The sequence below is a fragment of the Glycine soja genome, chromosome 4, assembly GCF_004193775.1.
Source record: "Glycine soja cultivar W05 chromosome 4, ASM419377v2, whole genome shotgun sequence".
Taxonomy (NCBI): Eukaryota; Viridiplantae; Streptophyta; class Magnoliopsida; order Fabales; family Fabaceae; genus Glycine; species Glycine soja.
In genome coordinates, this window is record NC_041005.1 from 5,313,403 (window position 1) to 5,374,350 (window position 60,948).

A 60,948-nucleotide genomic window follows, 5' to 3' on the forward strand; every position below is an offset into this window, starting at 1 on the left:
ATTCAATTTTGCAATCCTCCACCTTTACCAAGTCCATAAAATAATCCATATATGAGTAATTTTCAATTTTCTACACTCCCATTTACATAGTATTCCTTTCCCATGTTTCAATTAACACCAACTAACCCCACCATGATTCATAGGACTTCAATAACCAATGGTGGCAATCTAGAGAAAAGGAACAAGAAACAACATCCAAGTTAGTGACAAAATATCATCACCTTTTCTATCCACCATAGTAGCTCTGTGTGGTACGGTTCATCAGTGTATGTCTCTCCTTAGCCTCATACTCATGCCATCCTATGGGACTATATAACTAATCTTAGTGTTAGCATCAACAGTGCATGGCTGATTGTTGGTGATTTTAACGAGATTATCAGTCCTTTTGAAGTGTCCGGTGACGACTTTATTTCCTTTAGAGCGCTCCTCTAATCCAGAATGTTAGATAATTGGGGTTTGATTGATTTGGGCTCTATTGATGGTCTTTTCACTTGGAGGAGAAACACTCAACATGGGGTCATTGTGGAAAACGTTTGGATAGATGCCTAGCTAATTCTGATTGGAGACTTCATTTTCCTAATGCAGTTGTAGAGCTACTCCAACCTCATAAGTTTGATCATAATCCTCTCCTTCTTGCTCAGGAAATTGCTCATTTCATGCACAAAAGGAAGACTGGTAAGAAAGGCTACATTCTTTTTAAGATTAACTTTGAAAAAGCCTATGATAATGTGAATTGGGATTTTATGCGGCTGACTCTCATTAAGTTTGGCTTTCCTCCTCCTATTGTGACATTGATTATGAATTGCACTACTACTACTTCCTTGTCTTTCAAGTGGAATGGTGAAAAACTTGAGAGTTTTGCTCTGAATAGGGGACTACGTTAGGGTGATCCTATGTCCCCTTATCTCTTTGTGTTGTGCATGGAAAAGTTAGCTCTTCTTATTCAGGAGAAAGTTCATGAACACAAGTGGCTTCCAATTCAAGTAAGCAGAGGTGGTCTTTTGGTGTCTCATTTATTCTTTGCTGATGATTGTCTACTCTTCACTCAAGCCAAAGTTAGTTAAGTTAAGCTTGTTAAAGAGGTGTTGGATCAGTTTTGTCTTGCTTCTGGCCTCAAGGTCAATATACAAAAGAGTAAATTTAGTGTATCAGCTAATATGCATCGGTGAAAGATTGACCAATTCCATTCCATCATGGGAATCCCTCACACTTATGATATAGGGAAATATCTTGGTTTTCCTCTTTTGAAGGGTAGGGTGACCAATGCCAATTTCTCTCATATCTTGGATAGGGTGAATAGTCGTCTAGCGGGGTTGAAGAGTAAGTTGTTGTGTAGAACTAGGAGAGTAACTCTTGCCCAGTCAATGCTTACTTCCTTGCTTATTTATAATATGCAAAATTTGTGACTGCCTCATGGGGTTTGTGATAAGATTGACAAGTCAATGAGGAGCTTTATTTGGAGCAAATCGTCCACGCATTGGGTGAACTTGGATACTATCACTCGATGTAGAAAGCTTGGAGGATTAGGGATCTCTGGTGTGATAATTATTAATTATGAATATATTTTGAGGTTAAATTATATAAAAATTTATAATTTTTCTCTCATAATTTTACCTTTTGAACAAATAATTGTTAAATTAACATTATTTAAAATTTTGTGCAAAAAATATTAAAAGTGATGAATTTATGATGCCTAGTGAGTAAAATAAAGCACAAGAAAGTGAACTAATTAAGAAAAACATAACTAATTAAGAAAAACAAGCTAATTGAGAAAAAACATGGCTAAGTAAGAAAATAAGACTAATTGAAGAAAACATGACTAATTAAGGAAAGAAGAATGATTAAGGAAAGTAAAGTTGGACTTAGTGCAAAAAACCCACTAATTTACACTTATGAAAGAAGAAGAGAGAAGAAGGAAAAGAAATACATAAATTTAAGAGAATATAATTCTTTATAAAAGGCAAAGACTAGAAGAAAAAGAAAGAAAGAGAAACAAACATTGGAAGTCGTTCATTCCCTCCATACTCTTTCTTATCTTTTCCCCCTTTATTATATATTTCCCTTTTGTAATTGTAAAGTTTCCATGATAATGAAAGGCTAAAATCCCTTTGTTTGGAATTTGACAGCCAATTATTCTTGATATAATTCCTCTTCTTATCTATTTATGAATATTATTGTTTGTGGCTTGATCACCCATTTACATGGTAAGTTTTAGGGATAATGTTGGAAAACATTATTTTCTAATAGAACTGGGAAAAAGTATTTAAATAAAATCATCATTAGGGATATGTTGATATTTGTTTAGCCTGTTATATATTTCTATTTTTAATGTAATGTACTATTTTATCTCTGCAAAGGGATTTGGAGAGAAAATAGATAAAATTAGACTCTTTCATGCGAGAATCAAAGTTAGAGTATATTAGTAGATGCATGTGTAAATTGAACTAATTATAAATAGAGAAAAATCATTAACATTACATCAAAGAATAACTCTGGTAGGCTAAATTTTTAACATTCTTATCTTCTGAATTTCATTCTACAATAATATTAAATTTTCTGATCTTTTATGTCCTTAATTAATTCATGTTTAATTCTTTTTTTTATTTGATTTAATTTTCAGCAATTTGATTTATTGTTCTCTAGTATCTTTTCGAAGTTCATTCAAACTTTCATTTTAACTTTAGTACTTAGAGACTCATTAGTGCACTTCGTATCCACCAAGGTGCTTGAGAGACAAAAATAGCTCTTCTTGGTAAGCACGTTTGGTACTTAATTCATAACTCAGATAGATTTTCTGTCTAGATACCGGAAGCTAAATACTTACCGGGGGAGTCTATATTGAATGTGGAGAGTAAAGATGGAGCATCCTACACTTGGCAATCCATCATGAAGGCGGTTCATGAACTTAAATCTGGTTTCAAGTTTTGGGTGGAGAGGGGAAATATTTCTATTTGGTATGACACTTGGGTTGGTGATGTACCTCTTTGTACTCAGGTGGATTATGGATAGCCATCTTTGTGCGAAGGACTTTTACGACAATGGAGAGTGGTGCTGGGATAAATCGGCTACTTATGTTCCTATTGCTGTACGTGCTTAAATTGAAAGTGTTGCTCTTTACCCTATGGAGGAGGATGTGGTGATTTGGGGAGAGAACTATTCAGGGAGTTATACTTCTGAATTTGCTTACTGGTTGCTTGTTGATGACTATCCCACTGATATTGCCAACTTGAGAACCTGGCCTTGGGTCTGGAGAGCGAGAGTTCCAGAAAATGTTAAACACTTTGGTTGGCTATTAGCACATGAGAATCTCCCAACTTACAGCTTTCTTGTTTATCGTCACATTTCTTCTGATCTTTTTTTCACAGGTGTGGATTGCATGGAGAGACTTACACTCATGTCCTAAGAGACTGTCATAAGGCTTCTATGATTTGACAGCTGTTGTTTGATGATCTTCCAACGGATTTCTTCAACCTCAATGCGGATGATTGGATTTTCCACATTATCTCTGCTCCTAATGCTCAGAATCTTCTTATTGCTTGCTGGTTCATTTGGCTTTCCAGAAATGCAGAGATCTTTCGTGACAAAGTGTGGCCTGCTTGGTTAGTTGTCAACAAGTACAAGTCACTGATGGCGCTAGTTCAGTATACTCAAGTCTCAGACACGTCTTCTTCCTCTCCTCGGTTGGTGAGTTGAACAGCTCCTCCACATTAATGGTTTAAACTCAATACTGATGGTAGCAGTCTTGGTAATCCTGGTGCATCAGGCTTTGGTGATCTCATTCGTGATTGGGTTCTTTTATCATTAGTTTCTCTGGCTACTGTGGGCATAAGGCGAGCCTTCATGCCTAGCTGTCCGGTACCTTGAGTGTGAATCAAATTCGAAATTAGCAGTGAAGATGATTTCTAGAGGCACCAACCTGCTTCATATCTATGCTCCTTTGGTGAATCGGATCAAGCATGTCTTCAGGGAAGTAAATATGTCTGCGGACATTCTAGCTAAAAGAGGATAATCTTCTACTGATAGATTTGTTCCTTTGATTCTTGTCCCCCTCCCTCATCACTAGCTGTTTTAGCTGATTTGAGTGTGGCGTCGTTTGTTCGTGCTTAGTTTGTTAATTTTCTATCTGATAAAAAAAAAACTGCATATATTTATTATCTATTACGTTCCAATTGATATTTAACGTTTCCAGTGGGATCATTACTTTACCACATTAATCCAATCTTTTTTTTTGGCCAAAGGAACATTTGAAGGAATTAATCATAAACGTCTCCTTCCTTCCCTAGAATATCCGCGTCATGATTCGCATCGTTTAGTTAGCATTTTCACTTCTGTTGTGAAGAAACATTTTATCGGGTAATTGATCAAACGGTCAATTCGCAACATTATTTTTTTAAATTTTTTTTTGACCCCCTAATACATGAAGAAAAAGAAATGGCTTTATATATATATATATATATATATATATATATATATATATATATATATATATATATATATATATATATATTCGCACACATTATTTGATTATGAAAATTACAGGAACAATGACGCTTTGGTAATTAATCCCCAGGAATCAATATACTATTGAGAATGTTTAGGCTTCACTATGCTCCCATCCCAAATATATTTTGTTAATCCCTAATGTACATGCAATGCATACCGAGCCGAGAAACCCAGAAAAACACCATCATCCTCCTCTATTGATCCATCATCAAAATTAAGCGCATAACTCTTGGGATCATACTGAAATTGCATTTTCCTTTTCTTGTCCTTGACTTCACTAATGCACGTACTCAACCTCTGCAAGGAAAAACTCTTCTTTGGCCACACCAAAATTTCGGACAACGCCTTCACAACCCTCTTCAGCTTCTTCTGCAACCAGTTCCGATGAACTTTCAACGTTTCTTGCTGTTCCCGGCACGACTCATATCGAGCATAGAACACACGGAAGCAGCCACAATAATGAGTGATGGCCATGTCTTGATGATCGCAATCTTCAAGCCTTGATGGAGTCCCAGCCATTCTTCAAAGACCAAAAGTTACAATGATTGATGAAATCATCAATGTGAGATTTGTGAATATATATATTAATTTGCACATGCACGAAGACAGAGACTGTCACTTAGATATACGAAACAAATTAGTGAGGTCGTTACGTAGATCTAATATTCGAGGCATTGGTGTTTGTGAATTGTGACCGTAGCGGTCTTCTGAAAATTACAAGGTCCTATGATTTTATGTCACGTGCTGATGAAGAGTTTTCGTGATGGTGTGCTTTTCCTATGTGTGGAGTTTTGATTGTTCTGTTCTTTGTGGATTGTGACAGACGGGTGAACTTGTGTATAAGTTATCTGCAAGTTTGTCTTGGGCATTTGTTAGGATTAGGGGAATGAATACTACGTTTTCCGGCCCACCGCGGATTACAGAAGCTGGGGCTTATGTGGAGTCTGTTAGGAGCCAAACAGATCTTATTGTTTATCCTTTCAAAATGATTTTTTATTCTGTACATATTATTATGTGCATAAGTTTGGACTCCCTCGAGATATCACTTTATATCAAGGTTTTCTTTTTTCAACAGAGAATCCATTTATATATCATTCCTTTGTGCCTCCCTGGATACATTCATTTATCTTTTTTTTATTTTTTGTTCCACAGCCAAACTAGGTTTTATCATAAAAAGAAAAGGCCAAACTAGGTTTTTTCTTCCTTAAAGTTTGGGTGACATGATTAATACAGATCTAGTAAACTATTTTTTTTATATGACACCGATATTTTTGTTACATATGATTTAAAATATTTAGCTGCTGCTTCTAGAGTTTTATTTAACCGTTGATGCTGTTGGGACTCGTTTCCTTCATTTGAGATAGTTTTTTTTAGGCAAAATAACTTTTACAATTCATTCATAATCAAAATTTCAATACAAGTAGGATGAAACAAAAAACATGATGGCGAGAAAATAATCTTAATTCCCTTGCAAGGACATAAACAACATGATTTACTTTCATCTGGATAAATCGCACGGTCACGTTTTGTTTTGTTTTCTTTCCATGTTTTTGTCTTTTTGATGCATACATTTTCTTAATAAGAATATTTAATTATATTAATTAGTAATTAAGGTAATTACAATGAGAATATATTTTAATTAAATCAACCAATTAAATAGTTAAAACGTATACATATTTTTAATTTTATATATTACTATAATCAATTTATTTTTAAAAATATAATTAAAGCAACTATATATACTGATTTGATTTTATTATACAATACAATAATAATATTATAAAATAAGATTTTGTCATTAAGCAGTTTCGATTAGATATATTTTGATTTAAATTAATTAAGGTAATTATGATTAATATCTATCCCTCTCAAAAAATGATTAATAAGTATTAATTAAATTAATTATAGTAATTAATTACGACAATTATAACAGGTATACACATTTTTTTTATTTTATATAGAATAAACTATATCTATATCTTTGGTCCATGAACTTTTTGAGCTTTATGGTTTTGCTTCTTTAATTTTTTGAAGATTGGTCTCAGTCTCTAAACATTTTTTTTTTAGGATTTTGGTTCTTTTCCTTCAAATCTGCCATTAACTACTGTTAAGGCTAATAGAGTATCACACCATACTTTGTACAAATAAAATAACATATAAAGTACATTAAAAATGCATATATAGTCAAATGATAAAAATTTTCTTTGACAAGGAGAAGATGTGGGTTTGATTCCCGCTATCCACTCTTAGTTATTTAATTATGTATTTAATAGTTGTAACAAGGACAATGCTATAGAATTGACCGTTTAAAATGCTCCTTTTTATTTATTTAGTGAACCCTTGTTTTTATCAAATTTATTATTATTTTATTTTATTATTTTTTTATGGTTAAAAACTATCAAAAATTATTTAGTAACAATTTTTTTTTCTTTCTCTTACTCACCCCACTTAGTAAATTTGCCCCTATCCCTCTAAGACTAAATCAAAGCACCACAAGGGAATCATCAATCCAAAACACAATGGAAAAATACTTTGTTGTGTAAAAAATGAAAAGAAAAAAAAAAACTTACCACAACAATTTGATGGAGAGATGAAGGAGAAATGAGAGGGAGAATTGAAGGGAGAAGGGATTGGACGCACTGGGAGGAGGAAGATGTGCGGATGGGGAAGGAAGAGAGAAGTGTGGAAGGTGTAGGAAAAAGAGAGAAGGGTAAAATGAAGAATTTGCTATGACCGGTTACGTTAGTAATAAATTTGGTAGTCACAGTAGCAATGCCCGGTTTAAAGGTAGTGTTGTTTTTACTAGTGTTCCACGGACTAAGCTAACAGGCTTTTGGGCTTTTTGAGAAATGTTTGTGAGTAGGCCCAGTTGTGATCTGGGTGTTGGAGTTTGAGACGCAGGAAGAAGGAAGCGTTTCAGGGTGATTGTGAGTGTGTTGGCAAGAAAGAAGTTTGATTCATCATTCATGTCTTTGTCTCCTCAGGTTGGATACTTGGTTCCACTAAATCGAAATTTTAAGGAAGAAGCTTCAGTTCCCAAGTTTGCTGTCTCAGATGGCATAAACGTTATTGGGCGTAACAACATTCCTGTCCCCGACAAGAGGCTTAGCCGCAAACACCTTACTTTAACTGCTTCTCCCAATGGCTCGGCTAGTTTGCTCGTCGTATTAACCGTTGCACCTTACCACTCACTCCTTCTTCACTTTCTTTCTTTCTCAATTTGTGATTTCCTTCTTCTTTGTTAATGTTAGGAGGGGACGAACCCAATTGTTGTTAATTCTGGGAATAAGAGAAGGAAGCTGAATCCTAAAGAAGAAGCTACCATTTGCAATGGTGATATAATCGAGCTTATTCCCGGTCACCATCTTTTCAAATATCAGGTGTTGGGTGGTGATGGAAAATCTTCAACTTGTAGAAACAACGAAGCTCAATCATCATTCAAAAACAAAGCTTCAGGCAGGAGTTCCCAGGTATTCAATTGCTCAGTTCATGGTTGTACATTTTACATTTGTGTTCATGCAATAAGTAATAACCATCTGTCTTTGCGTCCATTAAGCTAATTTTACTTGCAAGTTGCATTTTTTTTGTGTGTGTGTGTGTGTGAAATGAATTGTTTTGTTTTGTGTGAAAACTGCAGGATAAGGTTGAAACAAGCAGCCAGAAACAAGGAAGGAATGCAGACGCACGGAAGTCGTCGGGTGAAGACAATAGTGTGGAGGCCATTCGTAATTTCCATGTCCCTAGTGACCAAATACCTTCCACTTTTCGACTTTTGCACGTGCAAGGGTTACCACCTTGGGCAAATACTTCTTGTGTTTCTATAGGTGATGTTATTCAGGTAGGTATTAGTGATTATATTCTAGATTTTAACTTATTCAGTTCTTGCTGATTTTTAACTATAAAGCTAAGGCAATTGTTTTTGTCCTTCATGGTAAACCTTGAATGAATGTTTCGGTTGAAATAATTTTGCAATGCTTCAAAGTTCAAAAGAAATCTTTACTTCTTCAATCATTGGATCTAGAATAACTTTGCACAAAATATAAATTGACTTGTAGAATTATACTTAACTAGAAAAACTGGAACTACTCATTGATTTTTTTTAATGCTTATCACTGATAGGGAGATATTAAAGTTGCTATTCTTTCAAACTACATGGTAGACATTGATTGGTTGGTTCCTGGTGAGTTATTTTGTTTGGATTTTCCGATTTCTCTTTGTTTCTTCCTTTATGTTTTCCCCTAATTTTACCTGTTTGCAGTCTGACTTTCATTTTTGTCCTTGACACTACTGAGATTCTGCACTGATTTAAAAATATTCTGACATTAATCTTTCCTTGTCATATTTTGAAATTGCTGGGAACTTTTGTGCTGTTAATTCTTTTTCTTTCAGCCCCTTCCCTTTTTTCCATTGAAATAGGGCATGCTCTGCCTTTCTTATAAAGAGTATTACATTATTACCTTCCGTATTAACATATCCAAAAGGAGAAATCCAACCATCTATTTCTCAATAATGCACCACCATAGGCTGCTGGCATGTCTGGTGTTCTAAAATTTGTGCTTACATGAATACATTTGATTGAATTTTTTCATTGTTGATCTCATTCTATTTTCTCCCTTTCTATGTTTTCTGCTGTAGCATGTCCTGCACTTTCAAAAGTGCCCCATGTGCTAGTTATTCATGGAGAAAGTGATGGGAGGGTGGATTACATAAAGGTTTGTCTCAGATCTAATCTTTTTGCAAGATTGAATATGTAAAAATGGTTGAATGAATGAATATTAACTTGCTACTTATGATTGTTAGAGAAGCAAACCTGCAAACTGGATTCTGCACAAACCATCATTGCCAATTTCCTTTGGGACACATCATTCAAAGGCTATGATGCTTATATATCCTCAAGGAGTGAGAGTCATTGTGCATACAGCGAACTTAATTTATGTAGATTGGAACAATAAAAGCCAAGGTTTGTGGATGCAAGATTTTCCATGGAAAGATCAAAATAGTCTGAGCAAGGGATCTGGATTTGAAAATGACCTGGTTGAATATCTCAGTGTGTTGAAGGTAATGATGTATACTGTTCTTTTATATATAGAGAAATGAATAAACAATGTCAAGTTGATATGATTAAATTAGCACTCAATAGTTCCTGAAAAACCTAGTTGAAGTAACTTGTCCCCAATTACTAGGCAGTTGGATTATTCTAGAAAATTCACTTGCTAAAAATTTTGAACTTAGATTACTGTAAAAACTTATATGGCCATAATGGCCTGTGAATGCTAAATAATTGCCAACAGATGTTGATATTGATGTTATCAATTGACTGGATATTATCATTAGTGTTGCTACTATAACTATCCATATTATGCATATTATCATTGTTTATTTGGTGGTGCAGTGGCCAGAATTCTCAGTTAACCTTCCATTCCTTGGAAGCGTCAGTATATGTCCATCTTTCTTCAGGAAGTTTGATTATAGTGATGCAAGGGTATTTTCCCATTAATTGTTCTTAAATTATTTCCTTTGTTATTAATTATTATGATTATTTGTTATGTTGTAAAATTGTAACATTGTTAGATAAGCTGTACATTGGGATATATAATGCTGTTTGCATTATATTCAGGTTAGATTAATTGCATCTGTACCTGGATATCATTCTGGTTCTAGTTTGAAAAAGTGGGGACATATGAAGCTGCGATCTCTGCTCCAGGAGTGTACTTTTGATGAAGAGTTTAAGAAATCTCCACTTGTTTATCAGGTACAGTTGGGCTCTGGGTTAGGTTCCATTATACTCTTGGCACAATTGGTTCATGTTAATCTTAACTTATAACTCCAGTATTAAATGAAAAAGTTAATGCTAAAGTATCTCACTATTGTTATATTTTCTTTAATTAATTGTCTTCAACTTATGGTAGTAAAGTTTTGACTAGAATGTATCTTTTTGTGAAAGATTTTAGAACTTTGCAGTATCTATCATTTACAATTTTGCTGATATACTTTGCTTATCTCTATGCAGTTCTCTTCTCTTGGCTCTTTGGATGAAAAATGGATGACTGAGCTGGCATCATCAATGTCAGCAGGTCTCTCTGAAGACAAAACACCCCTTGGTATGGGGGAGCCTCAAATCATATGGCCTACTGTAGAAGATGTCAGATGCTCTTTAGAGGTAAAGTATGTAGATGTCGGGGATGTATTTTTTACTTTTCTAGAAAAAAAGAAAATTACCTTTGGTTTGCATAATTGCATTTCATGTTCAATTTCAATTTATACATGAGTGAAAAGTCTGAACATTTTAGTTTGGTGTTCTACATGAAAAATGAAAGGCGAGCTCAAAAGTTATAATTATTAGAAATTATGGTACAATATAGGAAATTGCCAATGCTTTTTAAATGATAATAATAGTTATATATAATAAGTCCATTAATGTAAATGTATGTCATATGAGTAGTATGGGACAGGGCAAATAGCATAAAACCCAGACCCTTGTAGATATTTCCTGAGGTACTTGTTGGTTTTGGGACCAATGTTTTTCCTTTTCTACTTTCACCAGAGGTATCTTTTGGCACTAACTGATAAATATTACAAACAAGTGTTTCTTGCCAGTGTAAAAAAGTAGTTTATTGGCAAGAATGATTATTTAAGTTTATTTCTGACTATAATCCTTATTTCTTTTCTTCTCTCATTCTTACTAGTGTCAACTTTTGTTTTATATTGTTTTATCTTTTCTTTTTTTCTTCTGTAGGGCTATGCTGCTGGAAATGCAGTTCCAAGTCCTCTGAAGAATGTGGAGAAAACATTTTTGAAGAAGTATTGGGCAAAATGGAAAGCAGACCATACTGGACGCTGGTAAGTATATCTCGTCGTACAATGGATGCTACCCGCTTTAGCTTATCAATTATTTTAAATTTTTAGCACTCAATTTGTTCACATTCTCTTGGAATTATAATAATTATACAATATTTTTATGCAACCCATTGGTTGAATTTGAATCAAGAAATTGATTGCTTTTATGAGGAAGTTTGCTTTACTGTTTGTGGTACAATCTCTTCTCCTTTCCATGGCTAGTTTGTCTCACCAATTATACCTATGTGCTATGTTTCAGCCGTGCTATGCCACATATAAAGACTTTTGCTCGTTACAAAAATCAGAGTCTTGCGTAAGAGCTCCGTCAGACCTATTATATGCATTTCAACTTTTTATGTTTGTTGAATTTTTTGGTCATGCATTGCACTGCTGAAGTCATACTATAGATGGTTAACTGGAAATACCTTTTTCCCAAATAGTTGGTTCTTGTTAACCTCGGCAAATCTTAGCAAAGCTGCCTGGGGAGCTCTCCAGAAGAATAATACTCAGTTGATGATTCGTTCATATGAGGTATGTCATGTTATCTAACTGTTGGTATTCTTATCTGACAGCTCAAACCCAAGAATTGGGTGAGTTTCATGATTTTCAAACCTTGCCTAATGACATGCAAGAATCTAAAGATGCTTAGGAAAGTGTTTTCTCTGATTATTGTTAATTTTTTCTTATTATACTTGGGGCATTTTCAGTCAAATACATTTTATCCTGTTCTCCAAAGGTTGCACTGAAAAATATTTATATACACATTTCATTACAGCTGGGAGTACTATTTTTACCATCATTATTCAAACGACACGAATCTGTATTTTCCTGTACCAGTAATGTTACAGTATCTGAGGTAGCATACACATCCTTGCTCTTTGGTGGTTTTTATGCTTGACAAGTTGACATGATTTAACTTAAAAGTGTTGAGGGAGAAGGAAGGACCTTCTGGTCACCTCCCAAACCATTGGAATGGGAAAAGAGACTGATGCTAACAAACTAAGAATTGCAGGATAAATGCCCAGCCCGAGAATCTTCTGAGATGAAGAAAACAAAACTAGTAACCCTGACTGGGATTAAAAAGGAGAGTATGCATTCATCATCTGAAGTTATTATCCCTTTACCTTTGCCTTACGAGCTCCCTCCCCTGCCTTATTCTTCCCAAGGTCGTGACCTGTCACTCACTTTTTTTCTCGTATGTCTAAGTGGCATGACTCTTGTTACATGTCTTCTAATATTGTTTCCCTCTGCAGATATCCCCTGGTCTTGGGACCGGCAATATAACAAGAAAGATGTCTATGGTCATGTTTGGCCACGGATGTGAGCATATCAAATGACATGATTGTTTCTGCAACCAAGTTTGCCTGTGCATGTATATATGTGTTTTACATGGGACAAAGGTGTCTTGTTTTCATTCCATACGTTTTGTCAGAAAAATCAGGCTTAACTTTTGTTTTGGAGTAAAATATACCAAAAGATTAAATGTTATTTCTTTTGATTCAAGAGGATTAAGTTTGTTTCAAATTATTTTTCATTCAAAGATATTGAAACCTACTTTGGTAGATTCAAAGCCTTGTTCCCTAATTTGTACTGCATGAAGCTTTCCGTTGTTCCTTTAATATCCTTTGTTATATAATATTATGTGCATATTTTATATCATTATATTATTTAAAAGTTATTTCTAATATGTAAAGGTCTATGGATTATCTCATTTATCTCATTAAAGGTAATATAATAAAATATCAATCTATATTAATTCATATATATTTATATATGAATTAATTCATAACGTAAACTAGTCAAGAGCTCTGAATCAGTAAAAGTGCTTCATTCCCCTGAAAGATGACAGACATATCGAGATTGGCACACAGATATAAATCAAATTGAATTACGTCATCCGAGTGAAAGACAATTCCACAGTTTGACGGTTTTAAAGCAAGAAGCAAGTGGAAAAACGGCTTGTTACAGTGAATCCCAAAGTAGGCATATCGAGCAAAAAGCACTTACTTTCTTTTAGATGCTAAAAATCTATTTATTTATACGTCATCTATTAATTAATATAAAAAATTAGAATATCTATCTGTATATTTATTTAAATAGATAGATATAATTTAAAGTTAATATACAATAATTTTATGAGAAAAGTTATTCAATTGTCTTTTAATAAAGTATAGTTTTGTCCGAAGTAACTCAAATTTGAGAGATACAAAAATCTTTAAGTTAATTAATGATGAAATTGCATTTTGAATGCTAAAGTGTTGTTGCATTTCTATTTTCTTTATGGGTTTTTGCAGGAAATTCGTCACAGTTCATCATAGTTTCCTCTGTTATGAAAAATGAGATTCATTTCTTTATTGCTCATGATATTTTATGTTGTCTTTTTCCAAGATGCTAGATTTAAAATTGTTGTTTTCTCCTCTACTTGTTAGGTTTAGTGTTTGTATTGGAACACCTGCATGTTTGATTAGCAAATTTCGAGGAAATAAAAATTTCTTTTAATCTTTTGGAAGTAACTATTGAAATAATATGACCTCTACGAGAAATCACAAATAAATTAAATTTTGGGTGCATAGCTATATATGTTAAAAATGCATTACAAACTCTTCACAAGCTATCGATTAATAAACCTCTTTTTTGCTATCATAGCTCTTCACTATCATTTATCTGTTTGGCTTCATGTAAATGCTCTTGCTGCATGCATTTGCTGAAATTTTGGCATAATATAGTTTGAAAGCAATTAATGATTTTTTTTTAAACTTCCTTATGGTTTTAGCAAATTGTCAAGTATGGTTGATTGGATAAACTAAGTCACTTTTATAAACTAATTACCAGTCTGCGACTGTTTTTAAACATGCATTTTATCAAAGTGGAGCGTTGACCAATTAAAATCACTAGTTTGACTAGCATGATTCGTGTCACATAAGTTTTTTTCATTTATTTTTTTTTTGTTAAATATTAAATGGATTGGCCAGCGTCTATATGGAAAACCCTTTATGATTAGCATTTTCCATGCGACAAATTAACAACCAATTCAAATAGCCTTGTACTCAACGAAACAGAATTATAGAATAATAATAACGATCTCTCTTCAAAACATTTGTGTTTTTCTCTTCTCTTTTCTCCTTTTATTAATCGTTGACTAATTATACCTCTTGAGTTATTGCTGAGGAAGATAAAGAATGAAAAAAAAAAGTAAAATAAAACAGACCTTACCGTTATGCTGCAGCTGCCCTCATATATATCACAATCACATTGTATAAAAGCAAATAAACTTTTACAAGTGTTTGTACTTATTTGTTCATATTAAATCTTATATCCATGTCCTTCTGCATTCTTAACAAAATACGCCACATCCAATGGGCAAACTAAAAACAAGAACATAAATACAAGAAAAGTGAGCACACATGCAATATATATAGATGAAGTAATATAAAGTGAGGGTTCCCATCAAAGCTGGTGGCAGCACACCGGTTTGCTCATGAACTGCCTTAAAAAGGAGTGGCAACATCTTGTACACACCAGCAACCTCCTTAATGCCACCATTAGTCCAAAATACTAATCTTTGGCTCAAGTCCACGAATTGATACATGGGTGTCATAAGAAACAATAATTTTCTCATACCCTTCAAATTTCCATGGTGTTACGGTAATGAAAAAAATATGATACATGCTTTTTCTCCTCTTAGGTTTCATCGTTGACAATGATATATAATACAAATACAGCTAATATGTACAGTAAATCAATAGAAAGAATGATGATAAAGACTTTTCCTTTTTAGGTTTCATCGTCGACAATGATAAATAGTACGTATATAGCTAACATTTCTAAAGTATATACACAATTTTCAACGTCATATTCTGAATTCTGAAGTAAGCTAATTAGCTATTTTGCTTAATTATTTTTTTGTTGAGTTTGATTGTTTATCTTAATTATTTTTGTTCAGTTTGATCATTCAATCTATTTAATATTGATATTATTAATCAATTAAAAACGAACTTTTTTGTTTTAATTTTCTCACTTTTTCTTTCATTTTATTTTTAACAAAACAATTCATTTTTAAATAATTAGCAACATCAATCTTAAATGAAATGAACGACTAAATAAAATAAAATAAATTAACAAATTAAAATTTTTGAATAATAAAAAATCAAATTGAAAATAAAAGATAATTTCTCTTATTAGTGAACACAAACTGAGTAATACGATGTATTAAATTGTAAAATTAAGAAGAAAGAATCTAACCTTGGTTTCATACTCAACACTCTGCTTTGCTGAGGAATTGGCCTCTGCCACCACAGCCTCAAACACCTTAACCTCATGGCCTGAACTTCGAAGGTGTAGTTGACCGGAGAGAGGTCGAAGACGGTGCATGAGTGGCCTGAGAGAACCCATGCTTTCTTTGCAAGCTTTATGTCTGTGATTCCAACCCCAGTGATCACAAGGTATTCGGAAGCGTTTGCTACCCTGTACATGTTTATGCTTCTGCCACACTCAAGTTCGACTTGTGATAATTAAAAGCTATAGGCAAGATACACGAATGACAAGTGTGGGTTTACACTTTACACACACATATATATACATATATGTAACAATGCTCATTTGTTACAAATAAAATAAAATATAAAATGAGAATACTACTAGCTAGCCAGGCTGACACTTTCCTAACAAGCATACATGCAAAGAAGGGAATGAATAAGTTTTTTATAAAAGTTGTACCCATACATATGATTAATTTATGGAAGAAACAAATACAGACCGATATGCTACCAGATGTGATAATATATATATATATATAAAAGAAAATGCAATGAGATGAAAGAGAAAATCGACATAGGTTTATGATATTTTTTTGTTATTATATGTTTATAATAACCCTTGATGAAAATATGTAATACCTAATAAGTGTTTTTTTAAAATAAGAAATTAACAGCTAATTAAATATTGTTATGCATTTTTATTCTTTTTAGACTTAGCATAGCAACAATTTTTTTGGTATTATGCAAATACTTATTTTAGATTAGTTTTAAAGAAGTTTCTTTCTTAAAAGTTATATAAAAATATTTAATATGTAAATAAGTCATAACAAATAATATTAATGCAGTCAATTATGTTTCTCCTAAAAATTGGTTAGTTACTTCTCATTTTGTTCCTAGGATTCTTCATATTTGTAAGCCATTTATGACACCCGAGAAGAGGGTAGAGGTCGTGCAGCTGCTCGGTTTTGAACAAGGAATTGATGGAGACTTTGAACTTGTTCTTTTCCTGACTTCTCTTAATTAAAAAATAAGATCCTGTGAAGTAGAAATCATTTTTATTTTACTATAAATATTGAATTGTAAGTTTATTGTCTTCCATAAAGATTGATCATTATTTATAAAAATTACTAAAAATCGGTCATTTACTAAAATATCATCGGGAAATTGCCTGATACTTTCCTGGCTTTCACTGCTTAATTTCGTCAAAATATATCTTGAATTGGATAGCTACGAAAATAAGATATATGCTTGAAATGACGATCAGTCAATTACTTATCTATTGTGAAATTTTCGATCCCCACGAAGTGCCAGGGAAGCAACAAAAATGGGTATAGCCGTATAGGCTCTATTACCATATTATATTTCTTCCTAAATCAATTAACATTATTGAAGTTTTCAAGTATTTTATAGACTTCTGTAAAAAAAAAAAAAAGAAGAGTATGTTAATAGAGATCACTTAAACTCATGGCATTAGTGTCGAGAGCTTAATTTCCAAACATAGCAAACGGACCATGTTTAAGGTTAAGTAAATCAAATCGCAATCTCCCTAAAATGATGTTGTTTTACGGTTTTTTTATATATGGTTATTTTAAAATAAAAAAATCTTTAAAATTAATTAGCCTGCTTCCGGACGTTATTAGCCAAAAATTATTAGATAAATTTATTTCAACACAAGTTTGAGTCCAATATGTTTAATGGATGAATTAAATAAGCAGAGGTCAACTAATCCTAAACTTAAATACTGCTGCACTAATCCAATAAACTAATTAATTGTTTCCAATTAGCTCTAGAAAAGTGATTACAATTAGATATATACCTGGTAGTACGTTTCGATAATTTTCAGTGGCCCTTCAGCTGAATTAGGGAGTACGTGCCCTCAAGTTGAATGTTAGAGAGTTGTTGATGTCTCTTAAACAATCTTCAAGTTGAAAGTGAAGCAAGAGCGACTGTCTACTAAGCAAATTAATTATTAATCATCAATGATATGGATAAAAAAATTAAAAATAAGACAAATGTTAATCACTAACATAAAACTACTCTGTCCCATAGTGAGAGTGGAGTTCCAAGCGACCATTTTCTGCCCAGCTTTCTTTCCTTTTGTGAAAGCATATGACATAGTTAATTAAGAAATTAAATGGAATTTTTTTAAAATATATAAAATTATATTATTCATGATTTTTTTTACATTCTCATATAATTTTTACAATAAATATTTTCTTCTCTTTAATTAATGATGTAAAAATAGTTGTTAGCATAGAACAAGAAATAATTACTTATTTTGAACTGTAACTCACGACAATCAGAAACTCCAACCTAATAATAATGAGAAACGCGAGTTGTATTCCAAGTCTTTATTTTCTGCGTTACGTTTCCTGAACATGTTGAATACTAATAGTTAGCCAATTGGTTTGAGAAGAGAACAAAAGAAAAATCGATTGTTTATAGGTTGTTCGGGGATTATTGGTCTTTAAGAAGATACAAAAACTCTAGAAAGGTTGAAATTTTCAGAATCTGCTCACGATACCCTTCATTGTCTCCATTTTTTATTTTATTTTCTTTTTTTGTCTTTTGTTCGCTCCGTTTAGTTTGAGATGAGTTTCCGAGGTATTGCCAATTGGTTCTGTTCGTCAATTCTTTGATACTTTTGACCAATGCATTTATATATAGTTTTACGGAATGATATTGATATAGATTTGCTACACAATTATTCACACACACACACACACACACAAAAAAAGCAAATCATTTTTTGGCCTTCTCAAATGTTAGGCTGAATTTATTTATTTTTCAACGGATCATTCTATTAGAAATGTCCAACGGACGCTTACACAGGATGCTAACAAGAGTGTTACAACAATGCACTAAACCTTCTATTCGCAAACCTTTTAACCTGTGTTTTGTGGATTGCAGTGAGATCTAACCTCTATTCATAGTAAGAATTATGAATCTTATATTATTACGAAATTCAAAAATTTTAATGCTATTATAATTGTATTTCGAAATATGTATTATGGACTAACTTTTGAATTTACTGTATAACTCCGGAACACCTATTCCGGATAACAAAACAAAACTTAGGAATTTTTTAATTTGGATATTATATAGCACTTAATGTATTACGGATTTATCAATCTATACCTAATCAACTACAATATGGAACGGTCTTTCCAGAAATACCAAATGACAAAAGGAAAAATACTTTTTCGAGGAGGGGAGACAACCAGGAGGACAAGGGGATATGAGACAAGTCATGAGGGTATTTTTGTTCTTTTGGTCAATTTTAAAGTTTATATGGGGTGCAGGTTAAAAATGTGGGATAAGGAAGCATGAGCCCACCTAGAGTAGAAACCCATTAAGTGCTTTGGTGGACAATGTCTTAGAGAAAACTACTGTTTCACAAAACCACCTATAGTATGGTTACACTACCACATTTATCCGTCAACTTAAGGAATACAGTGACATCCATGGATTTAAATTATGGCCATAAGGTGAAGGTATTTTAATTCTTTACAATCACGTTACAACTGCAATTACAATCACATCAATCGTATTTTTTCGCAATGTAAATATTTTTTTACTAACCTGAACCACAACGCAACCACAATTGCAATTTAAAATAATGGCGTGTATCATGAGGCATGCATGCATGCATGGGACCCGAGGCCATGGTTTTCACGGGATATACGGAATTAATGAATGGACACGAAAGAGGATGTTTGAATTTGAATCCTAAGAGAAGCTGAGCTGAGATTTTAATGAACCTTTACGGAGGTGGCCATGGCCGGCGTCGCTTTGGAACGGAATGGCAAAGTCCGTGAATGAAGGTGACCAAAGTGCATTAGTGCTTGAATGGGCTACTCAAGGTGCAAATGCTTATTATTATGAGAAAATTGCTAATGAAAAAGAAAAAAGTATGCTCAACTTACTCATATTGTAGTCTGTTGTGAAAGCAATTTGTTCTATGTATTAATGCTCTTATGCTGCACATGTTTATACGTACGCTTTATAAATAAATGTTGGGATTATTACTCTTTATTTATTTTTATAATTTCCAGATAATTAATCAACAAATATCTTAATTTGCTCAATGTTTCCATCTTTAGTCTATTAAAAATAACTAATTAATAGGTTTATTCAATTAGGTTGAAGATTTTTTTTTTGATACAGTTAGGTTGAAGTTTAGCAATTAATAGTTTATTTTACACTAAAATAATTATTTTATTCTATAATACTTTCGGATTAAATTTTTCTGTTTTAGTTTTTGTCAAAATGTTGTAGACACTTTTTACAAATTTTTTACCTTATTAGTCAATGAAAAAATAGTATAAATACTCCACATGCTAACTAATTAACTTCGTTTGATAAAAAATTAAAATATTATAAAAGAAATGATTAAATAATATAAAAAATACAATGTGACTAGTGACACTAAAAAAATGTTCCTACACAAGAATATTTCGGACCATGGAATAATTAAACCCGGCTCAGTCATATATGGGTATTATTTTTCCAGAATGAATCTAAAATATATGAAAGAGATTGATGAAAATAAAGACATTAAACTAGATAATATATATGTGTATTAATCTAGACAATGTCTGTGTGTTAATTACCAGTGTATTTTATTAATATCAAATGATTATATTGATATAAGAAATTGGTGTTTTCAGTCGAGTCATCATACAATCGAGTCATCTTATTATTAATTTTTATCATACAAACTTTTTATGAAATGAAACAAACCTATCAGCTAATAATTTGTTATTTTTTTTGTGATAAATTTCGATGACTTACTTAAACTCACTTTCTGAAATGGAAATGATTCTACATTGACCAAAATACTTATACAGCTATGAATTTCTTATAATAAAAAGTTAAATGAGAAACCCCTTACATAGAAATAAGATAAAAATAATTAAAAATAAAAGGGTTACAAATATCAATAAAAAATTAGTTTCAGTGTGTGCCAGTGAAGAATCCTAGATAGCATGAACTTTTTGACATTGTTTATTTGTTTGTACATTGGATATATTCGATAGCTCGAGGAACGAATGTGAGGTTGTGTAAATTTTATCACTTAATAGCCTAGTTTAGTTTTGTTGTATCCTAGAGAGTGTGAACCTTTTGACATTGCTTTCTCTTTGCATAATCGCATTGTTCTTACGCTACCCCGTCTCTCATAATCAATTTGAGGTTATTCACACGGAGTGTTTGATATGAGTTATGCTTATGGGAGTTCTTTTAAATTTCATCAAGAATCTTTAATTAGAAATATTAAATTTATATAAAAAAATCAGGGCCTTTCCACCTCCTCTTAAGACACTTTATATATATTTGAGAAGAAAAAAATATTAAAAAAGGAAAATAAATATACGAATAGAATGCTGAATTTATGATTCCTTATTAAATAATTATTTATTAAAAATTAAATATTTAAATAATTATATAAAAAAATCAGTCTCCCTTTTAAAACATTGTTGGATCCATCCCTAGCCAGATATCAATATATCTAAATTTAATTACTCCAATATAAACGAATTGGCTCGGGGTATGATGAGGTAAATTTAAATGTCCATATATATGACTAAAAATTCTGCTGAATTGTAAACATACTATCAAAATCATAAATAAGTTATAATTTAACTAAAAAAGTTGGTCTTTAAACCCACTTAATACATTTTATACCTAAAAATCATGTGATCTTTTTTATGAATTGTATGATTTTTTGAATGGCAATGGGGTTTTAAATAATTTTTAACTTTAATTATTTGTATAGTATATAATTTAAGATTTGTCCATTTTAGTGACATATAAAAATGCAATGATAAATTTTATACACAATTATTTTTTATTAATTTTTAAAAATTACAAATACTTCATGATATTTCTTCTTTCAAGATAGAAAGAATAGTAGTGATTTTAAATGCCTTTTTGCAGTAACCTTTTTTAATGAAAAGTAATTTTATGTTAATGTATCAAAGTGACTTAAAATTAATTATGAAAATAATTTTATGATTATAATTAACATAAAATAGTTTTTACTTTCTGTAAAAAAAAATCTAATGATATGTTTGAATAAAAACAAAATTATGTAAATGAAAAAACACAGACAATATATTTTATTTTTATTTAATTAAAAATATTTGTTAAAATAAAAAATTTTCTATTTTTTCAATTTAATTTTAAACATTTTTTTTCTTTCAATGTATGTGCAAATATATTTTTACTAAGAATTTGTTTGAAAGGGATGAAAATAAAAGAAAATTAAAATAAAAAATACATATAACAATTTCTTTTTGTCCGAATAAAAGTGAAAGAAAATCAAATAGAATAATTGACTTTTGGAAACAAAATTTTTTCTTTTCTTCATTTTTTTGCCCATTTAAATTTCAAAGTTTTTTTTTCCTCTCTCAAACATAGGGTTAATGTAGGAGTAGCTGAGAGGGAGAAAGTGAGAAACAATTTTGGAAGTGATAATTTCATTGTATTTAACTGTTTAAGCATGAAAAGGAGGGAAAAAAGGCACGAAGCGGCTGAGATAGTGATCCAACCGTGCCTCAAAGTCAAAAGCGGCATAGTAAGAGTAGCAAACTACATTGGGGAACGAGCCCAATCGATTAACTTACTCGCTTTGTCTCATCCTTCACTTATCTTCCATTTTTTACCTTTGTCACCCTACAACTCGGAAAATCACTCCTCCTCTCAATTTTTCAATTCTCCTTCATTTACACTTTTTTATTCATTAATTCTTGTTTTATTTAAAGTCTAAATTAAATCAACAAGCTTTAAAAGTTTACAAACAAATAAAAAGTGTATTGATGAATATATATATATATATATAGGTAAACGTGTTTATTATTTTTGTCTGATTCTTGGGTAACACGAGATGTTTTTATGTTTGAAAATTTTTAAAACTCATTATTTAAATTTAAGGCATTATTCAACGGTTTAGAGTCGATGGTCTCCTTCATATTCATACACTAATATGGTGCACTAAGCTTTATTAGTTTTTTTATAACAAATTTTAATTATTAATTATTAGATTTTTATTAATGAAAGAAATCGAATTCATCATCTTTTTTTTTTATCATCGAATCAATTTTATAATTCTTTAATTTTTTAAGTTGATATTTCTAATTCAATAGTGTCATTGCTCTGCTCATGAATATTTTCGTATTATAAGTGTATAACGATCACAAATAATAATTAACTATAATTGCAAAGAAAAATGAACATATTTTGGTGTGTGAGCAGTGAGTACAGTGTCACCATTATTATGCGAAGGTCGATGATGAGGTATTCGTGACGGTAAAAAAACACTGTATGTTGTGTCCTATTAACTAAAAATTACAGCAACATTATTATATGGTTAATCTGAATATAATATATTTTGATTGTTATTTTCCCGGCATTTGGTAATGGTGGGGCATTAACAAGGTTAATGTCCAGAGCGACCCGCCGGTCTCCCAAACCCGATATTTTCCAACCGTTAACTCTTTCCTCTCTCTCTCTCCCCCCACATCACACAGACAGAGATTGCATTTGCCAGTGACAGTGTGAGTGAACATCACAGAACACTGGAACACATCAAGCTTCATTCATGTTCGTTGCTCTCACATAATGTTAAGTTACAGACCACTTCCTTTTTGTTTCCTGCTCACAATTTTCTTGTCCACTTCCTGTCTGTTGTCACACCAAGCTTCAGGTATATATTTTACTCACACCTCTCTCTCTCTGGCCTTTTGTTCACTGTTTGGACACCCATAAACTCTTGGAAGCCAAACAAGCCTCTAATTTGAACCAATGTTGTTGTCTTTGTTTTTTCACTTTAAGTTCAGTGGGGGTGCAAAAAGTCACCACTATGACAATGCAGCACTACCCTCTCACTCTTGAAGATGTTTCACTAGAAAGCATGGAACTTTTTTGTTTTTTGCAGGGACAGAAAATGAGGGAAAGGATGTAGTAGGCCTTTCTCGGTTGTATGTATTTGCTGCTGCACCGTTTGAGAGCTCGCCCCTTCCCTTAGCTGCTGAGAGAACACGAAGAAAAGACCCCCTTGATGGCTTCAATAAGTACATTTATGGATGGAATATCACTAGCAGTGATTATTGGGCCGTAAGCTCTTCAAACCGTTAACTCTTTAGGGCTGTGGTGATGGTTTTATAGTTTGCTAAGGACTGTATCTCGTTAATTGTAGCTGTTAAGGTTCAAAATTCGTGCTTCCATTCTGGGATTGGCATTACCAATTTTCCGCTAGCAATTTAGTTTTTTTTTTTTTTTGCCAAGATTATAAAATATGGAATTGTTGGAAAAGTGGGCAAAAAGAATCATTGTTGACTTTGGAAGTATATGGAATAATACCAGTGTTTTTCCAATATATAGGATAAAACTTAAACACGAGATCTTAGGTGCTTTTAGTGATGTTCTCCGATCAAAATAAGTTTTATCTTTATGACCAATGCCGATCTTCAATGCTGACCTTTATTGTATGGTTTATTGGGGAAAACTCCAATTTTGATTGCTAAATAGGACTAAAAGCACCTAAGGTAATACATTAAAAGCATTAGTCCATATATTAAGTGTATATTTAGATCATTGCACCCTTTCCAAAAATAAGTTCGGAATAAAAAATACAAAGAGTTTCCTTCAAAAATATGTTCAACATTCAAAAGGTTATCTAAACATGCACTAATAGCTTGAGTAATATGTCGCTTTTAAGTAAGATCTGAACCATTAGATGGGTCTTATTAAAAAGGGATTTAAATATTGCTTTGCATGTAGTTTTATGGAAATCTAATACTTATATGTGACTCTGCCTCTATGGTCATATTATCCTTTATTAATTAGTTTAATGGACGAAGCATGAGGCAATCATAGTGTTATTCAAAGGGAAAAAAGTTCAGGTACTGAATGATCCTAGCTTCAAATTTAATTGTTTGAATTTGATTTAGCCGGAGTAGATTGCAGTGTGAGATAATTTGGTCATTTCTGACTGTGGTTTCTGTTATGTTTTATTTCTTTAATTTTGTCTCTTTCAGTTTTGAGCACTTAATCTTACTAAGCTAACTGGTTAGCCGTGCAATATTGAATTTCAGAAAACAAAGTCCACTTACTAATTTTTTTTTATTGAATGCAGTCTGTGGCATATACCGCAGTTCCTTTGTTCAGTATTGCAGCAGTCTGGTTCTTGGGCTTTGGCTTGTGCTTATTGATCATTGGTGTTTGTTACTTCTGTCGTAAAAGAGAGCCATATGGTTATTCACCAACATGCTATGCCCTTTCCCTTATTCTCCTGATATTATTCACATTTACAGCATTGTACACATTTCTCTCTCTCCTTCTGTTTTACTGGTTTCAGGTTTAGTTGGATCTGTATTACAAATTGCACTTTTCTCTGCGTTAACAGGATTGGATGTGCAGTTCTCTACATTGGCCAAGGAAGTTTTCATCATAGCATGACAAATACATTGCAGTATGTGGTGCATCAAGCTGATTCTACTGTGGATAAGCTTAGAAATGTGTCAGATTATCTTGCTCAAGCTAAGCAGGTTGGAATCGATCGAGTTTTTCTCCCCACAAATGTTCAAACTGATATTGATCAGGCAGAAACAGATATCAATAACTCTGCTAGCATCCTTGCTGATAAGACAAAGGAGAACTCAGACAACATACATGATCTCTTAGATTCTGCGTAATGACTGATTATAATGTTTTCCACTCCAGATATTTGATTTTTTGTTTTATTTTTTATAATCTATAACATGAACTTGACAATGATTCAGGACGCTGGCTCTTATCATAATAGCTGCTGTTATGCTAGTCTTGACATTTCTTGGATTTTGTAAGTTCCTTCTATGCCCACCAGTTTAGATGCAGAAGTTATTACTTGCTATGGTATTCATTTTTTATTTATTTTTTTACTTGTTACTACAGTATTCTCAATATTTGGCATACAGCTCCTTGTCTATATGTAAGTAACAATATGTTATACACTTTTCTTGGGATTCTTTGCTAGCAAACATAACTCCGCTTAGCATTATATTTTCTCATAAAACACTTTGGCATCAATAATTGCAGCTTGGTAATCGCAGGATGGGTCCTTGTTACTGGCACCCTTGTATTATGTGGCTTGTTCCTTGTTCTCCATAAGTAAGTAGCGATTCTCGCTTTCCTAAAATAGTAAAAATTCAATGGTTTTGCCATATATTTTTACACTGTTTAGTTATATTTTCACCTATTCTTTTGCTGTTTTTAGCCTACTGTAGTCAGTTGTTTTTAGTTGGTTAGTTTTCTTATGTAAGCTTCGTATAAATAGCTGCATTGTATAGTTAAAAAATTTATAAATAGCTGCATTGTGACAAGTGATCAACTTCAGATTGAGAGCACATTGCTCATTTTTCTCTCAATTTTCTCTGAAGTTTATCATTTTCCCTTTTATCAGAGCTCCCAGGTTGCTGCTCTCAAATTTGGTACTTTTTCTTTTCTTTCATAAGCTCCTTCATCAAGAATCTTTGATCGTTCTTGTACATAATTTTTTCAAACTTCAGTTTTCTTCTGAATCTGAAATTGATCACTTATCACAAGTTTTAACTATACAATGCAGCTTTCATATGAAAAGTAACTAAGTAATAGCAGCTGGCTACAGTTGCCTAAAAATCAGGAAAAAAATAGCTGAAAAGTAAGTAACATATATATATATACACACACACGTCTTGTTGACAGTGACAGACACCAAGGTGGTAGCAAGGATTTGCGCTCTTGTATGAATAACCACATTGTTATTAATATTCAATCATGCCATAGAATTTGTGTACTTTGTCTTCAAGCCTTGAATTTTTAGGATCCTTCAGAGATCACCTGGCGAAATTACGTTAAACTTGAGGTTTTGGTCCAATTTGTCTTCCAGCCTTGAAATTTTAATCTTACAGATCCTTCAGAAATCTCCCGGATAAATTATGTTAAACTTGCCGTTGTGGTTTAACCCTCATCATTTCTCACCTTATAATATTTTACCGAATGTTAATCCTTTTTTGTTGTTTTGCTAGTGTGACAGCAGATAGTTGTGTAGCTGTGAATGAATGGATCCAGTATCCGACTGCACATACGGCTATGGACGATATTCTGCCCTGTGTGGACAATGCCACTGCACAAGAAACATTGTCACGAAGCAAAGAAGTAACTTCTGAACTAGTCAATTTGGTCAACCAGGTTATCACCAATGTCTCCAACTTAAATTTCGCCCCCAATTTCACTCCACTCTACTACAATCAATCTGGTCCCCTCATGCCACTCCTCTGCAATCCCTTCCATCCTGACATGACAGATAGACAATGTGATGCTGGTGAAGTCACCCTAAGCAATGCAACACAGGTACATTTATTGAACCTTCATAAAACATAGAAACACGGCACATAAAATAAGTCCTTACTCAAATTACTATGGTTGTGTTTGAATAAACTTTTTAGAAGTAGTTACAGAAAAAAATAGAAGAGTAAAGTGAACCAAACTTTTTTTACAAATTGAAATCAAGTTATGCATTTATATGTAGAACCCTTCTCCTTTAATTTCTACAAATACTAATACTGTATTCTCCTACAAATCCTTTTATAAAGAAAATATTAAAATAAATAAAAAAAAAAATATATATATATATATATATATATATTTAATACTGTATTTTTATATAAAAGCAAGAGAATTATTAGGAAAATTTAGAATTTTTCATGTTCTTCTCCAAAATTTGTAAAACTCTTTAAACTGTTAGTGTATAGTGTATAGTCCTTTTTCTCCTCTAAATACTTGTTAAAAAGTCTAAATTCCCAGAACGGAAAATCTTATAGTTTAAGTATCAGGTTGGATTTCCTGTTTTACTCAACGTGGGGACTGAGTCGTAACAGGTATTGAGTTGGTGTTAATATTAGTTTATGTGTGATGCTTCATGCAGGTGTATGGCAATTTTGTGTGCCGGGTTTCACCATCTGAGATATGCATGACACAGGGGCGTTTGACCCCTACCTTCTATAACCAAATATCTGCTGGAATAAACGTGGGCAACTCCTTGTATAATTACGCTCCCTCCCTGATTGAGCTACAAGATTGCACCTTCGTTCGAGAAACTCTAAGCGACATATCCAAGGACCATTGTCCTGATTTACGGCGTCATAGTAGATGGATCTATATTGGATTGGTAATGGTCTCTTTTGCTGTCATGTTCTCCTTGATCTTCTGGATCGTGTATGGGAGAGAGAGGAGACATCGTCTGCATAGAAAAGAGTCAAAGGATTTGATTCCTGCACATGCACCAGCACCAGGACATGCATTAGCATTGGTCCAGATCCCTGAAGGATAATTAAGCAAAAACTAATTGATAATGATGTTGTTAGTTGGTGGATGAACATGTGTGAACTAAGTTTAGCTTTTTCCGGTGTTGGGTGTATAATGTTGTAGCTTCTTTGTATGGCACACTAGTGTTTAATGAAATGTCATTATTTTACGTGACCCGATGAAAAAGGAGGAATCAGACAGAAGACAAGGCACAAACAGAAGGATAGGGAGCTTCTTGTCTGTTCTTCTGTGGGGGGAAAATCATTAGACCAGCCTGGCAGGTCTTAGATGTTGGACAGTGTTTGGAGTTTGGAGGTAAGTGTAACCTACATGTTCCTGAAAATGTGTGAAAAGCCTGATCAGAATGTAGGGAATAGGAACCCATCTTGACTGCATTTTGTGCAGGTCCTCTTTCATTTTGAGGGTGTCTAAATGCTAAGAAATGCCTCATAATTCTGTTTTTATTTTGTTAATCTAAACATTATGATATTGTTAAGCCAGTTTGTGGATAAGTTAACCAAGATCCTTCCACTTGGGCCCATAAGCATGTCCACTAAAAATGAAGGCAAGATAACTAGTGTCCTTTGCCTATTGATTATGAAACTAAAATAAATTTTTTATTGCGATGCGTACAATTATATTTTCTATGGTTTTTTTTTAAGTTCTTCTATAATTTTCATAATATTTTTTTTAGTTTTTTAATTAATATCTTAAAAACACAGGTTAACAAGACTAAAAAATAAAAGGGTAAGAAAAGAACAAAGAATACCTGAGAAGGATGGAAGAACTAGAGTAATGTCCTAGATTATTTTTTTAGAGTAATTTACACTTCAGCCTTTATCATCTAATTCATTTTTATTTTTCATACATAAATTTTTATAAATATACATATTCTCCTAAAATGGGAGTATATTAAGTGAGAAGTAATCTTGTTTGTTATTATAAAAGCAACGCATCTTGACCATATTGCATGGTCGTAATTAGTTTTAGTCAATTTCTTTTACCTTGTGTTTGGTTGATTGCATAATTAAAATTTACTTATAATAACAATTGAGAACATTTTTACTTGATATGCTTGCTATGTACAGAGAACATATCAAGTGAGACATTGAGAGGACTATTTTATGTAGGAAAATTATATAAATATTTACGATTAATTGAATTTTATTGTGAACGGTAGAATAAAATATGCAAGTCTTGTAATTTTATAAAGTTGTGATTTTTTACCGTGATCACGTGACTATGAATTTTTAATCCTTACCGTGTGTATATAAAGTCACGTGACTGTGATTAAGATTTATTTTTCTCGCTTAGGAATAAAAAAAAAAAACAGAAACTCTCAATAATACATGGCTTAAACTGCAACCAAATAACCTAGAAAGAAACCTACCTTTTATGCTATAGATCCCTATTTTTTGGTTTAAATTACAATAAGTTTGAGAAATTTTAATTACTCTTTAATTAGTTTCAAAACATTAAATGTGTTGTGAATTTTAAAATATTAAAACTATATATATATATATATATATATATATATATATATATATATATATATATATATATATATATATATATATATATATATATATATATATAACTTTAACATCTATTTATCTAAAACAACTAGAGAGACCACTTAAAATATTAATTTTGTGGACATAAAAGTGTCCCGTAGCTCACCAACTTGTCACCCACACGATGTCACACATTTGTTTTTTTTTTTTATCTGAATAATTTCTTTGGTTAATTTGATGTTGAAAACTCAATAGAAATCAAATTTTTTGCTTAAAAGGCTAAAATTTTATCTCCGGCAAAAAAAAAAAAAAAAGCTAAAATTTTATTTTTCATATTCATTTTATCTTTATGAGAAAACAATTACTTATTTTCATATTTATGCATCTCTACTCTAGTATTGAGGGACGGAGGCACGTTATTGGGTGGGACCATGGAACCTAGGTCTCCTACTTTCTTTAATTCATTTTTTATACACATGATATATATATATATATATATATATATATATATATATATATATATATATATATATATATATATATATAAGTAATTATATTTAATTGGAGTCAAATAATAATATTCAAGTGTTATATATTTATTTTTGGAAATATTTTATTTTACTTTTATAATATTATTTAATATTGTGAATATAATTATATCTTTCTTTTTTTAAGATGAACATTTTATTCTCATGTTGTATTTATTGCAGAGATAATTATATTTTTTTTATCTTTTTTAGATGAAATATTTGAATATGATCTTATATTTTCTTTAATAGTACTTTTCTCTTATAATCTATTTTATATGATATAAATAATTACATTTACAAGTTTTTACTAGCCATTCATTTATATTGATTTTTATTATATATAATTTGAAAATTAAAAATCATTTATTCACATTTGTCAATGAAATAAGTGTAATTATGAACATTGTATAAGAGATAGATAATTTGAGATCTGAGATAAATATACTCTCTTTCCAATTCGTTGTTTTTTTTTTAATGAATCCAAACAAGTTACCCAATAAATATTGGGAAAACAAATCAAATATAAAAGTTATTCTATAGATCTACCAAATCTTACTTATAAGATAGTGATTGTAGTCATGGCATAGTATTTTTCTTCTTTTAATTTCCAACAATAAGAAAACATGTGTTTCTTGGGTGACATTTATAATATTGAGTTTTTAAAAAAATACTTAATTTTCTTCTATTTAAATATATTTTATATTCATATTATGATAAATTAATATAATTATATATTTTTAGGAATATATGAATCATATTTTTTCCTTTGTCCCCACCCCCCAAAAAAAAAAATCAATCCTAATTCGACCCTTACAGTTATTAAACGAAACTTATAAAAACAGTCACAACGAAAATTAAAAATTTGTGAATATAGCTATTATAAAAATTTGTGAATACCTGTATTTTGGTCATTATTGTGAAGACGTAACCCTAAAATAAAAATTAGGGAAGCAAAGAAGAACGTTTGTGCGAAGCAACCTTGCGGGCGCAACAACGTAGGGACCCCGCGGTTATTTACGAAAAGTTCTGGGAGAATAAAAGTTCTGGTACATTTGCATTCAACCGTTTCCCTATAATCCTGTACGTGTCAGCCTTCTTTTCTATCGTTTTCAGCAGTCCGCGTCGCACCAGCCGTTGGATCAGAATCCGGTCCTTTTCTACAACCAACCAATACTTAACCCTGGTTAAGTTAACTAACTCCAGTCCCCTAGGTCGAGAAAACCCCTACCCCTTTAACTCCCTCATCTTTATAAGCGGCCTCTGAGACTCGCTAGGTTTGCCAAACCAACTCCCCAAAGGGGACCTTAGAGAGCAATCTTCTTCCTTCTCTCTCTCTCTCTCTCTCTCTCTCTTTCAATGGCTTCCTCGTCTTCCAGAACTAAGTCCAGTGGGCCCGTTCTACGCTCCCTCTCACCCTCCAGTAGATTCTGCTCATACACCACATCCAAAACCCCTTTCTCTTCTCCTTCATCCGCATTCGCTTCCTCCACAAGCTCTGGCTTCTCCTCTTCAACCTTCTTCAACCAGCCACGTCAGCATCACTCTCAAAGCCATCACAGCCACCACCGTGCCGCATCGCCCACACGTGTCAATCTATACAGCCCCGCCCCTCTCTCTTCCGGCGTCCGGTTCTCTATCGACCCCCGGTCTATATCACCCAACCGGTCCATATCGAACCAGATCATCACGACGAAGAACAACCGTCCGATCTCTGGCCAGAAGAAGACGTGTATGTGCTCGCCTACGATGCACCCTGGCTCGTTCCGATGCAGCCTCCACAAGAACATCGGGAACAACAACCACCACTCCGATTCATACCCCTCGAATCGGCTTAACATGCGTAGATCTGCTATGAAGAACTCGCTCGTGAGAATCGGAGGCGTGGAGGGCGAGTGGGTGAAACGGGCCCTGACAGCACTGATTCGGCCCAGTTCGCATCAACAGAGGAGGAGAGCGGGGTTCGAGCCCAGGCCCAGTCGTCTCTCTGTCATGTCCAAAGCCCAGGATCTATGATTTTCTTTTAGAAAAAAGGTTTTTTCTATTTACACCTTGCAGGTTGTTCTTGATTTTGCTGGTTTATATACCATACCACCCATGGCGCCCTGATCTGCCGCCAGAGTTGGATTCCGGCGAAGCGGTTGGGAGGTAGCGGCGAGTCCTATCCGGCGAGTTTTGGTTTCGTCGTCTGGAGCAGATTGGTGAATTTGGCTGCATAGATCTATGACACTGGACCTACACATTGATTTTGTACATAAATTTTGCTATGGAAGCAGAGTTTGGACCCCCTTTTGTTTTATGCCTTGTGCATAATTTGATTACAGTGAACATACATACATACATACACAAAATACTACATCTCAGGCTTAATTTGGGACGTGAAAATTCCTCCAATTGAACTAATTAAAATTGGTATTAAAATTGAAACCTAAAATGAGTTGATGGGTATTGAGGACACGGTTGATTATTTAGTGTGATGCATCCCGGTTCTGTTTGCAGCGTCGTCGAATTTGTTATATTTTCCGTCTGTCAATGGCCGCCGTTTGCATTTGGCTTGTGGGTGGTTCCGTTCCGTCATTTGGGACCGTTCCATTACCCGTGACGCCGTTTACTATCTCCGTTACGTTCGTGCAGTTGCTTTGCGTGTGGTGTCAGGTATTTCCATTCAAGTCTCTTTATTATTTTTTATGTTATTATTTAATTTGTTTAATTGCAGGTTGGTCGACGTCGTGCAGCTGGACTTTGGAATTGGGAATATTGAATTTTTGAGTTCGAAGCTGGCATACTTTAAATTTAACAAGAGGCAGAAATTATTGACATATTTAGATACCCTATGCCGGAAGGAGGACTCTTTCGTATGAATTCGGAAACAATATTGAATAACTTCACATTAAATAATTAGTAAATGATAAATAATCCAATTTTAAGAGTATGCAGGAAGGAGCACAATGTCGTGAGATCAGAAACCTGGCAAAAGTAGGAAAAAAGTAATTATTAAATTTAAAGCTAAAATATCCCAATAATAAAAGAAAGAAATTTTCAAAGGTGGAAACTTTGATTTCATTTGATTATTTGAAAGTGTTTTTTGGTCAGGAACTTGTTTATGTAAAAGTGCCAGCTAGCTGGACAGCTGGCTATGTGCTTTGCGATTCATTACCTCTTTCAGAATAATAATGCTCTATAATTTTGGTAGATATACATTTAATTATTTTAATCACTCTTCTAAAAGGTTTTAAATTAAAAAAAAAAACCATTGAGATTTTGGCATTTAGTATTTGAACTACTCAACGTCAAAAATAAAATACTCCATTTAACTACTCAATGGAAAAAAAATAGTATTTGAAACTCTTCTCATTGGTGAACCTTATTTTAAAGATAATTTTAAGACTAATGAATTTAAAATTATGCTTGAGCTTGACTGATTAAACTGTAGTTATTTATTTGCGGTGACGTTATAATGTGATCATTCTGCCCAATTCGAAGGGTGCCCAAAACCAGTGGCGGTGAGTATTTTAAAAGGATGGGCACAAGCACAACTCACACACAAGAGTGGTTTTGACGCCTAATGGTAGATCACACGTTCATTTACCACTACTAGGTGGTTGATGATGAGTTTATTTCTATTCTTATTTACTTTTAATATGAAGTTTTGATAGCTATTCTAGATTCAAATTTCATTCAACCAGAATTTCAGCGCCCATTTAATTTTTCAATTTTTATTTAATTTTATCGAACATAACTAATATATTATTATTAAAAAACCAAATATAAGTATAATTACAATATTGAAAGTATAATTCAAATTCTTCTTTAAAATATGACCTCGTATATCATGAACCACTTTTAAGAATCCTTGAACTGATGGAAGCGTATGATGTTCTTATAAACCCTCATTCACTAGAACATTTCTTCCACTGCCTTCTTCCTCTCTCGCATCCTCCCTATAACGCCTCTGACGACTAACATTACCTCTGATGAACCACTTGCATTAATGGTCCACCCTAGACGTGGTCTTAAAAGATATTAAATTTAGTTTTTAAAATTCAAAAAATCATCAAATTAAATTTACTTCATGTGAATTGAGTTTGTAAGATACTAGGACTAGGATGAATCACTTTAAATGAGCAGCATACATACATGTAGTATAGTAACATGAGCAGCATTTTAATCTTCATGAGGAACTGGGATGTCAGACGTTTACTTTCTACCAGACTTTGTGGGCCACTAAATTATCGTTTTGCTTTTGCCCCCAATATATTTGGTCCACTGACAGGTAGGTGCTAAATAGTTTCGAAGAAGACTTGAGGCATATCCAAATAAATAATTATGACCTTAGGCTTAGTTTGAAATGGTGGTGATACTATTACTAGCTAGGTTGAGATCGTTAAAATTTATAAAGCTAGAGTTTAGTTTGTTTTTTTTAAGATAAAAAAGATTAACCTACTTTGTTTTTTCACACACATACTTCTTCCAATACGTCGCACAAGGCAAGGCACCGATCGAACGATTTACTGAATTCGAGATTGAGAATCTTGTCAATGGCGTCGCAGTCACGAAATATTATCTACCATGCGCCGTAGCACGATATCACTGAATGTTGAATAATCAACCTACTCATAAATAAAATTATTTGCACTCATACAAGATCGAAAAAACATACACAAAGTTTACACCGTTGAGAGTGACAGAATTTTGTAGTGGGTTGAGAGTGACATAGAATGAGACAAAGAATAATCCCGCTTTTGGAAAATTACTCCACATGTCTTGCACAACTGGTTTATGATTTATGCCTTTATACGGTAGATGTATCTTGATAAAATACTACTGGGATTTTATGAATTCCACCACGATTGTAAAGCGTCGTAGAATCTTCATGAAAAATAAAGCTTTATAAAGTGTTTTGGAACTTACACCATCAATATTGAAGATATTAGTATATTAAAAGATTAAAAGATTACATACCATCATAAATAATGAAATAATAAATAAGATCAGGACGGCCTGTTCTGATTTTGGAAGGGGCCATATATATGATTATCGGAAAGGGTGATTCAGTTCGGGTGTGGCAGCATAGTTGGATTCCGAATACTGCAGACGGGAGAATTCATGTGGACCAACACTTTCAATCGGATTCCAACCTTCTTGCATCAGATCTCATTAACCAATTTTCTAGGTAGGTGTGATCATCATACCAAGAAAGTATATCATGGTATAAAATTGGTTCAAAACCAATTGAGTTCCAAACTGGTTCAAAATCAATTTTCTAAAATAAGTTTGACAATTCAATTTAAAAATCAAATTGTTTAAACCAGTTTGAAACCAAATTGATTCAATTTTTCTCTCCGAACTAGTTTTTACACACCCTTAGCTTCAAGGGTTTGATGGTTGACACAAAATGCACCCGATGTGGTGAGAAAGAGGAAAATGTGGTGCATGCTCTTCTCCTATGTGAAGAAGTTTCTCGGATTTGGTTTGCTTCAAACCTGGGGGGCAGAATTCAAGTGAGTGAGGATGATTCTTTTGCAATTTGGTTATATGATTGTATGAAAATTGGTGATTGGGATTTTTGGGGAGGATTTGTGAATTGCCTTGGGTCACATGGTTTGCAAGGAAGCAATGGACTTTTCACCAGGTTAGGATCCCTCTTCCTGTCTTATTGGCAAAGGCACAAATTTTGGTTCTCAATTTTCACAAGCAGGTTCTGTCATCTCGGGGTGCAAGTTCTAGTTGGCAGCCTCCAGAAAAGCTAGAAACAACAATTATTTTGCTGATCTTATTTAGGATTGTGCTATATTGGCAGGTCCTTCTCTTGTCTATAAACTCACTTACTCTCATAGAGTAGCACATGAATTAGCAAAATTAGCTTTTATCATAAAGAATTGTCTTTGGATTGAGGAGGCCCCCTTTGTTGTTCTTGTTGAATACAAGGTCTCATTTAAAAAAAAAAAAATCAGGGAAAGACAGAAAGAGCGCATACATATAAGAAGAAAATGCATTCTCTGCGATGCTTTTGTCTTTTGTGTAGTTTTTTTTTAATTGTCTTTTTGTGTAGTCTCATCTCATGCAAAGTAGTACTATTATATTTCTTTTTTCTTTTCTTTTGTAAGTACTACTGTTGAACTTAAATGTTGATAGCTTGTTAGGTCTCACTTTTTTCGTCTAAATTAACCAAGCTGTTTACTGTTTTTTTTATTATTCTCAAAGTTAACTATACATTATTTTTGACAAAATTAAAAAATTAATTTTTTGAGTAGTATTAATTCTCAACATAAAATTTATAATTTTTTTGGAATATATTTATATTTACACTTCAAAAACGCAGATTTTACTGTTTATTTTTTTCTTTCTAAATTCACTTTTAAAATATCATTCTCATTTCTCAAAGACTCAAGCACAATGCTTTTAACAGCTCCTTTAAAATAATTCGTTCAAAAATTGACGTTACTAAAATCTAAAAGAAATAAAGCTTTAGTTCTATACAACATTGAAGTGATTGAACCAAAGGATTTGGTAGCAAGATGTTCAGTTTCACATGGTTGAGCACCATCACTTGTACCAGATTCATTGTAACGCGTATTAATGGTTCAAGCCTTACCCAGATATACCCGACTAAAAATTCTTTTAAAAATCCAATCATACCCAAATAATTGCTCAATTTTTGCCGTACTTGATGCACATCTGTAGCTCATACGTCATATAGAGTATACATTCAATATGGTACAACAACTAAATAAACGAATCTGTACATTAAAGGTTAGCACACTTTCATATAAAAATCATATGGAATAATGTAGAAGATAGTTAAAGGAAAAATAAAATAAAATAAAAAAAAAACCATAACAGTAGCACATATGGTCATTATTTCCCCACCGAAGGTGGAGGAGTAGAGGACACGTGTCCCTTACCTGAAATGCCATTTGAATTTTGAACCATGAATTAGCCTCTCATAACATCTTCGCCCCTTCTCGAAGTGTCTCAGGACCTTTGCCCTTTGTCGTCAAAGAAAAGAAAAAAAAAGGTTGAAATATATTGAACAAAAAAATCACGAAGAATGCTAGCTACTTAATTGGTTTTCCTTTTATAATTTTAAACACTTTACATAATATCTCCGGTGACTCACTGATCATCTGGTGACTAACAATTTACATAATATCTTATTGAATTTAACAAAATTAATGACATAAAAATACTTTCACTTGTCTATAATAACGATCTGTATAAATATCCTTGCTATTAAAGCTTTACTCATTATTTATTGGTCTGCTACGAGTGAATTTAGCATCATACTTATTTTAGTCCTAAGTTTTATGAGTGAATTTTATAACTTTCTCAGTAGTTAGCCAAACTAATTGGAAGGATGTAACTAATTTTAGATGACCAAACGGTTGTTCAATTGCAGGACAGGTTATCCACAGCTTTGACTCAACTAATGGCATTGGTGAAGAGTGGATAGTAAATTAGCAGAGTGGAATAAATGGCATGTGAGGGAGGAGTGGACCAACTAATAAGACGAATACAAAAACAACGAATGTGCGAGGGACAATTGGCATCTTTGTCCAGAGACAATAAGCTAAACCCGTTGTGACCCCTTCAATACTCAGTAGCTCCACAAGACTTTTAGTTGCTAGTTTTTTTTTATTATTGGTGGGAATTTGAATTCGTGATTTCTCCATATCTTATCACATATTTAATCATCAATTCAATCTTATATTTTTAACTTTCCCAAGTCAACGGAAACTCGATCTCGATCCCAATCAAAATGGATTTTCTTCATCAAACTTGAGGTGAGATCCAGTAAGTACTCATGGATTCAATTTTTATTGGCATGCCTAGTTGGTCTTGCTCCTTACTGTAATGCACGCAATTAGCTAGCTGGCGAACAAAAGTTGAACGGCATGCTCCTACACAACCAAGGTGACACTGTCCCACCACTCCAATTTATACTTCTAAAAATCGTAATTGGGAATGATCTCCTTTGGCATCTTAATACCAGTAGTAAATAGTTTATACACTAATAAATTTGTTTTTTTATATAATAATTAATTTTAAAATATATTTATTATAACTTCTGATTGATAACATTAATTAAACTCTCAGACCAAAATATGTTAAAGCAAGTATACAACTCTTTTCTTTTATATTTTCCACGATTAACTTATTTAGTAGATACACAATTCTACCATGATTTCTCATTCTTGACTACACCCTAGTGTTTACTGTCTGGAAGATATATTCCTAAGCGCTTGGTCAAGTATGTTATTTGGAAAAAATTTAAGTCCTACACCAATTAGAGATAATGTGAATATAAAATATATAAGTAAAGAATAATTTTACTTTGAAAGTTAACATTTCATGTTAAATTTGATTCAAACTCACATTTTAACATGATCTTAAAGTTTATTCTAGATCACTTGCAGAAAGTACTCATGATCACTTGCTTTTTGGAGGCAAGTTTTTTCAAACAATTCACCCCTTCCCACCCCCCCCCCCCCCCCCCCCCCTTATTTTTACGCATGGATTACTTTATGCTCTGTTGCAGATGCCTACAGAAGCAAAGTTTTCTTCAACTATGAGAAGCGCCTACAGTTGCATAGTCCACCCGAAAAGGTGTTTAATCTCTGTTCATTTTCAAGCACATCAGTTTCTTTCTATATATATGTATCACGTAAAATTACGATATAGCTAGCATGCCATGATAAGTTGCGTAATTGCCTTACCCGCATTGATGTATAAAATTATTTGTGCATCATGGATTCATGATAAAATACTTTATTTTTGGTAGTTTGATAATTCAAGCAATCTAATGATCATCTTGGTTTTTCTCTTTAACTTAAAATATTAACGTTCAAGTTAATTCAGGTTGATTAAACGTGTGTTTAGTTTCCCATCAATCAATTGTGTGCCCCCATAAAATTCATGAGAATAATATGTGTTTTAAGTCTCTCAATTTTCAGTTAAAATTATTCTTAGTTCCTATACTTCAGAAATAATGATTTTTGGTCTTCGTTTTTTTGGTGATTGTGAATTTCACACCTATTTACAAAACATAGGATATTAGGGTGAGAGACAAAACTCACTAACTACAAAAAAGAACTAGAACCAAAATCATATTTTTTAAAGTATAAGAATTAAAACCAGTTTTAAATGAAAATTGAGGAACCTAAAGCACATTTAACCTTAAAATTCAGGTTAAAATAACAACGTAGAAGCTACTCTCATTAGCTTCACTCTATCGCACATCATCTACACTCTTAACGTAGAACCAAATAAGGGATGTAAGACCCTTTGTTAAGAAAGATCTCTACATTGACAAACTCTACTCTTCTTCATTAAGGTTTTTGAATACTTTGCATCTTGTCGTACTCCAGAAGGAGAACTACTAATGAAGCCTGTGGACCTAATGCGAGCAGTTGTTCCTGTTTTCCCTCCATCAGAATCCAAACTTGTAAGAGAGGGATACTTGAATGGTGAAAGAAGTCCTGGCCATTTATTCTGTCTCCCTTCAGAATTTTTTATGCTTTTTGATGTAGACAACGACGGACTTATATCTTTCAAAGAGTGAGTTCTGTAATCTGTATTCATTATAATTCTTGTGCATATGGAAGACCACAAGTTTTTTTTTTGGATCAAAGAGCTTAAACTATTTATTAGCCTGTCTCTTTCTATGTGTGTCTGTATAATGGTCTATTTTAACTGGAACAGGCATATCTTTTTTGTAACTCTGCTTAGCATCCAAGAATCAAGTTTTTCTGCGGCATTTAGGATGTTTGACAAGGATAATGACGGGTCAGTGCTCATGCTACCTTCTTTGAATGTACATTATCAATTAGAATTTATACACCTTACATATTGCTAGTAGCATGAGTTAGTAAATTGGTATTGTGTAAAATGCGATTCTTTCTTTCTTGTACAGTAAGTTATGCAATTTATCTTTTAAACTATATTGTCACTTTAATCATACCGGTAAATGTATATTTGAGTTACCATTGACAAGCCTCAAAAGTATGTTTGCAAAAGAATCACACTCATCACTTATACCTTAAAACTACATTGGAATGAATGCTACTGAAATTACTATGGGGATACAAACATGAACTTAGTCATCTATTAAGCATCATCAAATTGCTAATAAACTTATAGACTGTTTATCAATGGCATCAAATTCAAAGAGACATAAATTATACTATTAAAGTATTATTGTAATTCTTGCTACACCTTAAATTGGATTTGATGTCCTTGTGGGTGCTCTTCTATTCTTGTTTTTCAGTCGTAGTGACCTTTAACAGTTCCTTCATTTACAGGGAGATAGATAAGGAAGAATTCAAGAAAGTTATGCAATCAATGCGATCTCATACCAGACAAGGTGTTCAACACAGGGATGGACGACGAACTGGCCTAAGGGCCAATGCTTCTGTAGAAAATGGAGGGCTGATGGAATACTTATTTGGTAAAGATGGAAACGGACGCCTCACACACGATAAATTTGTGCGGTTTATAAGAGACTTGCATGATGAAGTATGTCTCCAATTGCTTCTTTGCCTTAAATATGCGATTGTGATTTATCAGAATAACTTTAAATCCATGCTTCTACATTTGTGGATTTGAACTCCTCATATACACTTTTTCCGCATTTAATTTTGGTTTAATTACTCATTCCTGTAATTACACAATTTAGTCCTTACACATACACTTTTTAATCCGTTTTATTCTCTAGTGTCCAATATTGCAAGGATTAACATGGATTAAAAAGTATAATTTAGGAATTAAAATGAGTTAAAAAACATACATGTAGGGATCAAAACAAATAGTGGAGAATCAATTTATTTTGATCCCTAAATGTATGCTTTTTAATTATTTTAAACTAAAATATAAAGACAAGTATAAGAATCAAATGAGTAATTAAACCTTTAATTTTTTTATGTTTCATTTCCTATAGTGACCTTAGAATGATTATGCATGACAACTAATAACAATATTTTGTGTATAGATTGTGAGGCTGGAGTTTGCTCATTATGATTACAAATCTCGAAAAACTATACCGGCCAAGGACTTTGCACACTCCATTGTTGCTTCTGCCGACTTGAGTCATCTGGGCAGGTTGCTTGAACGGGTTGATGAATTGAGCAATGATCCACGGTTTAGGGATGTACGCATAACATTTGACGAGTTCAAAAATTTTGCAGAGCTGAGGAAAAAATTATCACCATTTTCATCAGGCATTTTCAGTTTTGCAGAAGTACAAGGCCTGTTAACAAGAGATGATTTTCAGCGAGCTGCATCACATGTAGGACATTTTTATTTCTTGCTCATTTTAATAAAGATGGTAATTAGGGGTAACTTTTAGCACCAATTATAACAATTTTTTTTAAAAAAGAACCGAAAAGCTTTGGTGGCATAATATATTTTGGATCAATTCTGTGATGGTAGAGACTTCACATTGAATAAGTTTATAGATTATGTAAAATGGGATAGCTACTAGAATGGGTACCACAATGTTGTACCTCATTTTGTTGAGAATATGGTGACAAAATGAAGGATGTGCCTTTTTTAAAGTGCAGAGCATACATGTATGATTGGAAAACCAACAATTGATGTTATAAAAAAAAAAATACATGCACATGTAATTGAAATTATAAAGTGTGTTTGGATTTCAGTTTCATTCATCTGAACTGACTTTACTCAAGCTAACACTCACATTACTTCTTCGTTTGTGCGTTGGAAAGTGTGATTCTTCGTTCAATGCCATTCCAACAAATATCCAAACACAGCTTTGCTGTCAGTTTTAACTTATTAATCCTGTTTTCTTAGTTTTAAGTTGTTGATATTGTCATTGATCATTAGATATCTCATGTTGGAGGATAAGATTTTGAAAGCAATTCATTGTTATAAAATTGCTTTGCCATAACTGTAGTGTTATTTCTGATTTCTCTTTACCAACTTCTTTAAGCATGTCTGTTCAATAAATTCTTATGGTGCTTGATTGTTTAAATTTCAGGTTTGTGGCTTATCTCTCTCAGACAATGTGGTTGAGATTGTTTTCCATTTGTTTGATGCAAATGAGGATGGAAATCTGAGTACGGAGGAGTTTGTTAGTGTGCTACAACATAGAGAAAGAGACATTGCTCAACCTGTGGAAACAGGAATCATGGGTTTCTTGTCATGCTGCTGGAAATGTAAGGACACCTCTCCATCTTCTCGGTTGCTTTCCTGATCTTGTTTTAGTAACGTATCAACAAGTCAGTACACAATACAATAGGCTGTGAAATGTGAATTAGTATTTAGTAATATGTTGTAAAATCAATGTCAATGTAAATAGTCACCGTGTGATATCTGGCACTGTTTGTCCTTGCAGTTGCGCACTGTCATCATACCTCAGCTGGGGTTCAATTTAATGATATTTGTTTTCGGAAAATTCCAGTGACCACTGATTTTCATCGATCTTAAAATGGTTTGCTTTGGAATGTGTATGCATGTAACGCTACTACCAGGCTATCTTCAACCAAAACGACAACCATTACAATTGTCGGATTATATAGTCTCGTTATTGAAGAGTCAATTCAAGGTAAACAACTATTGACCAAGAAAAAAAAAAGTACTAACCGGGGAATTATAGTGCACGCGGGTCACAAAAAAGAAGGAAAAAGAAAACAAGATCAGGTGCCTAAGTAGTAACTTCCTAAACTCAACTAACACTTTTACAATAGAACATTCATAGAATTTAAAGCTCCGTTTAACTTAACTTACTTAACAGTGTGTTTTAATTGCTCCATAAACATTTTAGATTATTTTGCATGTGCAAAATTGTACTTCTCAGCCTTTCACCAAGGTGGGTGGTAAACGCCAACTTTAGCAATATTCGAATGAAAATTTAACCTTTTTTTCCCTTTCAGAATCAATAATCTATTTTCAATTAGATAAAATTTGGTATAAATAATTAATGAATTAATTAGGCTTTTAATTCCTCAATTTTTTCATATTATAATTTTTAATCCTTTAAAATATTTTTGACAACTTTTATTCCTTTATTAATTTTTTATCATCATTTTTAATTATTCTAAAAAAATTTATCCATCATTTATTTTTATTTCTTAAAAGTAATCTCAAATATAAAAAAAAACTAGAAATAAAAAATTAACAAAACAAGAATTAATTTTGAATAATAAAAATAAACAAAGATGTAAAAATAGGAAAAAAAATTAAAAAGATTAAAAATACTAACAGTAAATTAACGATAGATTAAAAATTTATTAAAAAAACTAAGAGACTAAAATTTAAAATCTAAAAAAGTTAAGATACTTAAAAATTTAATTAATCCATAGTTTATTAAATCACCGCATGGTACCTAAGTTCCCAAGCAAAGTTTACACGGGAGTGGAACTTTTGAATTTTGATCCTTGTGGCAGCGTTGACTCGGGCCAAACGTAGCCCTAGAGATAAGTCCTTTTGCAATAAAAACATTGGTTATCCTCGTAGTGCCGCAATCGCCGTTGCTGTGCTGTTCTGTTCATAACTCCTTTCTGCAGATCATCGTCACTCCCCCCAAAACCAACCGTTCAATTCACCTCTCTTTTTCTCTCTTTTGAGACTGTTCCTAATTGGTCATAAATGGGGAAGCCCACGGGGAAGAAGAAGGGTACCGTTACTCCAGGCGCTGCAAATTCACACGCCAAGCACGGAAAATCTTCCAAAGCCTTCGATGAAGACACGGCGGTGTTCATCACCATGTCACAAGAGTTCAGGGAAGAAGGCAACAAGTTGTTTCAGAAGAAGGACCACGAAGGCGCCATGCTCAAGTATGAGAAGGCTCTGAAGCTTCTCCCGAACAACCACATCGATGTCGCGCACCTTCGCACCAACATGGCCACGTGTTACATGCAATTGGGTCTCGGGGAGTACCCTCGAGCAATTCACCAATGCAATTTGGCGCTGGAAGTGTCTCCGAGATACAGCAAAGCTCTATTGAAAAGAGCCACCTGCTATCGTGAGCTCAATCGCTTCGATTTGGCGCTCAGGGATGTTCAACTTGTTTTGGGCATGGAGCCTAATAACCTCACCGCGTTGGAGCTTCTCGAGAGTCTCGGAAAGTCAACGGAAGAAAAAGGGGTCTCTGTTGATGATAAAGGAGTGGCTTTTGATGCTACTGTTCATCACTCTCCAGCTCCTTCTTCGCAAAAACTGAAGAAAAAGAGAGGTAAAAAAACTGAGGACAACAAGGTGGTTGCGGAGGAAAAAGGGTTGAGTAGTAGTGTTGAGGACAAGGTGAGTTGTGTTGGGGACAAGGTGGTTGTTGTGGAAAAAGTGAGTAGTGTTGAGGATAAACAAGTGGTTTCGAAAACGATTGAGCAAGGGAAAAGGGTGGTGGAACCTGTGGAGGAAGAAAAAACTGTCACAATCACTAGGAGTGTGAAGTTGGTGTTTGGTGAGGATATAAGGTGGGCAGAGTTACCCGTGAATTGTAGTGTGAAGCTGGTGAGGGATATAGCTAGGGATCGGTATCCAGGTTTGAAGGGTGCTCTTGTCAAGTATAAGGATAAAGAGGGTGATTTGGTTACAATCACTACTACTGATGAACTGCGGCTAGCTGAAAAATCTGCTCCTGAGAAGGCATCGTTTAGGCTTTATATTACCGAGGTCAGTCCAGATCAAGAACCTTCTTATGATGGAAATGGAACAACCAATGGGGATGAAGTGCGAAGGGGCGATGGAAAACCGAGTGATGGTGCTGAGAATGGAGATATGGAAGAAGGAAAAGATAAAGATGTGGTGAAAAGGATGGTTACTGTGGAGGACTGGCTTCTCCAGTTTGCAAGGATGTTCAAGAACCATGTAGGGTTTGAGTCTGATTCTTATCTAGATACTCATGAGTATGCAATGAAGCTGTATGAAGAAGCAATAGAGGATTCAGTGGCAAGCAATGATGCTCAAGAACTTTTTAGAATGGCTGCGGATAAATTTCAAGAGATGGCTGCTTTGGCTTTGTTTAATTGGGGTAGTGTTCAGATGTCCCTGGCAAGGAACCAAGGTTTCTTTTTGGAGGATGGGGCAAGAGAGTCTTCCTTGGAGCATATAAAAGCTGCATATGAATTGGCACAAAAGGAGTATGAGAAAGCAGAAATGAGATATGAAGAAGCCTTGAAAATCAAACCTGACTTCTATGAAGGGTATCTTGCTCTTGGGCATCAGCAGTTTGAGCAAGCAAGGCTGTGCTGGTGTTATGCAATGGCATGCAAGAAGGACTTAGAAGCTGGCTTTTCTGATGAGGTTCTTAAACTTTATAACAAGGCAGAGGACAGCATGGAGAAAGGCATCTTGATGTGGGAGGAGATTGAGGAGCAGCGTTTGAATGGAATATCCAAATCAGATAAATATAAAGAACAGTTAGAGAAAATGGGCTTGGATAGTCTTCTCCAAGATATTTCTGATAATGAAGCTTCAAAGCAAGCTACAAAGATGAGGTCTCAGATACATCTTTTGTGGGGAACCTTGTTGTATGAACGTTCTGTTGTGGAATATAAGCTTGGCCTTCCCACATGGGAGGAATGTTTGGAGGTTGCAGTCGAAAAGTTTGAACTAGCTGGGACTTCTGCAACGGATATTGCTTTCATTGTAAAGAATCACTGCTCAAATGAAACAGCACTTGAAGGTATGAGATGGAAAAATGTGATATTCCTTTAAAATCTCAAATATTTTTGGATTAGAGACAGCTAACAAGCCACTTTCCTTAATCACAGGATTCAAAATTGATGAGATAGTACAGGCATGGAATGAGATGTATGATGCCCAAGGGTGGCAGTTTGGTGATCCATCATTCCGACTTGAACCATTGTTTCGTCGGCGTGTTCCTAAACTCCATTACAACTTGGAGCAATTTTAAGTTTTCTCCTTGAGTTTGGAATTCTTTTGTCTTCATATTTTTGTAGCTGCCTTCATCCCATTATAAGACAGGTAAGTGAGGCTATACTATACGTCAACTACAGTTTTGTTTTCCACTCTCCTATTGCAGAAGATCTTCCCATTGCATTTGAATTTTTTTTGAAAATTTATACTTATAACTGAAATTGTGGTTTCATGAACAATGGGATGCTGGACTAGCCTGCTACGTCTTTTCTGTAGGCATGATGATATGTATATCGTTTTTATGAAGGGGGAGGGGGGGTAAATTGTTGCTGATGATTTGCACATTCAAAACACTAATGAGAGATTATTTCCAAACATTTCTGTTTGTGGTAGGATTAGGAAAGATCTTAAATGCTTAATAGAAATACTTGTTCAGTTCATCTATATCTATACCAATTTACCTGTGTATTCCAAACCTTATTCTTTTTTTATGATTGCCAACAAACTCAGAAGGTATCAAAATGGGTTGGTTGAATAACCATGACTAATAAATCTGATCATGAATGTCTGTACTGTCCAAGATGTTTATGTGGTTTTGTTTAGAATCAGTTTTTACGCTTGGTTTTTCTTTATAATTGGTTTTTAATTTCATTTCTAGCCAAGCTAAGTGATTTTGAGGAATTTAGGCTTGGTAAGTGACATATTAGAGTTGAGCGGGAATATGATCTCCAATTTATTTGCTTTTGTATGATGTCCTTTTGTGTTTGTTCTTACCTTGTAGGATTTATATAAATTGATATAATAGCTTTGAAACATGCATAATGGTTAATGTAGCAAATGCTTAACTAATCATAGTAGATCTTTGGGGTGACCTTCCCCATATTCATGATTCATCCCATGTTTTTTTATCGGATTTATCAAATGTGATGGTTTGACTCACTGATTGATATCACGATTCATGATGACCACTAGGTACTGACTTTATTAGATGAATGACTCAGCAAACTATTTTTAGACAAGATTTTTCAGTTTTAACTGGGTTCGCTCACTTCCATGCCTATTGCCTAAGAAACTTTTGGCTTTTGGCGTTAGACTTGGAACAGAATACGGTTACTTAAAGTCAAGATGACATTAATCATATAATATCTGCTATATGCTAGTTGTCTATACTATGTCATGGAAAGCTTGGGTTACATAAGAAATTGACTAATTATCACCGGAAAGAACAATTTTACAGTTTTGCTTGGTGCATTCAATATTTCCATTTAAAATTCTCTGTTCAATTTTTTTTATCATTTTAAAGAATTACATATCTTTAACTATGTTTTCCTTTATCTTTTTGCTCAACTACCTTTATCAATATTGATATCCACGATGATTGGCCTGAATGGATTCCTTGCCTTTTGATTGCAGGGATGTTGTTTAGCTCATTGTTTGGTGCTATGATTGGATTATTTTTTCTCATACCAGTTTTGTGCTAGTTGAGGTTTCAGGCTAGGAAGCCTGGTTATATATATTTTTGTTGTTGTTTTTGTTGTTATACTTGAAGGGATTTGCAGCGGGATTTCATTCTTTACAGGTATATTGGGCGATTGATTTGTTCAGCTTGCACCTAAAATATATATAAAGATTTTTTTTCCATAGGTGAAGGTTTGTGATTAATATTGTCAATTGTCAATTGTGTTTGTAAGTTACTAAGTGGTGTAACAATTTTCTTTTGGTGAAAGGAAGGGGCAAACCGCCCCAACTCAAAAACCTCTAAAGAACATTACATATGCGAAGTGATGTAACAAGTTTTACGCATACAACAATATTCATTGTTATCATATTTTTCGTTCAGTTGTAATATATTGCCTCCTTTTACTTCATGTTTGAATGACCAGTTAATAGTTAGCGAGCTGTGCTTCTATCTCTGTAGTACTGTAGTCATGTTAAATGTAACGACATTTATTTACAAGGGGAAAAAATTAAAAAAAAATCTGACATTTGACGTTGAGAAAAAAATCCAATTTTAATTGAGTGACAAAATGCCTAAGTCTAGGCTGAGCGGGTTTTACATTTGAAACAATTAGACCAGTTTGATAAAAAGATGACAAAAAAATAAACTAAAACATAAATCGGGGTGAAAATAGCTAGAAATTAATTTAAACTTAAATTTTGATGCTCAAAGCTATTTAGAGAGCTCAATTGAATTGTCCCATTTTGTCACTTCAAATAGGGTTGTTGAGCCATTTCCACATAGATATTCTCAAGGACTCTAAAATGTCTTTGAATATGTAATTCCTTTTTCTGATTAAAGTGAAAAATGAAATTCACAATAATATCACACATGTTAATGGCGTACATTCATTGTGATCAGAGTTTGCTGATAAAAAAAGTAAAATTGAAGCAAATTCAATATTTTCTAATATAATTAAAGTTAAACAAATACGTACATAATTAAATTCTAATTTAAATCTTAAGTGCAGGGCGCTATTGCGGTGCATGATTACATAGAAACAACAATTTGGGGAAATACACTTTTATATTGAAATTATTTTACACCTTTATTAGAACACCCTAACCATTTTATTTCTCAACTCTCCAACCTGTCAAACTCTCGATAGTAACCCACCAATACAAATTACAAACTACCAATATAAATAGTACGTATGTGTTTGGGGATATTAGGGAACACAACTTATCAATATAGGCAGCAACATCACTTTATATAAATAGTATGTATGATTAATTTCACAGCTGATGTAGAGCCTGTCAAAAGATGGGATTCACAGACTGAATATTTTTGTTTCTATGACCTAAATACTCCATAATCTTTAATCTCAGTTTTATAATAAATATTTATATTCAATATTAGCATAGATTATTAAAAGTATTTTAGACAACAATAAGTTTTGCTCCAGTGAGATAAGTTCACTTGAGAAATTTTTTGAGCTAACAAGGGATCGTAGTATAGATAAAGTAGAAATTAATACTGAGGCAAGCATGATTTATTGGAATATTTTAATTCAATCTGAAATTAAAAATGCTATAAATAGAAATTTCTATTAGATACATTTAGATCAATCGTTAGATGAAACTCTCAAGTGAACTTCTCTTTAAAAAATATTAGGTATTGTGCCAATATATATCTTTTGTTTTAAATTTAATATATTATAATAATTCACATTATTGTGCTTTGACGTGCATATTAATTTTTTAGTTAGTCTCCACATTTTTTGTTATTTTTTACATAAGACGTTAATTTTGATATATGGTAACTATTCTTCTTCTTATTCATTGTTTTCTGTATTAATTTTAGGATAGAGGAAAATATACACTAAGAATTGCATAATAAGAGAAATTATAAAAATATATCAATTTTAACATATAAATATGAAATATCGATATACAGGCACATGTCTTTCCGTTGGTAAATATAATTGCGGTTTAGTTGGATTTGATTCAATTTTTAATTTTTTAAGTGATTTTTAATTTTTATTTTAGATTGATTTAAATTTGAACATATAAGCATGGGTCTTTCTCTGGATCCATACCCATACGGAATCCATCATCCTAACTCCTCAGCATGGCAGTTGCATGCGTCATTATCCCATCGCTTAATAGATAAAACTGATTCTCTCGAAAAGATTTAAATTATCCTCTGGTAAGTTTAAATTTCAATTATGTACATGTATTAGTATTTTTTATCCCATGTGTTTATCTTTTATGTAAATTATATTAAACCCAAAATGATACAATAATAAACGGGTATACCCCGCGGTTAAAGAAAATCAAAAGTCTTCCTAATATCAGAAAACCTATATCAAGATACTAAAACAAATGCAACATGTGCGCTTGTCTATACATAAGAAATTTAATCTTACTAATAACCTCTATGATAGAAAATTAATAATCCTAAAAAATCAGTTTATTCCTAGACAGTCAACTACAATAGACTAATTGTTATAACCAGACAAGATAATTTTCCTGAGTTTTGTGTCTCCTTTGTATATATATATGGCTCATCACGTTTTTGTTTCCACAATCCAAGGCTTGGTCTTTCTCGTCCCCTTTACTAGTAACTAGCTAGTAAGTGCCCTGCATGCTATTCTACTGCTTAAATGTTTTACTTTGTTATTATTGATATATTTTTTCTTATAATACTCGGGTTTCTAATTTTGTGGCATGTTGCAGCGTTGTGTCCCCTTATTATTTCCACCAGAAACACCCCTCATCTCCAAAACTTCCTTCTCTTTGGATTGGCTTGTTTCTTTTGCGTCTTTCTATTACGGCTTCTACCTTCCGTTTTTTCCCTTCCACCTTTTTATTGTATATATACCTTGTATTTTGTATTCTTTATATATGGTAATCTTACGTAGATATTGCTACCATAGTTTTCTGGATAGGCATTGGTTTGAGTAATTTTTTTTTTTGGGTGGATGGAGAAAAGGAGAACAAAAGAAAAACGTCCTTAAAAAGAGAAAAGAAAACCAAGTTTATAAGATTTATAAACTTGGTTTTCTTTTGTCTTTTCTTTTTTAAAACAACCGTTTGGAAGATAAAAATTAACTTAAATTTATAGACATTCAAGAAACAAATCAATTTAGCATTGACAACATAACTTTTATGTTCGCTACATGTTTAGATCAACTTAAAAATAATCTTGTTTTTCATCTTTATATTTAAAATTTATTGTTCATTTATATTTTAGGTCGAGCTTAATATATTTAATATTGAATAAAAATTTAGAATGAATCATAAACTTTGTTATAATTAACTTTTTATATTTGATATTAATTAGTTTAATTTAATAATGGAAAAGAATTAAAGTATAAGAATGATAACTACAAATATAGCAAAACCATGTAATTAAGGATAATTTAAGAAGATAAATATATAACAATTGATAATGAAAAGCAACAGTAACCACTTTTATTATTATTTTATTTTCTAGTCTTTTTTTTTTTATCTCATTTCACCTCTGACACTGCTCACTCACTCCCACAACCCTGTTTGATTGCCTCATCATCAAGGCTAAACTTGCTCCAGTCTTCTCCTGTCTTCTGAGGCTCAAACACAATAACCCTACCATCTGTGAGCCCCACAGCAAACTGGCTTGGCTTCTGTGGATGTGCAGCAATGGCAAGTGGATAGATGCTTGAACTGCAATAAACAAACAATATAATTACAATGCTTGGCAAGGCAATATGTATAATGAAAAAATGACAATCCATAATATTATCTAAAGCAGTGTCTAATAAGCAAAACTAGAAGTTTTTCTTTTTCTAAGATGCATAAAAAAAATAGCATTATTTATCTCATAAATGAATATAATTTCTTGGGCAAGCCTAGAAATTGCAACCTTAGAGAAGAAAAACATACCTTGGAGTTGTAGAAAGATAAGCTGAGGGATTAATCCTACAACGCATTTGGAGTTTCAAAGTATCAAATATTGCCACAGCTCCATCAACAAAACTGGCATACACAGCCTGGCCATCAAATGAGAAAGTTGCTTGGGAGATAGCCATTGAAACTTCTGGAACCCACTGGCATGAAACAAAAAGTATATATACTTGTTTAGTAAGAAACAGCTCACTTTGAAAGGGGGAAAAACCACATCATAAGTTAGGGAAAGAAGAGAGAACCTGGTTACAGCATTTTAGCTCTATTGCTTCATACATTGCAAGATAATTACTTCTTACAGCAAGGAAGTGCCTCTGGTATAGGTGAAACTGAATGTGAGTGTCAGATAGCACTTCTGGCACCTTCTGTCCATGTATTTGCAAACTTCCATCTTTCTGTTTTTTCCATTCATTGGTGTTCCATACAAAAATCTGCAAGAAATAATTGAAATAATGACAAATCAGCTTAATATGGAACCAACCAGTAAAATCAATCAGCTTTATATATTATAGGCCATAGAATGGAAGGTAATTCCGAAGTAGAAGTAATGGTTGCATGATGCATGTATGATGTGATGAATATTAAATACTAACCTGAGCATTTATATCACCAGAAACAAGAAGATCAAAACTACTTGAGAAGGCAAGGGCAGTAACTCTTTTGGAGTGGCCCTCAAGCTTGCTTATAATCTGTACAAATGTAAGACACAAAAAACTATAGCTTCAACCTCCTCAAAGTAGGTAATGATACATGTCTTTCTCAAAATGAAGAGACATACCTTATTAGTACGGACATTGTATATAATTATACTGTAATTATCCATACCAACAGCAAGTATATTATTATCACGAGGGTAGAAGGTGAGACAAGTTGCCATAGGTGGTGGAGTCATGATAGTCGTCACAGTCTGTACTTACGAGACAATGTGTGACATGATTAGTCAAATCATAGCTTCATTGTAAACACATAGTGGCAAAATGGGAAATGGTAGCATGATATCAAATAAATAAAAAAGAATAACGAATAATGTTTCTGAACTAATGAGCATAGGATAAAGAGAAGAATACACCATGATAACTAAATGAAAAATCAATTATTCTGATACGAGTTCTTAGAAAAACTTTATGAATGTAGGGATGAAATCAAACCTTCCACAATGATAACAAAATATCAGCATTAAACCATTTCATAGAAATGAAGGAGATTTCTTTAGTACAACATGCTTCTATCCTTTGGGTTTACCTTAAAAGTCAACATGTTAAACAAGGAGATTGCCCCCCCAGATGTTGACATGAGATATGAATCATTCTTTGATAAAGAAAAACAGGAAACTGGGACTCCACTGTAAGAACTTGTTAGTTTATTGCTCATCAATTGCAAGCCACTCCTTGATTGCCAGATGTGAGGGGAAACTTGTGCAGTCGCCTACATGTATTACTTATATTTTATAATAAATTCAACTACAAAGTAATAAAACTGAAAAGATGAAGATGGGGTGGGGTGGGGAGAGGGAAACTCCATATAAAAAAGAGGATTTTATGTTTCCACTTACCTTGCCATCCAAGTTAAGGTTATCACGAGGCCATTTCCAAAGAAGATGATCACCATTTGATGTCAATGCCAAAATGCCATTTCCCGCATTGGTGTAAGTCAGTCTAACTATCTGTGTTTTATCAGAGGGAAAGTTAATGACAAATTTTTGTTCTGTGAAACCTAATTGGCTAATTGTTTGGTTATCTTGTATATTCCATCTTTTATTTGTGAAAAATAAATCGTATGTGGATTGAAACTTCCATTTTCGACTTGGTATGTGTGGATGGCGTGTCTATCATCCATGGGATTCAGTAGTAATTGTTATTTTATGATTTCAATTGTCTTAAGACATTTATGTAAAAGGGAGCTGAACATATTAATAGAGTTATCCCATGATAGCTATGATATGTATCATGTATAACTTTTGTTGAAATTAGTGATAATACATGTAACTATTGGCAATAATCCAATAAAGCATTACTGCATTAGCATACAAATGCCATACCTTGTTTATTTTGGGATGAACTGGAAGCTGCAAGAACTGGCACTGGGATGGCTCACAAATTTCTGAGACATTCCAAAACTTTGAGTTGTTATGGGACTCTTCAATTGAATTATACCTCCCATCCTCCAAGCCTTTTTGGTACCCATTCTTTAACAAAAAACCAATTTGAAATGAGGGTACCCAAGTAAAGTATAAGATGCAAATAAATGTCAAGAAAGCAAGTCTAGTCCAAAAACCGAATAAACAGAGACAGATATTTGTATGTATCATGCTTACATAAGCCACTTACTCAAAAAAATGAACCTTAAATATAGTGTTCTATGCATAACACAAGATTATTTTATAATTTTTCAAACAACATACCATGACAATGCCTTCACCTGCGACTCCAGCACCAGCATCAACCAAAATTGGACTTTGTGTACACTGCAAGAAATAAAAAGTTCAAGGATTGAAAAACTCCACAGCATAGTCAAAGTAAAGTTACATATGCTTACCTTTAAGGCTTCATGTTGATTATTGGGGACATGAATTGAATGTGTTTCATTCTGTTTCTGCAAAATGTCATCAATTGCTAAAATTTTTATTTTGTTTCCTTTTGCAGCAACAGCCAGTAATGTTCCCTTCTTGTTAAAGCGAATGCATGGATTTTCCTGAAGAAAATGAATTAAAACTTAAGTATCATTTGCTGTTTAAGTTTAACTAAAACTACCACCTCCCACAGAAATATAAGATTTCCAATCAAATAAATCGTAAATGTTGGATTGTCAGAACACTGACACAACTTATCTAGACAGCAAAAGACCTACTGAAGAACTTACCAGTAATTCAGCATCAACATCAGTGCTTGTCCAGAGCTCAACACTGTCCATATTCCAAAATTTAACCTTGTGGCCATCACCAGCAGCCAAAAGTCCTTTCTGAGTTGAATCAAAATGGATGGCAGAAAAGCATGGTTTCTTAAGTCCCTTGTATGTTCTTTTTATATATCCTTCACTTTCATCCCATTCCACAAGATACGGCTCTCCATCTTTCCCAGTTCCACAAGAAAAAAGCCTAGAAAAGTTTATCAGCATTAGTTAAACTGCAATAACTTGTTAATAGGAAACAAATTATTCCAATTGTATTTAGACTAGTAGCTCAAAACCTGTTATCATCAGCACTGTAAGCCAATGTAGTGTAACCATAACCAGGGGCATCAAAATCTACTCTGGCTCCCAAAGAATCATATAACCATGCCTTAATCTTTCCGTCGGTTGAAGTTGAAAAAATAAACTGCAGTGCAGGTGCGAAAGAATCACATAGCATATGAAACGATTAACACATAGTCACGTACAACTAGTCAATACATTAATGACACAACAACAAAGCATGCTTACATCAACATGTTGCTTCACATGAGGACAAATAGAACAAACAGGAGCATCGTGACCTTCAAAAGTATAACATCTGACACCGCTAACAGCATCCCAGACCTTAAAAGAAGTAAAAAGGACCTTAGGTTAGTTTTATTTTTTCCGGGGGTGGGATCCTTGAGGTCAGTTTCATTATGAATGATAATTTATTGTTGATCATAAGAACTGAGTCAACTGACCTTTATTTTCTTGTCATCTCCACATGTTATGACCAACAATTGCTTATTAAGAGAAGAAAATGCTAGATCGTTGACACTACCATCATGAGCATCAATCTGCCAGGAAAGTATTTAGAAGTTAATCTGAGAGTTATATATTATATGAATCTAACTAAACATGTATAAGGGGCGTATGAGGGGATGAAATATATTTACTTGTAAATGTTGGCTAATGATGTCATTTCCATGATGATAGGAATATAATTGAACAAAATGTTTGGAAAATGCAACCCCTGTTTAAAGTAAGAACAATTAGTTAGGAGCAATAAACCTTTGTAATCACTGGTGACTAGACATACCCTTTAAGTAGCTGAAGATTCTTACCAAACAGTGAACCGTCAGGGCTCCACTTGATTTTCTTAACTGAAACACGAAAGTCCTTTTCCTGAGCTTCCTGAATATTGTTGGTAGTGGTTCAGAGTATTATTCTCTCTTTAGGTCATTGATATGATAATAACAAGTACTCATTGGAGTACAACATATTCAGGAAGTGGACCTACCTTGAAATTGATGGAGCTTGCTCCGATACCCCATATTCTGTAGTTTTCAGAGAACAATTTCTCCCCAGAATTAACATCCCAAAGTCCTATACTGCCAATATTTGTTCCAACTGAAGAAACAAAACAGTAGCTATATATATTTAGCTATTTTTATTTCTTTTTATCAATTTCCTCAAGCTATATATACAATGAAGTGATATTTGAGCAAAAATGTAAAGACTAAGTTCTATGAAGCAACCTAGAAGAAGTGTATGCCCGATAGGATGAAAGTCCATGGTAACAGGAAGTGAATCCTCTTTCAACATCTGAACAACATTTTCAGGAAGAACATTTGCTATGGCCGACGTCACCTACACATGAAGGCACATCTTCTGTTTGATTCCATAGATAAGATATAGGAAATCTTGCAGTTCTGTTTAACAAAAAGTTTCATCCAACTGACCTCATTGGAAGTCTGGCATTGCCTTCCTTTGAGTGATATTACACTAGGATCCTCCATTGTAGTTTCTATAGAAAGGCCATGGACTACACCGTCATAAGCAAGAATTGAAATGATTACTGAAGCAAGAGAAAAAATGCAAGAGTAAAGCTCATACCTGGATTTGTTAGTGTGGCAGGAAAGGGTACAGAATCAGTTATAGTAGATGGACCAGAATTATGGTTTGACAAATGTTGATCAGAATCAGAGTTTTCAATTGAATCACTTTCTTCTGATTGCAGAGATGAAAGGTTCAAACTTGGTTTGCAAACATGGTCCTCCAAGAGGGTTTTTACACCAGGAACTGGAAGTGGATCTTTACAAAGTAGATGCTGCCAATTCAAACTGAAAATGAATAATTAGTAAATTTTCTACCAGGAGCTGAAAAGCACAGGCAGACATCAAGAATAGAAGCAAACATGATAGCAAAATATGCTTGTATATTATTTTTTTATCAAAACTTTAAATTGGGAAAAGAGAGTGAAACCTTTGGTTCAGAAGATAACGTAACCTCTGACTTTTAAAAACAGGGCATTTCAATTTTCCATGGAACACAGGATTTGCCTCAATGACTTTCTTAATATCATCCGCCACAATCTTCCTTACAGAATTTGTATCTCCATATGTTGAAAGTGATGCATGCTCCCTGATTAGACCCAGAAAAAAGTTAAGCTTAAAGCTCATCAAAGGATGTTATTGGCCTCATATCTAAAATTAGTAGTAGACTGGCAATTGAGCCATACCTTATATTGTTAATTATCAAAAGCTGGGTCATTTCATTGAACAGTTCTTCATGCCCTGAGGAAAAAACTTTCAGATCCTTGATGAGGATATCCAAAGCCTTGGCTCGATCGTCCCTGATGAGTGATGAAACAAAACAGACAAATTTAGAGAATCATGGGCTATGAACAAAAAACACACCTGTATGAAACAACTAAGCATTCCATTGGAAATAATATGGTACCAAGGCACAGAAAATTTTTCTTACACCAACAATATGAGACAACAAAACAAAAGGCTTACATATCCAATGCTTCAAGGAATTTCTGTTTCCTGATTTCAAAGTATACTTTGGTTGAGTGTCTGTTGTCATCAACCCTCGTGAATCCAGAAAGGTACCTCTCAGAATCATCCCATTTCCCAGCAAGTAGCATGTCCTCGAAATACTTCATGTCAAAGTATATCCCACTTTCACGCTCAAGCCTATGAATAAAAAATTGGAAGGAAAAAGATACAAATGCCAAAAGATTAGTGATCAAGTCAAAAACAAAAACTAAGAACCCTGAATTTTGATAGAAAGAGGGAGACATACTTGTGTGCAGTTTCCTTGAGACCCTCCTCATCAAGAAACTGTAAAATTAAGAAAACAAGCTCTTTATTCAGAATAGACTTCTCCATTACAAACCTGTTTGTTTGTTTCGGATTACCAACCCTGCAGCACAATCAGATAAATACCAAAACTTTTAAATCAAATCATAATCAGTATCCAAATCAAATACCAAAAATTTGCTTTCATTAAAACGACAGACCAATTGGACAGAGAAAACTTGCAAACAACCTTGTTTCTTCAAATTCTCAGTCCTTTTGGTTGGGCTTTTGATTATGGGAAAAAAGATTCGACAATCACCAGAAAAAGGTAAAGTAAAGAAGGCACTAAATCAGATCCTAAAACGTTGCCATTGGAAGGTCAAATTGAAAAGGAAAAAAAAAATTGGGTTTGGGGCCATTCACAACTGAAACTGAAGCACAAAAATAAAGACCAAGAGATGACACGGATCATGGTATAATGGTCTGCAGCCACCTCCATCACATTTATGTTTGGAAATTGTCAAATAGAAAAGAAAAATTCTCCTTTGTTTATTTAAGCACTAAAAAAATTGAAAAAGGAAAATTTGGTACAGAAAGGGACAGCAAAAGAAACACACAAAGGAAGGCATAAAGGTTTATCAAAAGCTCACCTGAAAAAGGGGTGAAAAGATGAAAACTAAGGAGAAAACAGGAAAAGTTTTTGAAGGTTCTCCTCCTCAGTGGTTTGTGTAAAAAATTGTGGACATGACAACTGAGGCTGACTGATATATATATGATCGGCGTTGTGGACGAGAAGATAAGCACACTAAAAAGGTCATCTCATATGATATGATAAGTGGAATGGCTTATCTGTAGGTCTGAGCAGGTGGGACCCACATGAACAGATCGTCTTTCATGTGAAAGCCACCTAGACACTAATAAAATTAAATGTTTTCTAAATATCATAATATTATTATTATATAATTTCTATCTAATTCCTGATTTGTATGAATTTATTGTTAATATTATTATATTTTATGATTGAATACTAAATAACACTGAACGGATCGATTAAGTAACGTGAAATTATTTTAGTTTAATTTTGTCAGATTTAAGTATTGAGTATGCAATTCCATATATATGGAGTTTTTCTTATTTATCTTACTTAGCTCAAATAAAATTGTCTTTCAAGAAATATACTCTGGACAAAAGAAAATGATTGAATAGGAATACTCCGTTTAATTAATAATAATTATTGTGTAAGAATAAAAAATTTGTATTAAAATAATTGTCATTTTAATTTTTAAATGTAACATTTATTTTTCTTTTTCACTCATATCCCTTTATAATATTAATGATATGGACAATAAAAATTAAAAATAAATTAATGATGATAAGATTAAAATTGTAAAATTATTATTCTTTTTCATCCATTTATTAATTTTTATTGATATGTGTAAAATACCTAGAACAACAATTATAATGAGACAAAGGAAGTATAAAAAAATGTGTGATAAATGTATAGACTATTTAGTTTATTAAAAAACACAACTAATTGTTCTAATTTTCTTAAGAAAATAATTTTATCTTGATTAAAACATTTTTATTAATTACATTATACATTTATTAGTGTATTTATTTATTGAAGATATTGTTAAAAGATAATTAATATTTTCTTTAATATATTAAAGTGATAAATAATTCAAGAGATATTCTACAATTGACAAATAGAATAAATAAAGTGGTAAAATTTACATATTTTTCATACTTAAATAAAATTTATAAAAAAATATAAATTTAAGACATTTAATGCTATCAAATAAATTAATAAATTTCTTTAATATCAATTAATTAGTTCATTTGACCAACATCTGATTTAAACAATTTCAATGTTTTTCTTTCTTTTTTTGTCTCCAATAAGGGTCTATTCAAGAAAATAGTTAATTTTTTAAATAAAAAAAATCAATCAGTTTTTATTATATATAAGAGTTTATGTTATAAGCACTTGAAATTTATAAATTATTTGTTTCAATATTTTTTTGTCTAGATCGTAGGTATCTTTTAATGGAGTTAATCATGTTTAAATTAAGTAGGATCACTATGGATGATGACAAAGCTTTACTTCCAACTATTTAGGCTATGTTTAGAAAGGCATTTTAGCTAGTTTTTAGGTTTATTACTAGCTAAAAAATTTGTTTGATTGTTCAATAAACAAATTTTTTTATTAGCCTCTAACTTTTAGTTTTTTATATTTTCTTCCATTTTTATCCTCAATATATTTATCCAATTTTCTAGTTATCATTTTTTAAATAAATCATGATTTTATTATTTTTTTTGTCATTTTACACTTTTTAGTTACTTCAATAGTTAGGTTATCGAACACTTGTAATTTAATAAACTAGCTTTTCAACTATCAACTAGTTTTTCAACTTCTAGCTAGCTTCAAAAAACTATGTTTGACAAAATCAGTTGGAAGCTTAAAGCTAAAAAAACTAATTGATAACTGAAAGTTGAAAAACTAGTTAATTAAATTATAAGTGTTCAGTAAAATTAGCTATTAAAGTAACTAAAAAGTGTAAAATAACAAAAAATAATAAAATTATGATTTATTTAAAAAGGGTAAGTAAGAAAATGGATAAATATGAAAAAAAATATAAAAAATTAAAAGCTAGTGTTTAAAAAATGCCACTTCAACTAACATTTAAAAAAACACCAAAAACTACTAAGAGAATTTCCAATGGAGATTTTTTGAAGGATTTCTTAAGTGAAGAAATCGTTCCTTTCCTATTAGAGAAAATCTATGTGGCAAGGAGAGTTTCTTAAAAATAAGATATGCATCTTTTGCAATGAATTATTTTTTAGCAATAAAAAATAATATTTATTTGATACATAACAATACCATAATTAAATCATAATTAAGTGAAAATAAAAAAATATATAAAAGGGTGAAATTCTTGAAGTTTCTTATCATTGGAACAAAATTGTGTATGAATTTCTTATAATGACATTACATGGTACTTTGGGGACCACAAAAAATAATGTGGGAATCACAAAAAATAACTTAAAAAACCCACTTAAGAAATTATCATTGAAGATAGTCTAAGAAGTTACTAAAAAAAATTTGTTACCAAACAGTTAAACAAGCTTTCCAATTAGTAAAAAAAAACTATAAAATACGTTGTTGAAGGTAACTTTAATAGTTGTGTTTGGATATACATTTTCACAACCATTTACATGATTTTGAAAAAATTTGATGCATTACTACATAAATACTTATAAGATGCTATCTTATTTTAAAAATTAAAAATAAATTAAAACTTTAAAAACTAAATAAATAATTAATATACATACATTATGTATATCACAAATATTAGAATAAAAATAAATACTCACCATTTACCTATTTCAAACCTTTAAAAAGAAAAATTTTATTAGCAAATTTTTAAAATAAAACGAGTGTTTTAGCTTCTACATTGCACAAAATAAATATTTTTTATTTAATTAAAATTCAGTATATAAATTATATTATAATTAAAATTTACAATAAATAAAAATTTAACAAATAAATTATATTTTAGATTTGTAATGATTTGTATTGTGATATATTATATTTTTACTTATTAATAATTTGTTTTAAAAAAATTCAAATTCAAGTTAAAACTAGAGATGTCAAAAAATCATAAACTAAAATAGATAATAAGTTAAGCTAAACTACTGAGATGATACTAAAAGCATAATACAACATATCAAATGTATGTTAGAAACATATTTGAAAATTAAATATTTATATTTAAAATTTATTTTTAACATTCAGTTATAGTTTTTTAAA

General features: G+C 32.7%; 7 protein-coding genes across 10 annotated transcripts; 5 read left to right on the top strand and 2 right to left on the bottom strand.

Moving 5' to 3' along the window:
• Positions 1-4,511: 4,511 nt before the first annotated feature.
• Positions 4,512-5,037, bottom strand: LOC114408079. The gene has a single exon (XM_028371201.1). It carries the CDS (start codon positions 5,020-5,022, stop codon positions 4,639-4,641), a length of 384 nt encoding a protein of 127 aa, XP_028227002.1. The 5' UTR covers positions 5,023-5,037; the 3' UTR covers positions 4,512-4,638.
• Positions 5,038-7,355: 2,318 nt separating this feature from the next.
• On the top strand, positions 7,356-12,959 carry LOC114408935 (tyrosyl-DNA phosphodiesterase 1). 2 transcript variants are annotated; one of them, XM_028372160.1, is made up of 15 exons: positions 7,360-7,667; positions 7,755-7,973; positions 8,141-8,341; positions 8,623-8,683; positions 9,139-9,215; positions 9,304-9,561; positions 9,896-9,985; positions 10,121-10,255; positions 10,514-10,663; positions 11,240-11,343; positions 11,600-11,653; positions 11,781-11,871; positions 12,116-12,196; positions 12,353-12,506; positions 12,594-12,959. In XM_028372160.1, exons 1-15 carry the CDS (start codon positions 7,470-7,472, stop codon positions 12,662-12,664), a joined length of 1,944 nt encoding a protein of 647 aa, XP_028227961.1. In that variant the 5' UTR covers positions 7,360-7,469; the 3' UTR covers positions 12,665-12,959. The 2 variants fall into 2 exon arrangements, with proteins under 2 accessions (XP_028227962.1, XP_028227961.1); XM_028372161.1 differs by lacking the exon at positions 12,116-12,196 and having other exon boundaries at positions 7,356-7,667.
• A 10,059-nt stretch (positions 12,960-23,018) lies between these two features.
• Positions 23,019-28,384, top strand: LOC114408936. Its single transcript, XM_028372162.1, has 9 exons — positions 23,019-23,301; positions 23,533-23,711; positions 24,733-24,914; positions 25,003-25,287; positions 25,379-25,437; positions 25,530-25,566; positions 25,674-25,745; positions 26,642-26,966; positions 27,541-28,384. The coding sequence occupies exons 1-9, from the start codon at positions 23,217-23,219 to the stop codon at positions 27,943-27,945; spliced, it is 1,629 nt and encodes a 542-aa protein (XP_028227963.1). The 5' UTR covers positions 23,019-23,216; the 3' UTR covers positions 27,946-28,384.
• A 2,842-nt stretch (positions 28,385-31,226) lies between these two features.
• LOC114408937 lies at positions 31,227-33,114 on the top strand. The gene is made up of 2 exons (XM_028372163.1): positions 31,227-32,616; positions 32,678-33,114. The coding sequence occupies exon 1, from the start codon at positions 31,321-31,323 to the stop codon at positions 31,975-31,977; it is 657 nt and encodes a 218-aa protein (XP_028227964.1). The 5' UTR covers positions 31,227-31,320; the 3' UTR covers positions 31,978-32,616; positions 32,678-33,114.
• Positions 33,115-37,653: 4,539 nt separating this feature from the next.
• On the top strand, positions 37,654-42,800 carry LOC114408939 (calcium uptake protein, mitochondrial-like). The gene is made up of 9 exons (XM_028372164.1): positions 37,654-37,745; positions 37,830-37,875; positions 38,501-38,568; positions 39,296-39,519; positions 39,664-39,747; positions 40,263-40,476; positions 40,949-41,245; positions 41,957-42,134; positions 42,314-42,800. The coding sequence occupies exons 2-9, from the start codon at positions 37,857-37,859 to the stop codon at positions 42,403-42,405; spliced, it is 1,176 nt and encodes a 391-aa protein (XP_028227965.1). The 5' UTR covers positions 37,654-37,745; positions 37,830-37,856; the 3' UTR covers positions 42,406-42,800.
• A 532-nt stretch (positions 42,801-43,332) lies between these two features.
• On the top strand, positions 43,333-47,666 carry LOC114408940 (protein PHOX1-like). Its single transcript, XM_028372165.1, has 3 exons — positions 43,333-45,604; positions 45,693-45,906; positions 47,212-47,666. The coding sequence occupies exons 1-2, from the start codon at positions 43,567-43,569 to the stop codon at positions 45,833-45,835; spliced, it is 2,181 nt and encodes a 726-aa protein (XP_028227966.1). The 5' UTR covers positions 43,333-43,566; the 3' UTR covers positions 45,836-45,906; positions 47,212-47,666.
• A 2,965-nt stretch (positions 47,667-50,631) lies between these two features.
• Positions 50,632-57,919, bottom strand: LOC114408941 (topless-related protein 1-like). 3 transcript variants are annotated; one of them, XM_028372166.1, is made up of 25 exons: positions 57,791-57,919; positions 57,145-57,264; positions 56,856-57,035; positions 56,576-56,689; positions 56,320-56,478; positions 55,951-56,177; positions 55,797-55,861; positions 55,593-55,704; positions 55,355-55,464; positions 55,179-55,248; positions 55,011-55,087; positions 54,816-54,911; positions 54,601-54,696; positions 54,369-54,496; positions 54,043-54,277; positions 53,719-53,874; positions 53,585-53,647; positions 53,222-53,368; positions 52,736-52,846; positions 52,426-52,608; positions 51,962-52,090; positions 51,777-51,872; positions 51,426-51,614; positions 51,163-51,326; positions 50,632-50,943 (listed from the first exon to the last, which is right to left on the bottom strand). In XM_028372166.1, exons 2-25 carry the CDS (start codon positions 57,228-57,230, stop codon positions 50,772-50,774), a joined length of 3,165 nt encoding a protein of 1,054 aa, XP_028227967.1. In that variant the 5' UTR covers positions 57,231-57,264; positions 57,791-57,919; the 3' UTR covers positions 50,632-50,771. The 3 variants fall into 3 exon arrangements, with proteins under 3 accessions (XP_028227967.1, XP_028227968.1, XP_028227970.1); XM_028372167.1 differs by lacking the exon at positions 57,791-57,919 and adding an exon at positions 57,391-57,656; XM_028372169.1 differs by lacking the exon at positions 57,791-57,919 and adding an exon at positions 57,362-57,656.
• Positions 57,920-60,948: the final 3,029 nt, after the last annotated feature.

Coding starts and splice junctions, on each gene's coding strand:
- LOC114408079 (XM_028371201.1), bottom strand. CDS start 5,022: ATGGCTGGGACTCCATCAAGGCTTGAAGATTGCGATCATCAAGACATG.
- LOC114408935 (XM_028372160.1), top strand. CDS start 7,470: ATGTCTTTGTCTCCTCAGGTTGGATACTTGGTTCCACTAAATCGAAAT. Junction 10,256..10,513: donor AATCTCCACTTGTTTATCAG/GTACAGTTGGGC, acceptor ATCTCTATGCAG/TTCTCTTCTCTTGGCTCTTT. Junction 12,507..12,593: donor CCTGCCTTATTCTTCCCAAG/GTCGTGACCTGT, acceptor TTCCCTCTGCAG/ATATCCCCTGGTCTTGGGAC.
- LOC114408936 (XM_028372162.1), top strand. CDS start 23,217: ATGTTAAGTTACAGACCACTTCCTTTTTGTTTCCTGCTCACAATTTTC. Junction 25,288..25,378: donor CATGATCTCTTAGATTCTGC/GTAATGACTGAT, acceptor ACAATGATTCAG/GACGCTGGCTCTTATCATAA. Junction 25,746..26,641: donor TTGTTCCTTGTTCTCCATAA/GTAAGTAGCGAT, acceptor TTGTTTTGCTAG/TGTGACAGCAGATAGTTGTG.
- LOC114408937 (XM_028372163.1), top strand. CDS start 31,321: ATGGCTTCCTCGTCTTCCAGAACTAAGTCCAGTGGGCCCGTTCTACGC.
- LOC114408939 (XM_028372164.1), top strand. Junction 39,520..39,663: donor GGACTTATATCTTTCAAAGA/GTGAGTTCTGTA, acceptor TAACTGGAACAG/GCATATCTTTTTTGTAACTC. Junction 40,477..40,948: donor TAAGAGACTTGCATGATGAA/GTATGTCTCCAA, acceptor TTTTGTGTATAG/ATTGTGAGGCTGGAGTTTGC.
- LOC114408940 (XM_028372165.1), top strand. CDS start 43,567: ATGGGGAAGCCCACGGGGAAGAAGAAGGGTACCGTTACTCCAGGCGCT. Junction 45,605..45,692: donor AAATGAAACAGCACTTGAAG/GTATGAGATGGA, acceptor CCTTAATCACAG/GATTCAAAATTGATGAGATA.
- LOC114408941 (XM_028372166.1), bottom strand. CDS start 57,230: ATGGAGAAGTCTATTCTGAATAAAGAGCTTGTTTTCTTAATTTTACAG. Junction 57,036..57,144: donor CTCAAGGAAACTGCACACAA/GTATGTCTCCCT, acceptor TTTTATTCATAG/GCTTGAGCGTGAAAGTGGGA. Junction 53,369..53,584: donor CAGGTGAAGGCATTGTCATG/GTATGTTGTTTG, acceptor TTTTTGTTAAAG/AATGGGTACCAAAAAGGCTT.